Source organism: Mus musculus, chromosome 5 (assembly GCF_000001635.26).
Source record: "Mus musculus strain C57BL/6J chromosome 5, GRCm38.p6 C57BL/6J".
NCBI lineage: Eukaryota > Metazoa > Chordata > Mammalia > Rodentia > Muridae > Mus > Mus musculus.
The window spans coordinates 35,056,289-35,126,425 of record NC_000071.6 but is presented as its reverse complement, the minus strand read 5'-3'; the positions used below and the strand labels follow the sequence as shown (position 1 = coordinate 35,126,425).

The 70,137-nt window shown below is 51.9% G+C and overlaps 2 protein-coding genes across 8 annotated transcripts; one reads left to right on the top strand and one right to left on the bottom strand.

The window, feature by feature from the left end:
• Window positions 1-20,726: 20,726 nt before the first annotated feature.
• On the top strand, window positions 20,727-34,936 carry Lrpap1 (low density lipoprotein receptor-related protein associated protein 1). Its single transcript, NM_013587.3, has 8 exons — window positions 20,727-20,947; window positions 23,887-24,031; window positions 27,148-27,269; window positions 28,153-28,273; window positions 28,737-28,895; window positions 30,368-30,450; window positions 31,400-31,576; window positions 33,040-34,936. The coding sequence occupies exons 1-8, from the start codon at window positions 20,735-20,737 to the stop codon at window positions 33,100-33,102; spliced, it is 1,083 nt and encodes a 360-aa protein (NP_038615.2). The 5' UTR covers window positions 20,727-20,734; the 3' UTR covers window positions 33,103-34,936.
• A 3,650-nt stretch (window positions 34,937-38,586) lies between these two features.
• On the bottom strand, window positions 38,587-69,855 carry Dok7 (docking protein 7). Of its 7 annotated transcripts, none has more exons than XM_006503899.4 (10): window positions 69,462-69,855; window positions 69,289-69,334; window positions 61,862-62,092; window positions 59,776-59,976; window positions 51,004-51,123; window positions 49,159-49,278; window positions 46,671-47,395; window positions 43,220-43,262; window positions 39,726-39,878; window positions 38,587-39,430 (listed from the first exon to the last, which is right to left on the bottom strand). In XM_006503899.4, the coding sequence occupies exons 1-10, from the start codon at window positions 69,489-69,491 to the stop codon at window positions 39,300-39,302; spliced, it is 1,800 nt and encodes a 599-aa protein (XP_006503962.1). In that variant the 5' UTR covers window positions 69,492-69,855; the 3' UTR covers window positions 38,587-39,299. The 7 variants fall into 7 exon arrangements, with proteins under 7 accessions (XP_006503962.1, NP_001335407.1, XP_006503963.1 ...); NM_001348478.1 differs by having other exon boundaries at window positions 69,438-69,660; XM_006503900.3 differs by lacking the exons at window positions 69,289-69,334; window positions 69,462-69,855 and adding an exon at window positions 68,843-69,277.
• Between the last annotated feature and the right edge of the window lie 282 nt (window positions 69,856-70,137).

Sequence of the window (70,137 nt, the reverse complement as noted above, 5' to 3'; positions counted from 1 at the left end):
ATTGATAGCTTCTATGGGGCCAGTTCTAGAGGGCTCTGGTCCACAAGGGATTAAAGTTAGACATTTGGGAGCTAGCACTTGTAAGAGCCATTATGTCTATGTTAGCTCATCACACAGGAGCACTTGACACCTGTCTGGCCTCTGCGGAGGACACTAAATGGACTCCTCTGGGCCCTCACTGGAGGGTTCCTGTGCTCTTCAAGATTCTGTCATGATTTCCTAATCTGATGGCCGTCATTGCTCAACTTCCCCCTGTCCTTTAGCTCTCCCTGCAGTTTCTAGGTTTTTTAGAGGTCATTCTTGATTTCTATGGTCCCCAGATGGAACCAAATGGGAGGCAAAGAGATCCCAGAAGAGCCCACAGAAGACCAATAACTCCCTCACAGAAAGGCACAAGAGTGGGGTGTGTCTCTTTGGCTCTGAAAGCACTAGAAGAAAAAGAAAAAAGACATTCTAGAGAGTTCCAGCCACAAGCTTGGGTCAGCAGAGTTGGGCACAACTCATCCTTGCTGAGTGACCCCAAACACCGGGACACAAAGTTCAGCCTAAAGAAGTCTTTACCACACAGGTTTCTGGCAGAAGTGAAAGCAGTTTCCAGAGAAAAATATTTGAGACTCTGATCTTAAAAATTCCCACAGACTTAATTAAGTCCAGGAATGAGCTTTCTATGAGAAGCCAGAGCAGAAATCTAAGCACAAGACTATAGAACCAGACCCACAGATGGGAGATGCACAGAATAAGAAAATTAGTCTGTTTGATGTGTTTAAAGAACTAGACAAGAATATTGAGTATACAGACTGTTCAAAACTCCTGAGCAGATTTAACGGGAGACCAGAAGCTGAAATTAGAAACTCAAATGGGCGAAGAAGGAGGTAAAAGCTAGCTGTAGAGAGAACTCAACAACTGGAGGGTAGAGCTGAGGAAATCACTCAGAAGGCAGAGGAGAAAGGCCTTAAGGGTGGAAAACTGAGACCTGCCAAGGACTGACCTGAGGAGACTCTCCCTCAGGAGTTCTGACTGGGGTGATCCTCCATGGGTAGGCCTCTGTAAGGAGACTCTCTGAGTAGTTTAAATGTGAAAGGTCTCCCATAGGCTCAGGTGTTTGAGAAAACTTCCCAGTGAGTGAAAAGATAAGCAGTAGAAAAACTTCCTTCAGAACCTTCCTGAAAACAACTGTGTGGAGTTTCTCTAGCCCGGAAGAGTACCCCGAAGCTATCCTTTGGAGAAATACCTTCCCAAGGAAAAAATCCCTGAAGAAATTGCCCTTCATGGTATGGCTGCCTCCAGTGTGACACCCTCTCTAAGGAGACCACCCTGAAGAGATATGCCTCAGGCAACCTAACTAGAAGTCCCAATGAGATAAGACCTCCCTCAGAATAAAATTCCTGAGGAGACTCTTTCTGTGAGGAGATCCCTCTCTATATGGACATCACAGGTGAGGTCTCTTCTGAGAATTCCCTGATAGGTCTACCCAAAGGAGACAGACCTGCCTTAGGAGACCCTGTTTGAGGAGACTGCCTGTGAGAGATCAAACCTACTCCATCTTGGACTCCATCGTAAAAGAAAAAGAGCCTGAGAACTTGACCTACAGCTGAACCCAAGCTGCACCCATGTACCAGAAAGGACCCATGGCTTGTCCTTGGCCCATTCCCAGAGTTACTCCCTAGCTACTTCCTATCAACAGCCAATCAAGATAAGTCTGATTATTTCAGCTGTACTTTCAGACCTTTTGTGATTGTTCATGGTTTTTGCTTCAGAGCACCCACCTGTTGACTTACAATAGTCATTCACTTAGCTGCTTGCCAGGCTGGACACCCCCTCACTTGCTCACCATTTCCTACAAAAACCTGTCCTGCTGAGGGTTCACCAAGCCGTCCTGCTGCACCAGGGTGGGCGGTGAATAACCCCAAGCTTGAGTTTAAAAAAAAAAAAACCCTAGTGTGATTACATCAGAGTCAGCCTCTGGTTGGTCTTTTGTGGTTCTCGAATGCTAAACAGGCCCAACACCTGAAATGGTTCTTCCTTAGGGTATCTCCCTGAGGATAGCCTTCAGAGAGCTGCCATCTCCATGAGGTCTCCCCTAAGGAGACCTGTCTGAGAGACTTTCTAAGGTGATCTCCCTGAGGAGAATGTCTGTGAACAGCTTCCTAGGACCCCTCCATGGGGAGACTTGCCTACACATGTCTTGGGAAGGAAGAGCTGCTTTTAGAAGGGCTGCAAGTCCTTCCTGTGGGTCCCTATCAGTAGATTCTCCAGGACAGGACATCCCCTGAAGAGATGGTTATGAGTTGGGTACAAAATGTCCTCTATGGGTTCATGTATTGAATGCTTGGTGCCCAACTTGTGCCACTATTTTGAATAGTTCTGGAAACTTCACAAGGTGAGATAATTGCATCTTCTTCTCCTTCTCCTCCTCTTCCTACTCCTCCTCCTTCTTCTTTCTCTGTCTCTCTCTCATCTCTGGGGTGTGTGTGTGTGTTGTCATTCTGTATGTATGTGTCCGTCTCTAGTCTCTTTAGATGTCTCTTTCTCTCTTTCTTTCCTACCCACCATGAGGTAAACGGATTTCTTTATACACTACATGATGTTCTGCTACAAATGAAATCTCTGGAACCATGAGGTAAAATAAATCTTCCCTTCTTTTAAGTGCTTCTGTCTGGTATTTGTATCACACTGATAAGAAAAGCTAGCACCGAAAACAGAATGAAGATCATTTCTGTGACTAAACCTGAACACGTGGCTTGTAAGCCTTTGGAGTTGATGTCTGAGAAGTATGTGGGAATGTTTGGAGATGCAGACTAGGGAAGCCCTACAAGGCAGCAAGCGGGTGATTCTATCGGGAGCTCAGAAGAAAAGATGCTGATAGAAACAGAGAGATGACCCAGAGGTTAGGAGCACTCACAGAGAACCCACATGGCAGCTCACAATTGTCTGAAACTCCAGTTCTGGAGGGTTGGATGTCCTTCCTCTTTTGGCTTCCACAGGAACAGGCACACACGTGGTGCACATACATATATGCAGGCAAAGTACTCGTATATACACAATAAAGTGGTAAGAAAAGAATTTATCTATATTTTCCTGTGTCTTGGGATCTTTTTTTGTTTGTTTGTTTTTGTTTATTTGTTTATTTGGTTTTTCGAGACAGGGTTTCTCTGTATAGCTCTGGCTGTCCTGGAAATCACTTTGTAGACCAGGCTGGCCTTGAACTCAGAAATCTGCCTGCCTCTGCCTCCCGAGTGCTGGGATTAAAGGCATGTGCCACCACGCCCAGCGTGTCTTGGGATCTTAAGTGAGACAGAATTTAAAAAATCATGAACTCTTGGGCAGAGTATATTTCAAGACAGCGTAACACAAAGCTCTTCTCTGTTTGTTTGTTTGTTTGTTTGCTTGCTTGCTTGCTTGTTGTTTTTCAGGCACCAATGTGTAAGAATTTTTGAACCATTGAAACCTAGATTTCAAAGGCCTGGGACACCTGGCAATGAGTAGCCAGGTCAGGATCCCTGCAGGCATCGTGGGGGGTGGGGGGGGGCAGCACTGCAGTAGAAACTCCAGGTCTTAGAGATGTCAGGAACGTGGAATGTCTGTTGAGAACCAGGACAACTAGTGGAGTCAACCCAGGAGCCGCTGCGTGGGTGAGCACGGCTGCCCATGCTTGTGATACCCCATATCACAACACGATTGATACACTGGCCTCAGAATGAATGGCAAGGGTGATGTTTATGCTGCTGGTTTTGGGTGTCATTTTGGCTCTTTTGGAACAGGGACATTTACTTTATCGTGTATTGAAAATATGCAACTTGTATACTTTTTAAAAATATAATCATAGGCATTCACAGTGTCCTGGAACTCAATCAGGAGCAGAGGCAGGATCCATGGAGGAAAGCTGCCTAGTGGTTTGCTCCTAGGCCGATGCCAGCTACTTATCTTACACCATCCAGGACCACCTGCCTAGGGTCGATGCTGACCTCAGTCTCAGGCCATCCTACATCAATCATTAATCAATAAAATGCCCCCACAGACTTGCCTTGTGTGGCCAATCTGATGGAGGAAATTCCTCCGCTGATCCTCTGCTTTCTGGATGACTTACTCCATTTTGTACCAAAATGACAGAAAACTAACGGGCACATACAGATCAGTTTGCCTTGATTCTGAAAGGAAACACTGAACTTAAACTTTAGCACAATGTCAGAACTATTAAGACTTCATTCAGATCGCAGGGTCTAGAGAGATGCTTCAGTGGTCAAGAGCACTTGCTGCTCTCCCAAAGGACCCAAGTTCAGTTCCCAACACCTACATCTGGTAACTTACAGCCTCCTGTAACTACAACTCCAGGGAAACTCCATCCAGACAGGGCATGTCCATCATCCCAGTCACCCCACTTACCTGTCAGTCCCCCTCCCACTCCCTTTAGAGCTGAGAGTCACCCTGAGTTTCTACCACACAGTGTGACCTCTCTGTGACTTCATAAAGACAGTGCCTCATAGTCATGGTATGTCCAGCTGATACTGTACAGCAGCAGGCCACAGCTATAACTCAGGGGATGTGGCATGAGATTGGCCCTTTCAGTTTCCTGGTACAGAACAGGCTCCTAGCCCTGAGCATAACTGCTGCCATGTTAGAGGCCCCAGAGCATCATTCAGACCTAGGAGCCCAGCATACAGAACAAAGGCCCAGTCCATCATAATCCAAGTTCTAGGAAAGTCCCTAAATGTACTAACCTTGTTTATTGGCTTCTGTAGCTTTGCTTATTGCAACTGTTCTTGATAATTGAAGTGTGTCAACTAGGATGTGTGTGTGCACGCTCGCGCGCAAGTGTGAGCATTAAAATTCAAGAACAGTAAGGCTCATGGCTATATGACTTGTCCAAATAATAATAAATAATTCTTTAAAAACTTTTTATTACCTTGCAACAGATAATGAACTGCAGTTGCACACCATTTTCCTGGGGCACACAAGGACGTACACACCAGGAAGCTGAAGTCTTGGTACAGAATGATCAATCCAGGCATTGCCATGGCGCAACTGCTGGGTTTAAATGCTAAAGACATGCTCCCTTGCATACCATACTACAAAACAGAGCATCGTGTAAGGAGAGAAAGCCAAATGACATCAGACTCCAGCTCAGCAGCATTCAAAACTGGAAGGAAAGGAAGCAATGCCTCTTCATCTGAGAGATGCTTGTCATGAGTAGCATCCAACCCCCATATCTCCCCACAATGTGTGAGTCCTAACCCCAGCACTATGAATGTGACCTTATTTAGAAGTGGGATCACTGCAGATGTAATCAAGTTAAGACACAATCATACTCTATATGGTGACTCCTAGCCCATTACACCTGTTGTCCTTATGAGAAGAAAAAAAGAGAACTATGGTCACAGGGAGACAGGTGTGTGACAACAAAGTAGGTTAGAGTTGATAACCAGTAGGACCTAAAATGAATACATAAGACGTTCAACACCTCCAGCAAGAGAACAGAGCCCTGCTGGTATTTGGTGTAGAGCTGTGGCCTCCGGAAGGATGAGAGGGTCCAGCTCTGCTGCTTTAAGATCCCTGTTGTAGGACTTGATTAAGGCAGTCCTAGAAAATGAGCACAGTCCTAATGGGAAGAAGGTGAGGTGTTGACCCATCTCCCCTGCTGAGCTATCCTCCGGCACCAGCGCTGCCATGAGGGTTTCCTGTTTGAGGATATGCAAGAAATCAAGCCCCGGTGCATGTGCGTGCCCCTTGGAGTCGCGTTGAAGAGGAGACCTCCTCCTACCCAGAGTATGGTGGAGAGTTTCAGCAAAGGGTCATCAAAAATGATTAAATGTAACCAATTATAGACCAAAACAAATGCACAAGAGTAGGGATGTGGGCTGCTGGTGTAACTTGGTGACAGAGTGCTTTGGCATCCATGAGACCCTGGGTTTGATCTTCAGCACCCAGGGGGCAGGGGGCAGGGTGATAGAAATAAAGAGTAGAAATGGAATAAAAGAGCATAGCAGAAACTGAATAAAAATGTTGCATCGTCCAATGATACAGGAATCAGTAACAACACAGCAAAACGCAGAAGGAGGTGAGCCACACTTAGCTGCCGGGCCTCCTTGATGACTGCCAAAAATTGGAGGATAACAACACGGACAAATGGAGGAGACCAGATGGCCAGTTTACAGCCCAGACCGAGCGCTCCAAACAGAAGTGACTAATGCAGGGGAAAGGGGGACTCAGAGCAACAACGGAGTCTCCCCACAATGCACATCGACATACACACAATGCCCAGATAGGTGAGCCTGGGACAGAATGAAATCACTGCTCAGAGAACAGGTGGGCAGGTGCAGCCAACACAGGAGATGCACTTGGCACCCTAGAGCCTCCACCTACAAGTACTATGTACACACACTCCTCTTCTCACAGCACTCCTAAACAACCTAGGGCTCCCTCCTGCACCAAGTAACACGCACACAGCTCTCCACACAATGGAAAAGGTTTCTCTCGATCCTAATAACCTTCAAACCTGGACAGTTCTACTTACACACATCCCTAACTTATCCAGTAGGAATACAGCTGAGCCAGTCTGGCCTGAGCTTGTTTGGGGCATACATGCAGCACAAACTGTGTCAAGTAAGCTTTTAGGAAAAGTCCACTGTTGACCATCTTGTGTGTGTATGCTCCAAGTCAGATGAATTGTGGAAAAACACATGAGCAATGAGCAAGGTCAAAACAGAAAACTGCCCACCCTGAACCCCTCAGCAATTAATTCCCCCTTCTCCTGAGCCCCAGGAAAGAAAACCCCAAAACAATAACCAGCAGCCTAAGTACTGTCTACTGTGTGGTCTTTGTCCCTCTTTTTTAAAAAAATGATTTTCTGTATATTATTTTTGTCTATGTGTCTGTGTAAGTGTGTGTCACATATGCACAATGCCTGAGAAGACCTGAGAGGGAGTCAAATTGCCTTGAGCTGGAGTTCCAGGGGTCTGTGGGGACTGGGGATTAGACCTCTGTCCTCTGCAAGCGTGGCACAGTCTCTTAACCACGGAATGAGCTTTCTAGCCCAAGAATCCTGAATATTGCCATTTCAGTCAGCTTTCCTTCAGGATTTTTATCTGGAGTGGTGTGTGTGTGTGTGTGTGTGTGTGTGTGTGTGTGTGTGTGTGTAGCCACATTTGTTATTTCTTTCTGATCTATATTGCTTTTCTGTGAATAAAGTTTCCCTGCTGCTTGGTAGTTTGTATGACCTTTTGTTTCAGTGTTTTTTGACTAAGAGCACAAACTCCTGGAAACAGAGGCTCAGACCCAGACCACCAGTAACACGGTGGTGGGTAAGAAAGAACCTACAGCAGCTGCTCACAGCCCCAACCCCAGTTCCAACCGAAGACATCCCTCCCCAACCGCATTTGAATTCCAAGCTCTCTTCACCCCCACCTCTCTATATATCATACTCAGATAAGTCATGCTGAAGGACCTGTTGGGTCTCTCCTGTATAGAACCCCAGCACCTAATACCTTCAGGACCCTACAACTCTAGAGTCACAGAGCTTAGATGAACCAGGTGTCATCCCTGCCTGCAGACTGGCTCTGCCAGGCCAGCTGGATAACCTCAGAGCCAACTAACTCTTTCTCTCCGGGGACGGTACGCTGCAAAGCCAGAGAAGGAGCTTGCGGTCTAAGGCCTGAGGCCTGGGGAAAAGGGTCTGGTGTGGGTAGATATCTAGATCCATACCTACCAGGTCCCAGGGAGTAGACTTGTATTTAATGAGTGGAAGATGCTATGGCTTGAGTCCAGCTGGCACACCCCACTGAGTCCCTCCAAGGACAACAACAGTTCTCAGCTCATTTCCAGAGTAGCCACCCAGGAAATCCTTGATGACAGAAAGCTGGCTGGCAGTCCCAAAGCACCAGAAGGGATGGAAGGGGCAGGGAGGGGGAGCAGATTCCAGATCAGGGTTTCCTGAGATTCACCTGGTGCCCACACCCAGAAGACAGCACAGGGCACAGGCTCAGACCACAGGAAAGGCATGAAGCTCTTAAACTACAGCTCAGCCCTGGGATTAACAGACACCAAGTAGAGAGATTCAAAAGCTTAAGGAAACACAGGTAGGGGGCTGGAGAAATAGCTCAGTGGCTGAGAATCACTCCATCCACCCAGTTCACCCTGCCTCTTCCTTTGCCTGAGGTTTGAGATAACTGCAGTGCTAGACTCCAAGCTTCTAATTCAGAAGCTTAAAGAAACACAAGTAGGGGGACTGGAGAGATAGCTCTGTGGTTAAGAGCACTGGCTGCTTTCCCAGAGGACCCAGGTTAGATTCCCAGAAGCCACATGATGGCTACCTCTGTAACTCAAATTCCAACAGATGCAACACCCAAAGAAAGACAGCTAGAGGAAAGAGCCAGAAGGTTCTAATGGGTGAGAAGGGCCCAGCTTGCCCCTCTTCTTGCCCAGCTCCTGAGGGTGTTTGAGGGCAGGTCTCTGAATTCTGCCCTGAGGAGAGTTGCCAGTGGCGATCTGGCCTTCCTTCTTTGTCTCTGTCACACAGGTTGACTGTGCTCTACTGAAGCCACAAGGACTCTGGCAGTCAGCTCACGTGGCTATCTCAGTAGATAAGGAGAATATTTGAAAAGACTCAGGTTTTTGTTCTTAAGAAAAAGTCTTAGCCATCCAGAAAGAAAAAGACTCACTGTCCCTCTGATAAAGTCTATCTGGCAAAAACCACAGGCGATAATCACAGCTAATGAGAAAATGCTGAAAGCCCACAGGGTGAGACTGGCAAGCAAAGATGCCTGAGTCCACTGCTGCCCAAAATCAGCCCAGACATGGCTCACAGCTCAGGGAGTGAGCCGGGGAGAGCCTGTAAAGAAAGCAACAAAAAGCCTGTGTGGTTGTGACACAAACGACCCTAAGAGGGATTCCAGTGCCGAGGTTGTAGACAAGTTGGTTCTCTCTGCTCAGCTCAGTTGGCTGGCCAGGACTCTACACTGCTCCTCAGGACAGCAAGAGTGTATGTGGAGTCCAGCAGTACAGTTACCTAAAACCCCAGGCAAAAAAAGAGAAAGAAGAGGCTGGGTAAATGGATGGGCTGAGGGAGCGCTGGCAGAAGCCAGAGATGATACCACAGAAGGAAGCACAGGAGGGGATGGGGGGCTGCTGTTCTTCATCCCTCAAAGATGAATAAAGCAGCTGGAGAGATGGCTCAGTGGTTAAGAGCACAGGCTGCTCTTCCAGAGTTCCTGAGTTCAATTTCCAGCAACCACATGGTGGCTCACAACCATCTGTAACGAGATCTGATATGTCTGAAGACAGCTACAGTATACTCATATACATAAAATAAATAAATCTTTAAAAATAAATAAGTAAATAAGGATGCATAAAGTTTTGTTATCATGGGAAGGGGTGTGTTTGTTGAGGGTTGGGGTGAAAATTCATTAGAAGTTTAAATCCAAATCTATTGGATTTTAAAACCATAAATGCTGGGCCGTGGTGGCGCACGCCTTTAATCCCAGCACTGGAGAGGCAGAGGCAGGTAAATTTCTGAGTTCGAGGCTAGCCTGGTCTACAGAATGAGTTCCAGGACAGCCAAGGCTACACAGAGAAACCCTGTCTCAAAAATAAATAAATAAATAAAATAAAAATAAAAAAATAAAAATAAAAATAAAAACCATAAGCTTGATTTTACTTACCACTCTGATATTAGCAACAATGTTAGAAAAATAACATTTTGGAATCTCCAGCTGCAGAGAGGGCTCCATTAGCAAAGCATGTGCCTCAGAAGGATGAGGACTTGAGTTTGAACCCCAGAACCTGAATAAAAAGAGATGGGCATGGTGGCATGAACTTAGAAGTGCTGAGGAGGCAAAGACTGGTCCTGGGGCTCACCAGCCACTCCAGACACCCTATATTATAAATTCCAGACCAGAGAGAGACTCTGTCTTAAAAAAAGGATGGTGGATGGATCCTGAGGAACAACACCCTATTCTGGCTCCAGGAACAACACCCTATTCTGGCTCCGTGAGGCGCACCTGTAATCCCAGGAGGCAGAGGCAGGGGCAGGGACAGAGGCCAGCTCAGTGAGCATAGTAAGATAGTGTGTAAATAAATAAATACTTCTTTAATGAGAAAAAAAAATAAGTGAAACGCCCTGTATAGCAGGAGCATAAATACTTTGGGAAAACTAGCAGTTTTGTTGATATTTTACTGCAATAAATACTTTGGAGATACAGGCAGGGTGGGGCAGTTTGCAGGATGAGCTGATAAACAGGGAGGCCTCATTGAAGGTCACATTTAGGAGATTCAAGAGCAACTAAGACATGCTAGAAGCAATAAAGGTAGGCTGTGCTCCATCAGATATCAAAGTGTATTTACAAACCCTTCATAATCAGGACAGTGTGGAACTGGATGGAGAAGCCTGCGACACCAAAGGAGAAGTGGCCCATCCCTGCCCGTGGGGACACTTGCTCATGACAGCTCAGCAGGCACGCGATGGGCAGGAACAGACTTTGCAGGGAGTGACTGTGGACAGCAAGCCACTGTATGAGGGGAGAGTGAAGTTGTTCTCTGTCCTCAGAATCCAACATCCGGGACATTAAGACTCAGCATGAAGGGCAGAACCATAGTGTGTTTAGAAGATACAGAACTACAGAAAATGCGCTCATGACCTTGAAACTGCAGAGATTCCTTTCTTTTTTTTTTTTTAATTACGTATTTTCCTCAATTACATTTCCAATGCTATCCCAAAAGTCCCCCATACCCTCCCCCACCACCACTCCCCTACCCACCCATTCCCACTTTTTAGCCCTGGCGTTCCCCTGTACTGGGGCATATAAAGTTTGCAAGTCCAATGGGCCTCTCTTTCCAGTGATGGCCGACTAGGCCATCTTTTGATACATATGCAGCTAGAGTCAAGAGCTCTGGGGTACTGGTTAGTTCATAATGTTGTTCCACCTATAGGGTTGCAGATCCCTTTAGCTCCTTGGTTACTTTCTCTAGCTCCTCCATTGGGGGCCCTGTGATCCATCCAATAGCTGACTGTGAGCATCCACGTCTGTGTTTGCTAGGCCCCGGCCTAGTCTCACAGAGACAGCTATATCAGGGTCCTTTCAGCAAACGCTTGCTAGTGTATGCAATGGTGTCATCGTTTGGAGGCTAATTATGGGATGGATCCCTGGATATGGCAGTCTCTAGATGGTCCATTCTTTTGTCTCAGCTCCAAACTTTGTCTCTGTAACTCCTTCCATGGGTGATTGTTTCCAATTCTAAGAAGGGGCAAAGTGTCCGCACTTTGGTCTTCGTTCTTCTTCAGTTTCATGTGTTTTACAAATTGTCTCTTATATCTCGGGTATACTAAGTTTCTGGGCTAATATCCATTTATCAGTGAGTACATATCATTTGAGTTCTTTTGTGATTGTGTTACCTCACTCAGGATGATGCCCTCCAGGTCCAACCATTTGCCTAGGAATTTCATAAATTCATTCTTTTTAATAGCTGAGTAGTACTCCATTGTGTAAATGTACCACATTTTTTGTATCCATTCCTCTGTTGAGGAGCATCTGGGTTCTTTCCAGCTTCTGGCTATTATAAATAAGGCTGCTACGAACATAGTGGAGCATGTGTCCTTCTTTCTTAAAGGTGTAAGAGCTGGGTGCCTTGATACATGCAATTCCAGAACTCAGGAGGCTGAGGCAGGTGGATCTCTGAGAGTTCAAGGTCAGCCTGGTGTACATAGTGAATTCCAGGACAGTCAGGGTTATTTAGAGAGAACCTGTCTCAAACAGCCATAAATTTTAAAAAATTACATAAATAAATAATTGCAAGAAACAGGAACAACTAGAAGGGAAAATGCTGATAACATCAAGTGTATTCAAATGTCTAGGCTGAGGGTAAAGCCCCTCACTTGTGTGGGGCTCAGGCCCAGTCTGCTGCTTTGCAGAGAAAGAGAGAGAGAGAGAGAGAGAGAGAGAGAGAGAGAGAGAGAGAGAGAGAGAGAGGGAGAGAGAGAGAGAGAGAGACAAAGAGGGGGGCTGTCTGTGTATCCAAGAGAATCATGATTCAAGTAGGCCTCTTCCGGGCTGGGAATAGATATTTGCAACAAGTAAAACTGCACCAACACCAGTGTCTGCCTGGAGAAGAACTTCCCTAAGTCAAAGAGGCAGGAGCTCTGCCTGGACCCTCACAAGCCAGCAGACTAAGCGGCTGACGCACAACGGGTCTACATTATTGTCATGGTCAACTTGAAAATCAACAGCTACAGATTAAACCTGCAGGAGGGGTGACTCTAGATTGCCAGGCAGAGACAGTCAGTCAACCTCAGGGTAGATACTAGGTCATCCATATCCCCACGACCCTGCTGGAAGACAGCTCTGAACTATCTCTCCAGGCTGAGGAAATGCAAGCTCATGACCCAAAGATTCCATTCCTAAGTCAACAAATACTTGTTGAATACGAAGAATGTAAACTCCAGCACACCTGCCCTTGGGTCACTGCCCACAACTGATCAAGGGAGTGATTGGATCTAAGGGGAAGGGAGAGATTAGGGTTGGGAGGCGCCCCAGGCCACCAATAATGAGTACATGTCCTAGTGACCCAACTGTATGTACCTGGGCAACACGCTTCCTCCATGTGTCAGATTTTATTCTACATGCTTTCCATGTCCTGGCCATGCCTGTTCTGTATTAGTCCTTTGGTCCAGGAGCTAGGCCACCTCTACATCTGATCTTAATCTAGAAGGGACCTGTTTAAGGCCTGAAGGATGCACCCACCCCTTGCCCTTGTTGAATGAGTGAATGACTCCAGATAGCTGGAAAGCTGAGCCCAGGCAGGGAACGTGGCTTCTTACTGTTGCCTGTGAGAAAGCCTGCCAGGGCTGCTCTTGTGCCAGTTCTTTGAGTGAGAACTGTCTTTCTACGTGAGTCACCTCTGCAACCCTTGTGTGGACTATCCCTGTCTTTGCTTTGCAGCCGTCCAGATGTGGAAGCTGCTCTCTGAATGTCAAGCCCAGGCTCTCTGTAACGTCACTGAGGAGACCCCCGGCCCCATCATGTCTTGAGCACCCCTGGGACAGGAAGCAGACTCTAACAGTCTCAGACCTCTTGGTAATTGCTTCCCGTTCTCAAGGCTGACCCTCTAAGTGGCCACCTGCTCAACCCCCCAGCTGGATATCCCACCACATTCTTGCCTAAAGACTTCTGCTATGCATGAAAGTCCCAGGATAGGCCATGCAAGCCAAACGGAGTCTGACCAATGACCTACGTCCCACTGTACCACAGCATACGGGCCCTTAAATCTTGCCTGACCCTAAAGGGATGGTCTCGCCTCTCCTTCCCATCTTGAATTTTGTCGGTAAATCTGTAAAATGGGGTGAGGGCAAGCTCTTATCAGATGCTCCTGAGCTGAACACCCACACTGCTGCCTCTTTGAGCTGTTGCAGCCCCAACCTGTGCAAGCAGCAGGCCCTGTCATTATCTGCCATAGTGGGACCTTCCTAGACCTTATAAAGGACTCTTGTCCTCTGAAAGGGAGCCTGCAGTGTCCGTCTTAGCTACTGGTATCATAGTGAAATCCTTTCTTTGCTGAACCTCGGCTGCTTGGGATGAGAAGGCAGCCCTGGTGAAGGACAAGTTTCCCAAGGGAGCAGTAGGGAGTAACTGGGCCCCCCACCCACTGGGCCCCCACCCACCCACCCAAGGCCCTGACAGGGAGCAGCAGCCAGAGCCAATGTAACTGCAACTTTAGAAGTCAGACTCACACAGAGAAGACCTAAATAGCTGCCTCCTGGGGGAGGCTAGGAGCGGGGGAGGGCGAGCTCTCACAGAAACGTCAACTTTTTTAAAAATATGTTTTCAGTAATTGCTGTTCTGTGTCAAGTTTCAGCCTGGTGGGAGTTTCCTGTCAGAATTACTAAGTAGGTGTTCCTAACAGACAAGATAATCACCCCTGTGTAGGGGTGAGATGCTCAGCGCTGATCCTTGATCCCCATGCCCAGGTGAGGTGCCTCCTGGGTCTGCTAGAGCAGGGGGAGGTGCCCGTGTGGAGGGAGCAAGGACTCTGAGGGCAGCTACACACCACAAGTAGAGGATGCAGCCCACATCAGTCCCTTCAGGACAGCCATGCCATGTCGTCTGCAGCTACCTGCTCTGAGAGGCCTAGAGGGGCCTTCCCTCCCCAACCTCAACCTCAGCCCCTTTCAGCAGCAGCAGAGTAAACCTGGCTGACCTCTGGTGTTTAAGGAGACATTCACTATCTCATCTTCTCTCACTGTCCCTGGGGGCTTTGGGATTTTGTTGTTTCATTTTGTTTAGATTTATTTTTATGTGTATAAATGTTTCATTTTCATGTATGTATGCATGCATGCATGTATGTATGTATGTGTGTGTGTGTGTGTATGTATGTATGTATGTATGTATGTATGTATGTATGTATGTATACTTGCCTGGTACTCAAAGAAGAGGTCATTGGTCGTCCTGGAACCTGAGTTTCAGATGGTTGTGAGCTACCACATAGATGCTGAGAGTTGAACCCAGGACCTTTTCAAGAGTAGTCAGTGCTCTCACTAAGTTATCTCTCCAGCCTCAGAATTATTTGTGGGGTGGAGGGGGTGGAGGTGGGGACTTGTTTGTTTATGGATTTGTTTTTTCTGTTTTTGAGAGTGGGTCTCACTCTGCAGCCCTGGTTGTCCAGGAGTTCACTATGTAGATCAGGCTACCCTTAAGTTCACAGAAATCACCTCCCTCTGCCTCTAGAGTGCTGGTATTAAAGGCATGTACCAGCATGCCCAGCATGACAAGGTATTTTTGAAGAGAGGCAGCATACTCTGTGACAGAAGTAGGAGCAAGAGAGAAGTTGATCATTCATCTTGCCATCTATCTATCTATCTATCTATCTATCTATCTATCTATCTATCTATCTATCTATCTATCCACTCACCCATTCACCGATCTACCTACCCAGCACCTCATGGATCCATCTAGGTATCATTTTACCTATTCATCTATTGTCTAGTCCTCTATTTATTCAACTATATAGCCATTCATCAACCAATCCACCCACCTACTGTCTATCTACCCACTCACCATCCACCTACTCACCCATGCATGCATCCATCCACTCATCCATGCATCCATCCATCCATCCATGCATGCATTCATCTATCCACCCATCCATCTATTCATCCATGCATCCACTAGCCCATGCATGCATGCATGCATGCATACATGCATCCATCCATCCATCCATCCATCCATCCATCCATCCATCTATTCATCCATCTACCCACCCATGCATCCATCTTTCTACTCATCTCCCCACCAGCTCTCCATCTATGCACTCATTTATCTACTCATCCATCTGTCCATCCACCCACTCATCTATGCCTTATATCCCTTTCTGAGCAGCAAGAAATATCTATAGAAACATAATACCTGTCTCAGAGAACACACAAGCTAGGAGGAGAAAGACGCATTCAGAACCCACAGAGGAAGATGCATAAGAGAGGACCATAAAGTCGCCTGTATGGCTGTGGGAGAGAACTGAGTAACTTGCAGTTCAAAATCATCAAAGGAGTGCAGATGAGGGTTTCAGAGGTATCACCCAGGAGAGATGTGAAAGCAAGGTCATAAAGGTGCTAGAGAGATTGACCTGTCTTTTGTATTTAGGTTTTAGGTTGTTTGGGGACTTTTGGTGGTAGTGGTATTTTTTTGTTATGATTTTACTTTCTACCAGTCATAGTTTGACTCTATAGCCCAGACTAGTTTGAAACTCACTCTGTAGTGTCCAGGCTGGCCTCAAATTCATGGTCCTACCACTTCAGCCTCCCAAGAGCTAGGGTTACAGTTACAGATGTGCATGCATCTCTACCATTTCCAGGTATAACAGGGTCAAGGGAGGGCCCAAATGTTGAGGATATAGGATATCATGGCTAGTCATGAGGAATGTGGAAATTATAGAGTTCACATGTTATTATAAAGAGGCCTATGATGTCTACCTGGGGTGGGATGATCAGAGGTTGAAAGAGACATACAGAGCTGTGCGAGATGGGGTAGGGGTATCCTTGAGGGCCTTTACTTGACACACACACAGAGAAACATCATAGAAAGATTAGTCCTGCTGGGCAGTGGTGGCGCACTCCTTTAATCCCAGCATTTGGGAGGCAGAGGCAGGTGATTTCTGAGTTCGAGGGCAGCCTGGTCTACAGAGTGAGTTCCAGGACAGCCAGGGCTACACAGAGAAACCCTGTCTCGAAAAACCAAAAAAAAAAAAAAAAAAAAAAAAGAAAAGAAAAAGAAAGATTAGTCCCAGCATCTGGAATGGTAAGTGGTGAGATGCAATTGAGGGTCCTGGGTTTCCCATGAGGGAGATCAAGCCAGGATGGACTTATTTCAAAGATGCTCTGGGGTCCTGGTGAAAGGAAAGAAGCTGGAGAGAGGGTAGTCAAGACGTGAGTCCTGCATGTCTCCAGGTGGTGAGGCTGCAAATGACAGAGATGCCTCTATGCATGTCTGGATACCTTTCTGTCAGCCAGAGTCACTACCCTCAGCTGCTCCCAGCTGTCCCTCTGGGGAACCTTGGCCAAATCTTCTCCCATAACCCAGTGGAACAGCAGCATGAAGTACCTAACGGGCCCATTCTCGAGGTGGGCGAGTAGGAGGTGGATTTGAGTCCCCTGGGCTCCAACTAGATTAGATGAAAACTGGATGGGTCACAACCTGGAAGGAATCTGAAGCCCTTTATACTTCCACATGCCCTCACTCCTCCCTCTCTCCCTTACTTCCTCTTTCCTCCTCTCTTTCTTCTCAGGGAGAATTGGGCTTTGCAGTAAGGAGATAGAAGCTAACTTGGGTCTTTCTTTCTTTCTTTCTTTCTCTCTTTCTTTCTTTCTTTCTTTCTTTTTAAATATTTATTTTATTTTATATGTGAGTACACTGTAGTTATCTTCAGACACACCAGAAGAGGGCTTCGGATCCCATTGCAGATGGTTGTGACCCACTACACGGTTGCTGGGAATTGAACTCAGGACCTCTGGAAGAGGAGTCAGTGCTCTTAAACACTGAGCCATCTCTGCAGCCCTGGGTAATTTTTTCTTAAGATTTAAGAATACAGACTAGTGGCAATGACAGTATTTGATCTGCTTGTCCCTTGAGTCAACTCTCTCTATTGGGCCACCCCCACCCACCCTCCCATTTCTACCCTCTTGGGGATTCCTTCTGCCCGTCTCTTCAATCTTTTCTACACTAGGTCCTGTATTTGTCTGCTTCTTGTTTGGTTTATTTTTCTACTTGGGTGAGCACTTGTGCCTGGAGTTTATTTATCTTCTCTCATGACGCTCTCTCCCATTTTCTCAACAGTTTGGCTAGGTATAGAATTCTAGGTCAGATGTCATTTTCCTTCTAATATGAAACTTGTTCTGCTCGTCTTTCTTTTTTATTTTAAAGACAAAGTCTCACGTTGCCCAGGTTATCCTCAAACTCACTATGTAGCTGAGGATACCCCTGAATTAATGATCCTCTTGTCTGTAATCCTTAAGTGCTGAGATTACAGCTCTGCATGCCTTGGTGTATGCCAGGCAAGCACTTTAACAATTGGCCCCTGCCCCTCACCCACTGTCTTTCTATTTTAAGTATTGTTGTTGGGAAACCTAAAGACGTTTATGGCCTTTCTGTTATTTTTCTCCTTTAAGAGGGGCTTGTAAAATCTTTTTGCCTCCTGCATTACATACTTTTACAGTTACATGTGTGGCTATAACTTGTATGGTTTATTTTCATTCTTTCTAAGAGTCCATGCCCTATGGATTCTTCTAACCTGACAATTAATTGTTCATCCCTTTTGGGTGTAGAAATTGTCTTAAATTGTTAATTTTGTCGTGAACTAGTTTCCATTTCCCCTGTGCCTTCTTTGTGGGAAGGGATGCAAACACTCCAGAGAGCACACAGATGGCCATCGGAGGACAACTAATGGCTTGCTACCTCCCTCTCTCACCATGTGGATCTCGGGTTTGAACTCAGGTAGTCTGGCTTGGCAGCAAGCACCCTTACCTCCAGAGCCAATTCACCTCTGTGCTGTCAGAAACTCCTGGTAACTAAGTACTAGGTCTCTTGGGTTGGAAACCAAGTTTTTCCCTTTCTGTTGACCATGTCCTTGTAACTTGAACCCGCTTTCTCAGAGTTTACGTCAATCATCTTATCATTGCTTAGGGTTTTGGATCGATAGCTCTTTTTGCTTCCCACCGTGTTTTATGTCTCACATCATTGTGTGCTATATATTCCACGGTCTAACAGTTTCTGTTGTCTCTGGAAGGATAACATCTCTTGCCATTTTCTTTCACTGTGTATATTTTTAGCTCCTATTTCCACTTGTGTTTGTTGTTTGTTTGTACCCCTGAGGACCAAAACCCAGGCATGTTGCCCCCTGCTTTGACCTCGCCACAGTCTTACATCTGTCCCTTCTGTTTTCTCCCAGTTGCTTCTCTGTGGCCGGCTGTTTCTGCTTCTCTCTTTCCCACCAGGGGCATTCCTTGGATTTGGGAATCCTTACGTGGTGGTCCATGGGAAGGAGCACAGTTTAGAGGCTGCCAGGAAGCTTCTTCCACGGCACCCATTTCACTGTGGATTCTCTTCAGACTAAGCAAAGGGCTGGCAGCTCTCCATCCTCTCATCCTCTCTCCCTTCAGAACTGCTACAGCATTCCCAGCCTACAGCATTCCTGGGAAGGATGCAGGTAGTGAACCCTGAGCAGAGGCAACAGGGCTCCAACCACCTCTGCCTGTGGGAGGCAGTCTTGGAACCTGTAGTGAAGGGGAGGAAGCCTGGCTCCAACTCACACCTGGAGTGCATCCACCAGAAGACTGGAGAAGGGTCAAAACGTCCGGTCTGTCCGGGGCCTTCATGAATTGCTAGGCTTGTTACAGTGAGACTGATCTGAGCACATAAACAAGGCTAGTGCATTAAACACTGACTGCCATGCAGCTGGGAGACTGTGCTCCTGGAGAAGATAGGTGACTAGGGACCAGCTTCACATTGTTATCTGAAACCGGAGAAAATAAATGAAGCAACTGCCCTTAAGATCTCAGACAAGCCGGGCGGTGGTGGCACAGGCCTTTAATGCCAGCACTTGGGAGGCAGAGGCAGGCGGATTTCTGAGTTCAAGACCAGCCTGGTCTATAGAGTGAGTTCCAGGACAGCCAGGGCTACACAGAGAAACACTGTCTCAAAACAACAACAACAAAAACAAACAACAACAACAAAAAAGATCTCAGACAATTGGAAGATAGCATCAGGTAGATAGATCTCTTTGAGAGTTCAAGGTGAGCCTGATCTACATAGTTGAGTTCCAGAGCTACTGAGTAAGATCCTGTTTGATCTAAACAACCAGACAAAGCCAAAATAACAACAAAAACCCCCAAACAAAAACAAAACCCTCTCTCCTATCTGAAAAGGAGACATTTTAGGCCGGGCAAAGTGGTGCACACCTTTAATCCCAGTATCTGGGAGGCAGAGGCATACAAATCTCTGAGTTTGAGGCTAGTTTGGTCTATATAGTGAATGCCAGGATAACCAGAGCTAACCAAACCAAACCAAAAATAGATCTCAGAAAACAGGTGCTAACGTCTGCAAACCACCAGGGTTCCAGATATACTGAACCCTTTTTGTGGAAACACAAAATACAGCTTAAAACTATTAAAAAAAGAAAAAAGCACCACTCCCCCCAAATATCCCCTACCCTTGTCCTCCATGTATCTCCCTATTGGAGACCCTTTCTGGTTGTACTGGTTAGTTTTGTGTCAACTTGACACAGCTGGAGTTATCACAGAGAAAGGAGCTTCAGTTGGGGAAATGCCTCCACAAGATCCAACTGTAAGGCATTTTCTCAATTAGTGATCAAGTGGGGAGGTCCCCTTGTGATTGGTACCATCTCTGGGCTGGCAGTCTTGGTTCTATAAGAGAGCAGGCTGAGCAAGCCAGGGGAAGCAAGCCAGTAAGGAACATCCCTCCATGGCCTCTGCTCGGCTCCTGCTTCCTGACCTGCTTGAGTTCCAGTCCTGACTTCCTTGGTGATGAACAGCAGCATGGAAGTGTAAGCCGAATAAACCCTTTCCTCCCTAACTTGCTTCTTGATCATGATGTTTGTGCAGGAATAGAAACCCTGACTAAGACACTGGTCATCCTTACCAGACGACTCTTCTGCCTGTCCCTCCTGGGCCCAAACTGCTGGTGCCTGTACCAGACTCCTGGGTTCCTCGAGCACCAGGTTGTCACCAGGCCAGGCCATGTCCCCAACAGGCTTGCTGGGCCTCACTATGTCCATTGGATTTTCTCCAGGGCTGCAGGTGCAGAGACTAGGCAAGTGCACAAAGCCTTCCAAACAGAAACCCCGGAGGGGAAGTGTCTGGGATGTGTCCCAAAGACGGAGCTGAGATAGCTGCTCCCGGGTTTAATGGCAAAATCATCTTCCGCCGCACTTCTTGTGTGATTACGAGGAGTGGGGCGGTGCATAAGTGCGCTTTCCCAGCTGCTTCTCCTTACAGCCCCGCTAGTGAGCTCTGAATTTTGCAGCCCCAGCGTGAAAATACCTTGGGATAATTGCTCTTTGCTGGTGTTGGGCAGGGCGGAGCCAGAGACCGAAAAGTGGGCAGTCATATGGGCGGGGCCTGGGGTGGGCGGGATCGGATTGAGAAGGGAGGCGGGGCCTCGCGGAGACCGGTTGATGGGCGGGGCTACAGATGGGCGGTCCTACAAGACCCAGTCCTGTCAGTCTGCTAGCGCTTCAGAGGAAGATGGCGCCTCGAAGAGAGAGGGTCTCTACGCTGCCCCGGCTCCAACTGCTAGTGCTGTTGTTGCTGCCGCTGATGCTTGTGCCCCAGCCCATAGCAGGCCATGGCGGCAAGTACTCGCGAGAGAAGAACGAGCCGGAGATGGCCGCCAAGCGCGAGTCCGGGGAGGAGTTCCGCATGGAGAAGCTGAACCAGCTATGGGAGAAGGCCAAGCGGGTGAGCGGGGCCAGGGAGACGCGCGGGGATGGGGGCGAGGTGCTGCGTGTGAGCGAAGGAGAGCAGGGCCCTGATTGAGAGGCCAACATAACCTCTGGGACGGGGAACGGCCTACCCTTTGTACAGCCCCCCTTTAAATGTCAGGTGGGCCATCTTGACCTCACTTGTAATAAGAGACCCATAGGCCCTAAAGGAACTTGGTGCTGGTGTCAAGGGCCTGTGGTTGCCTTTAGTGCAATTAGGGACCCTAAAGAATGAGTGACACCCACCCTTCCTAGCTGTGGACACCTCTGCCCAAAAAGCTAATTTTCCAAAGAGCCAATTCAGATGGAGGTAGAGGGGAGGGGGGGCACTTTCTACATGGGGCCAGACTTGGAAGTCTTTTCTTTATCTGTATTTACTCCAATGAAAGAAAAAAAAAAACGGTGCCCTGAGATAAGACTGTATGGAGATTGCAGAAGCCCCAGTTGCTAATGGAGCTGGTTAATTTGGGTAAAGCAGTTCCTTAGGGGATTGGAATTCCTTAGTATAGGTAAACACTACACCCTGTCTGGGGAATGCTGAAGTTAGATTTAGTAGCTATGCTAATCTCTCTTCCTTTTGAAATGGAGATATCCAGAGCCTGAGGGCTGGCCTGGAACTTGGGTCCCCTCCCAGATTACAGTCCTAGGCTAGGACTTGGGCTTTTGTTTAAGTATTCTTTCAGAGCCACACTATCTTCCTCTAGAGCTTGCAGAGGGTTGCCCTTTAGCCCTCCAGCTTAAACATTCCTGAGTTTGAGGGGAGAGTAAATAATTTGCAAACTAAGTGATTTTTTAAAATAAAACCGTGTAGAACTTTGGCCCTGGAGACTTTGGATGGAGAGGTAGTTGGGAGGTTGGCTTCTGGGGAAGGGGAGTGGTGCCTCACAGACAGCTTAGTGGCCAGCCAGTGTCTTTGAGAGACTGCTGCAAGAGGGGGACAAGTGTCCAGCCTGCAAAGGTTTAGGACAGCCCTGTGGCCTGGAAAAGCAGTTCAGCTTTCTGGGGGAAGGGTCCGGGAGCAGAGCTGGGAGTGGCTGTGTGAAGAGCATGGGAGCAGTGGGAACCATCTAGGGTAAAAGGCTGGCTGTCCCTGACCGCCATCTCCAGGGGTGTGCCCACGGGATGAGTGTGCTTCACCTGGGATTACCCAGTAAGATGAGGATGGGGCCACGAAGACATTAGCAGGTACCGTCGAAGACTGTTGGGGAAATGTGGTCTGCTGTCCGTAGATCCTGGGGTCTCTTTCACTCAGAAGGTGGCCCCCAGTCCTCCACATGCACATCCAGGTGACTTTCATCCTCACTCTGTGCCTTGGTGGTCTCCTGGACCTCCACCATGGCCACTGATCAGTGGCAGCATCAGATTATATTTCTGCTGGTTGTCCACAGTCTGATGTCACTGTGCGGACGGCTGCTCTCGTCATCCTGTCTAAGCCTTGGGCTGCACGTCATTCCAGCCCTCCAGCCCTAAAGTTCTGCAGGGGATTTGCGTTCACTTTTTCTGTTGAACGGAGGGGGACATTCGTTCTTCCAGTGGCTTCCCTTACAGGATGTCCTGTGTCTACTCCCTCTACTTCCAAGGAGCCTAGGCCTTGAGGACATAGGTTGAGTTTTGCTGCTTTTCTTTCTAGACAGGGAGGCTTCCAGCTGGGTCCTACCTGCTAGGTCACCTGAGCTCAGGGGGAGAGCACCAGGTTCTTATCTTTCATGTAAACATTTGGGTTGGGCCTTCTGCCCTTCGGGGTGAGGCCGATAGTGCAATCAGCTCCCATCCCTACTGTTTTAAGTAGTTGAAGTGCTCCCCTAGGCTTCTCCTGGGTTGTAGCCTTGTGGGGATTCTCAGTGATCTTCACTATCCAGGAGAAGTTTTATCCTTGCAGTTTATCATGTATGAGGTGGAAGAGAAAGTGTGGCAGAGCTCTTTGCCTCGCCCCATTCCCAGTCCACCTTTAGAAGAGCTGAGGTCTGTCTTGATACCCAAGGGAGTGGAGCCGGGTATGGGAGAGCTCTGCAAAGGCATGGAGCCCACCTCTATCTTGTGAGATTGGGCAATTTGAGACTTGTGGGAGGAGGGGGATTGCTTCATGGCAGTCTAGCCCTTCGTGCCCTGACTCTGGCGTTACCCGGTTCCTGTTTCGTAGACATACTTAGGATGATGAGCTGTGACGGGATTTGGGACATGTCTGTCCTGACTCAGCGATCTGACGTGCCCAGTGTGTTGCAAGATGAAGACTCCTGGGCAGTGTGGGGAGCAAAGGACTCTCCTTGGAGTTGGGGTAGGGAAACCTCTGCAGGTTACCACATCCTCTCAGAGACCCAGTCTCATCCTCTTAAACAAAATGTATTCAGATTACAGGAGCTGACCTCTCAGGTCCCCTGGGAGCAGAGTCCTAACTGATTCTGAGAAAGAATCTCTCTGTGGTAGCATGCCTACTTTGTACAAGGCCCTGAATCTGGTCCTGGTACCTCAAAAAAAAATGTAAGATTATATTGGCAAGGTTTTTTTTTTTATATAAATTTAATCTTCTATTATGTGGTGATTCTTTTTTCTTCTCCTACTTCTTGTAAAAATAACTCATTTCCTCACCAAGTCCAGCCCTTCAATGGATATGTATGCTTTACCTGGTCCGTAGCTCCAGGTGTCAGCGTGGGAAAGGTGTGGTGCCCTGCTGCAGGAGCCTTCTGACAGCCCTTGGCTTCCTCCTGGACCTGGGATTTCCAGACACAGACTCAGCTGTGTCTCTAGCTGGGCTCCTGACATAGGCGTCATCAGTCTTTGAAGTCCCTGTGTGTCTTGTCAGTGACTTCCAGCCCTGTCCACTCTGAACTCTCAGTTCCCCCTCCCCCAGGTCAGCCTTGTTGCCTGTGGTACATCGCACATCGGCTTATCGCATGTCCCTCCTTTCTTCTTGGGCAGCTTCATCTGTCTCCTGTGAGGCTGGCCGAGCTGCATTCTGACCTGAAGATACAAGAGAGGGATGAACTCAACTGGAAAAAGCTGAAGGTGGAAGGCTTGGATAAGGATGGGGAGAAAGAAGCAAAACTGATCCACAACCTCAACGGTACCTTCCTATTCTCACAGCGGGGGCAGCCACCAGCCCCCAGGCCAAGTTGAGGGACTGGAGTAGGGGGACATTGTGACAGCAAGTGCAGCCTATGAGGTGACTCACCTGAGGACACATGCCCTGGGTTTGCTCAAAAGCTCCTGTGCTGTTTTATGAATGTTGGGAGAGAGTCAGGGCTAGGGCCTTGGTACATTGATACCCAGGCAACCAAAGGCTCTGGAGCTGTTTGGCTAGGACGGATGCAAAGGATGCTGTCACCCAGATGAGGAAGTGGGCCTGATCTCAGACTGTGCTGGCAAGGTGGGTTGTGAGCATTTCCTTGATTTCCTTGTGCGGACATGGAAGATTGGGCAGAGTTTCACATGGCGTATGCATTGTGCATACTTAGTGCACACATGGATCCTTAGGTCTAGAGGATGGGTGTGTGCTCCACTTGGATTCTCCTCCCATCTTCCTCACACCCTCAGCCCACAGTCAGGCATTGATAGGAAGAGTTGGGTTCATTATGTGCCACCCTGTGACATTCGGGACCTAGCCCATAGACTGGCCACCAACTCTTCTGCATACCCTGGGCGTGAGGTTCTATCCCTGCTCTGCCACTCACTGGCTAACCAGAGGCACATTTGACCCCCATCACTGCCATACCCCCACTCCTTGTGCTAACACACTGCTTTCCACGTGACCTAGGCATGCCCTGCCTCTCATAGTAGTCCCAAACTGAGGGTAGTGCCCTCTGTAAGGTACTACTGGTATGCAGGATGGGTGATGGGAGTTAATGTTGGCTGTTATAAGCAACTGAATTGTAACCATGGTTCATACAAGCAGCTTCCTCAGAACTAACCCTCAGTGCTAAGGTCTCTGCTATGGCAGGAGTTGCTCTGTATAGAGTCCCTTCCTCAGGCTTGATGGTGAGTGTGGAGTTGGCTTCCTAGGAGAGGAGGCTGGGAGCTGCCAGAAGGAAGTGAGCAGCCAGCTCTGCAGAGATAGAGTTGGGCTCAGAAATAGAGGAACGCAGAAGGCCAGGAAGAGAGCTGGTGACCACCGTCGTCTGGCTAGCCAGTGTCCTGGGTGGGGTTAGCTTCTTCCAGCTTGACAGGGTCTGGCTCATAGAGCAGCAGACCTGACAGGATTAGGAGCTGACACATGAAGTTGACCCTTCTAAGCCCTTGGTGGAGCTCTTGCTGTTGGAGATGGGTGCAGGACACCTTCTGGGTGTGGTCCATTTGGACCCTCCCTTCACTGCTCAAGTTATTGTCAATACTGGCCCCTCATCTGGGGGACCAAAATGCAGAGTCTATCTGTTTCTGTCTAAGAAACAGATGCTGCTGGTAATCATATGAAGGGTTGGGCCCCTTAACTATAACCAGCTCTACCTGGGCCAGGCCAGATCCTTAAGGGCTAGTCTCATGGGAACTGCATCATCTAGACCCTCCGGTCCAGTGCAAAACCTCACATGGCCTCAGTCCTGTGGGGAAGCTGTTCAGGGACATGCCCACTGCCATTCCCAGGGCTGCCTCATTCCCCAGGCTGGGCCTGGACACTGCAGGGAACTTCCTGAGTTGCTCAGCTCCCTGGGACTCCATTTCATAGAGAGCAAGCACTTCGGAGCTTGCTCAGTCTCAACTCTGAAGTCTTGAGCAATTTGCCTATGGGCCCAAGTCTAATGGAGCTCGAGTTCCCCACTTAGTTCTCCTCCTACCCTGACCCACCCTGGGCACCAAGGCGACCCAGGTTGGGGGTGACCAGCTCTTTTCCATGGTAGCAAGCAAGCAATGAGCAGGCTGGGGCTGGGCAGCAGAGCTGCAGAGGCAGTGCCAGGCACTGGCTCTGAGGCTAAGAGGTATCTGAGCGTACTGATTTTACTGTGTTGCCCAGGCTGCGCCCAAACGCCAAGACTCAAAGCATTCCTCTTGCTTAAGCCTCCCAATCATCATAGGTTAGAAGCTCAAGCCACTGCCCACTTTTAAAATAGCTTTGTAAGATCTAAGTTAGATCGAATGGAGTCCAGATCAAGTCACGGTGTACGCACCCACGCTGTCCTCTCACAGCTATCTCCTGACCCATCAGTAGAAGTGGCTTTCTGTGGTCATCAGAGATGCAGGACAGTGGGAATGCAAGCCTTGCAGTGTATTACTCCCATCTCCGGGGGTAGGGGAGTGGGGGTTCAAGCTTCTAGGCACTATGAAGCACCATTATTCTTAGGCCTGGGAAAAGGGTAGCCATCCCCCAGAGTGTAAACTGAGCAGCAGGGACACTTGCAGGGTAGGTTATGACTGAAAGCAGAGCCCATCAGAAGCAACAGTGTGGGAGGCTGCATTGTGAACCATGTGTCCCCTGACCCACTAGGGCATGGAGACCATGGTGCCATGTGGAACTGCCCAATGAGAGCTGTTGGATGAAGGCCCAAGAAAATACTGGGATCACCAGCTTAGAGATGACAAAGTAGCACCACAGAAATTCTGTACCCTTTCCAGAGAAGACAGGGTCACAGGTGAGGGACAGATCCCCAGCAGCTAAGCAGAAGTTAGGCCTAGGAGTCTCTCTGCCCTTAAGAGCAGGGATCAAGCAAGCCCTCTCACCAAGCAGGCATGGGTGGCTTCACGTGGCATGCAAGTTCCAGGGTAGTCTGGCTGGCAGGGGCATGGAAGTTACAGGACAGTCATTTTTGAAGTCAGCTGGCAGGTTTGCCCATTGTGTGTGAGTGACAAAGGGTGCCAAGACCTCCAGAGTGGAAGGGCTGTGGGCATGCATAGAGCCTGGACATCTCAGAGGCTAGGTGCCTATTGGCCAGCCTCTCCTAGCCATCACTCTGACAGGATGTCAGGAGACTGCTCAGTCCAAACATCAGCACATACCCTCCCTGCCCATGAGCTCCTGATTTAGGAGGGCTCAAGCAGGGAGCGTCTGTGTTGGAACCCAGGATGCCTTGTGAGTCCCTGGCCTTGGGAACCTAAGCTGGTGCGTGTCTCCCCCAGGTCTCGTGTAGCCGCTCAGTGGGGGGTGAAAGGAATCTTCTAGAAAAGGAGAAGCAGACTCATTGTACAGGCTCCTGTGGCAGCTTCTGCCTAGTAAGGGAGACAGTGTCCAATAAAAATCAAATGCCCCCTCTCTAGTCATCCTGGCCAGATACGGACTGGATGGGAGGAAGGACGCCCAGATGGTGCACAGCAACGCCCTCAATGAAGACACCCAGGATGAGCTGGGGGACCCCAGGCTGGAAAAGCTGTGGCACAAGGTACCACCTCCCATTTTCCCCCTTGTCTTCTGAAACACGTGCCAACGATGTGGGACTGGGGGGCTCTGTGTCTGCTGTCACCTTTACACCAACTCAGGCTGCTGGCTCCACCGCGAGACATGATCTGTGCGCATGTTCTCCTTTCTGTGAAGTCTGAGCTGTCCTGGTTGGTTACTCTTGCTCAGCAGAGCTGCTCCTAGCTGTCAGGACTGCAGTCTTAGATGTGCTCTTCACGGTGTGTGGCTAAATCACACAGTTGTCAGTCAGGTCAGGTAGCTGTGTTTCCTTTCTTTTGTCTGGTCTGTGGTCTTGCTTCTGGGCTTAGGAAAGGGACCCTCAGCTGTGTACAGATGTTGGCGTGGGCTCTTGATACTGTGATTGGGAAAGTGGGCAGCACTGGGTGTGGCCCACCTTTGCTTTGTGGTGCAGACAAAGCAAAGAGCACAGGTGTGGGGTGAACACTGGGATATGGCATTGGTTCGGTGCCACAGGCTCACTTGGTCCAGCTCCTGGGATAGCCTGTCTGGGTTACACTGATCTGGTCCCTGCTGGACTATCAGGATGGCCCTGCTGTTCTCAATGTGTACACAGCGGGAAGAGTTAGGCAGATGTAGGCCCCTTCCGCAGAGTCCTTCCCTTTCCTTCTCTGTCCAGTCCTGTCAAATCGGGACTTCAAGGAACAGAGGCACTGCCCATCAGGAGCTTCCAAATTGATTTTTCTTTTCCTGGTGCACACACCTAGGAGAGGGTCACAAGGCTTGCTGGGGGTAAGAACAGCCCCAAGCTCTTTGCCCTGGAGCAAGGACGCAGCTGATAGGCGCCTAACTCCTTGGGGTGTGCTGATGACTGGACAGACATGGTCACCCAGGCTGTTTCCTCTTAGGCAAAGACATCAGGGAAATTCTCCAGTGAAGAGCTGGACAAGCTGTGGAGAGAGTTTCTGCATTACAAAGAGAAGATCCAGGAGTACAATGTGCTGCTAGACACACTGAGCAGAGCTGAAGGTCTGCCCACGCCCGTGTGTTCTGGGTGGGCACAGTGGGACACGGTTGCCTAGGGTTGTGGGGAGGGGAGGGGAACGCTTCTCTTATGTTTCTACCCATGTTCATGAATGCATACGGTTTTTATATCAGTCAGTACAGCTCTACAGATTGCTTCTGGGGTGACTGAGGTGCCCTGATGTAACAGGCCACCGCTCTAACCTAAGCCAGCCACCGTGAGTTCTAAGTAGTGTGACCTTGCCAAGTAGGGGGCCTGAGAAAGTAGGAGGCATTAGGGACCATGGAGACCCCTGGGGCAAGCCTTGGGTACAGGTGCTGAGACATCCACACTTAGATGCTTTGAGAAAGCACATCCATTATTAGCTAGCTCTGAGAGCTGCAGAGGTATGGCCTGTGGGTGGACGTGGAGCCATCTTGGCGACTAAGATGCCAGTTCTTGTCAAACATTCTGTGTCTTGTTCCACAGAAGGTTATGAGAACCTTCTCAGTCCCTCGGACATGGCCCACATCAAGAGCGACACCCTGATCAGCAAGCACAGTGAGCTGAAGGACAGACTGCGCAGTATCAACCAGGGCTTGGACCGCCTGCGGAAGGTCAGCCACCAGGGCTATGGCTCCACCACTGGTAAGCCCTGGGGACAGGTGCATGGGCCCAGGAGTATCTAGGATACTTGTCATACTCAGTTGTCAGTGGCCTGTCCTGGGCCCCACTTCCTGGAGCTGTAATATAAGTGTCTGGGCTGGGAAGATGGCTCAGCGATTCAGAGTACTGGCCTACTGCAGAGGACCTGGGTTCTATCTCCAGCACCCACATAGCAGCTCACAACTATCTGTAACTCCAGGCCCAGGCCATCCAGTGCCCTCTAATGGCCTCCGCGGGCACTGTCTGCCTATGGTACACAGACATACATGCAGGCAAAACATTCATGCACATAAAATAAAGGTTAATTTTTTTGAAAATTGTTCTGGGTCGGCCATCAGCCCTGTCATCAAACTTATTTTGAAGTGGTAGCAGAGTGGCCCTCCATCCAGGCTGTCTTTCAGCCTTGGTAAACGTCACACAGGACTGTCTCTGAACCCCCTTGCCAGTGGAGCCCAGTCTGGGATAGCCAAAGGTCCATGCTGGCCTATGGCCCTTGTATCAAACAGGGTGCCAGCTTCTGCTGCAGTGACAACCCCACCCTTTCAAGACTTACATGAGTGCTAGGGCCAGGCTTGCTGTCTATCCCTGGGGCTCCAGGAGGCGGCATTGTGGGGGACTGGGGAGGCAGGGCTAGTTTTGTGTCCCGCAACAGACAAAGTCCTCCATGAACAGCCTTAGACAGCATGGGCCCAGGCAAACCTTCTGGGGAGCACCTGCAAGGCCTTGCAGGCATGGCGTGCTCTTGTGGGGCTGGGCTCAAGGACTGTTGTGAAGTCATTGCTCCCTCTCCAGAGATTGCGTGCTGTCTCAGGCCAGTGGGGCTATAAAAGGGAGCCTGGCCATGGTCAGTGTTGCGTGTCACCACTTTCTCTATCCACCATCCTGCCCTCCATGGGCCATCTCCTAGAGAGCTGCATCCAAAAAGTCCCTCGGCTTCTCCCACTGGCCTGCCTGTGGGAATATAGGTCTAACTCCTATATTCTCTGGAGAACCAGGGTTCTCCTGGGTCATGGATGGGAAGGGCCCTGTGGACAGCAGGATTTTCTGAGGCCAGGGAACCTAGTCTAGGGATCATGGGAGCTAAAATGTGAATGGGCAAACCTCAGCCTTGACTTGGTGACAGCCCTCCCTAGTGCCCAGCTGGATGTTTATGGTCCTGTCACACCGCTGCTCTCAGTCACTTCCCCCACCCCCTTGATTGAGAGCCAGGAGCAGGCTGATGGCCCTGGGCAGGGGTAGCAGTTGATTCTGGGTCTAGAGCATGTGACCCCCTCCACTGGTGCAGCCGGGTTTCAATCAAGCTGCATCTAAGCTGGAGCTGTGAGCACAGACCAGGTACTTAGTGCTCCCAAGTTGCAACCCACACTATTCCCTTGGGATGACAAGCCACTTGGCCCCCAGCACCGAGGTGTGTCCTGACTTGCCACCTATAGACAGCCCTTGCTCTCCTGCAGAGTTTGAAGAGCCCCGGGTGATAGATCTGTGGGACCTGGCTCAGTCTGCCAACTTCACTGAGAAGGAACTGGAGTCATTCAGGGTAAGGAAACAGGGACAAAGCTGTGTCGCCTTCTGTTGTGGTCTCCAATGGGGCCAGGTTCTCTGTTCCTTTTCCTCATCCCACAGTGCATTTGTGTTTTTGTCCTGACCCTTTTCCTTCCTGCCCCTGGCCTCTGCTGTCCCCATCATCCTGGTCGGCAGTCAAGTGGTAGCAGGCGGGCACACGCCACTCACGCCAGCAGTGCCAGTGCTTCCTGTGTGCAGCATGGTGGGGTGGCCTGCCCTGCTCTGTGCTGTGAGGGCTGAGAGGGATGAGCGGCCATGTGCCTGGCCCAGCGTGCGGTGTGGGAGGAGCTCCAGGAAGCTGATGGGGGCAATACCTTCTGAATGGGATTGTTGAGAGTTTCTTGCTGTTTAGGGTAGGATAGGACCTGCTTGGGACCTGTATAGTCAAGGTCCCCAAGTCATCCAAGACTTCTCCAGTGTGTCTGTGCCCAAGGAGCTCCAGAGGTGGCGTTTTTGGAGGCCACCACTGACCTCCCAGTGATCACTGGACCCAGGAGGTAAAGGGAGCAGGCAGGGAAGATTCCAGCAGCAGGCAACCTGTGAGAAGCAAAGGAGCCCTAAGGGGCAGGGCCAGTGAGGTGGGCACAAGGCTATCCTCACGAGGGTGTAGCTTTTGTGGCCCTGGGAAGAGACCTTAGATCCCCAAATCCAGCCTGCCTTAGTCTTGATCTCCTGAAGGTAGAAGATGGGTGACCATCCCGAGTCATCGGGAAAGAAGGTATCCAGGGATGGGAGTTCAAAGGTCCCCACTGCTATCAGGTTCTGGTGGACAATCCCTGTTTAGAGACTCGTAGCAGTAAGCATGTGCAGTTCTCAGGCGTGCAGCCCGGGAGTTGCCAGCCGTGGCCTGGACCATCGGTGGACAAGAGACAGGCACCTCAGGGCTCCGACTGGGGGGAGACTAAGCTCCTGATGTGTCCTAGGAGGAGCTCAAGCACTTTGAGGCCAAAATTGAAAAGCACAACCACTACCAGAAGCAGCTGGAGATTTCCCACCAGAAGCTGAAGCACGTGGAGAGCATCGGCGACCCCGAGCACATCAGCCGCAACAAGGAGAAATACGTGCTGCTGGAGGAGAAGACCAAGGAGCTGGGCTACAAGGTGGGGATGCCGTCCTCCACTCCTCTGTCCCTGCGCCCAGTCCTGTTCAGCCTTCCCTTGGGTCTTAGACAAACATGACCTCCTGACTCAGGGAAACACAAATGCAGTCCATTGGAACTGTGAGTGGCTGGGTACTCAGCATGGGAGATGCTCAGCAGACACTGTGCCTGTAGACAACATGTCAGATCAGATGTGCATGCCTGTAGATAGACATGGAAGGCAGCCAGCGTCGTAGCAGCCAAGGGAGCCTCTGGACAGGGAGCTGTTTCCTGGCCTGCTGAGGTGTGCGCTTGGATCCCAGACTGGCCACACGGGGATATGACATAGGTGGCCTGCAGAGGCAGTGGGGTCCCCAGGAGCCCTTTAAGAAACAATCTCTGGGGGCTGGTGAGATGGCTCAGTGGGTAAGAGCACCCGATTGTTCTTCCGAAGGTCCAAAGTTCAAATCCCAGCAACCACATGGTGGCTCACAACCATCCGTAATGAGATCTGACGCCCTCTTCTGGAGTGTCTGAAGACAGCTACAGTGTACTTACATATAATAAATAAATAAATCTTAAAAAAAAAAAAAAAAAAAAAAAAAAGAAACAATCTCTGGGTTAGTGGAAGCAGAACAAGCAAAGGCAGACCAGCTGTGTCAGCAGTCCCCACATGTGCTGGGAACCCCGAGGACCCAGCACACCTGTCTCATGAAGGATCTGGGGCTGTGGCCAGCATGGGCGATTCCCTCCTATACCTTCTCAGGTTGAGCAGAGAGTTAACTGCGCAAAGATAAATAAGCTCTGAGAAGTGGAATAGTGCATAGAACAGCAGGAGCCTAAATCTCTGGGGCTCAGAGGCCATTGTTGAGGTTACCATAGGATTTGGGGGTTTTCACAGGACTAAAATTCAAGCACATTCTTGGCTGCCCTGGCCACCAAGAGACTTGTTGCAATGAGGGACCCTGTGAATCTGGACCATAAACTAGGGGTGCCAGAACCCCATAGTATGCTTTGAGACCTGCCAGCTACTGACGTCAAACCACAGGTCACATATGAAGGGTAGTGCTAGCAGCTGTCAGTGAGAGAACTCATTAAAACCACAGATCAAGCCAGGTCCGTGTCTGATAGGTCAGTGTGGCTGTTTGTGCCCTTGTGGAATTAAGGGGTCAGAAGTAGAGTTCTCTGTGACCGCCCCTGTAGGCATCCACCACTGTGAGGAAGAGTCACCTCCTTCAGGAGCCACCATAGAGTCTCCACAGTGTCATTGTCTTTTGGGGTGATCTGCTTCCAGCTGTTTGTTTTTTAGCATTCCTTCTGTTTTTGAGTCTGCGCTGAGCTCTGTCCTTACTTATGACATGGTCTGGGTGGCTATGTAGTGGAAGATGAGCCAGAGTGTGTAGTACTGGATTTCAGCTGTCTCATGTGATCTCGTGATAGCAGGCTTGCCATGGTGTCCCCACTGACAGGTGTCCCCTTATACAGGTGAAGAAGCATCTACAGGACCTGTCTAGCAGGGTCTCAAGGGCTCGGCACAATGAGCTCTGAGGACCAGAAGCCACCAGCAGCAGCCTAGAGAGAACACTTGAAGACACCGGGAGCTGTCAGCATGTCATCGGCTTGCATAGACCTGAGGTGACTGGTGTGGCTGACCACCGTGGCAAGGAGGATCCCTTGAAATACCAAGCTGATCCTACAGTGGCTGGCAAGGACTTATTTTCTTTCAAGCAAGTGTAGTTGTCACCACCCTGGACGAGGGCCTTGGGTACCGCTACCAGTGAGATAGGACTGGACTCCGAGCTGCAGCACAACAGTTTATATTGAAATCACATAAACCTGCCTGCCACTGGAAACATTCTGTACAGAGTCCTTAAATACATGGCAGAGTTTTGAGCCCTCGAGTCCTTGCCTGGTATCTCGAAGGATGGGTCCATTGAGCCATGGCAAATTAAGTTACAGATGAAGGGGGAAGGCGAAGACTAGTCTACCCACTGGAAGCATTTCCCTCCCTGCTTCACGCACCCTCTCCCTCTCTGGGGATCTGGCCCCAGACAGTTTTAAATCAAGAGATTTCAGGACAAAGATGGCAGAGGTGAAAGCCTGCAGGTCTTGCAGGGCGAACGTTTTCTGGCCCCCTCCACCCCCAAAGACCCTGATCAGCTTCCAGATCCAGTCTCTGTTCCCTCACACAGAATAGCCAAAATTTTGTCTGACCCCAGCAGCTGATCCTGGAAGATCAGGCCATTGAGTTTGTTAGCCGCTGAATCTCAGCCCAGAAATTGGAATCTGCCTATCAGGGGTGCGCAGTTAACCATGTTTAAGAATATCACAGCCGGAAAGAGGCTCAGTGAGTAAAATGTTCATACAGCAAGCTTGAGGTCTACAGTTTGGATCTGCAGAGCCTTGCTGTGTTTACTTACCTGCAGTCCCAGCACTTGAGAGGCAGAGAAAGTTTATCCCAGCCAAATAAACAAAGGTGGAGTATATGGGAGAAGGCACTCTCCCACTCTCTGATGTGTGCATACACTTACATGTGTACCTGTACACAGGTGACCACTCATAGATACTCATATATGGGTGAAACTCCCAGGGCATCATCGTGCAAGAAGCCCATGGGTTAAGGACAGCAGCCGCAAGGAACAGTAGGCAGTGTGGTTCCCTCACCCATGCTGTGTCTGCCACCATCCAGGCCAGCTGGGATGTGTCCCTCTGAGCACTAGTAGATATCTTCCCAGAACCCTCAGCAGTGTCTGAGGCTCAGAGAAATTCTTGTTGCTAGGGTCTCAGCTCTGCCTTTCTGGTTCAGCCCAACACCAAAGCCTCCTGTGCCTCACAGCCCAGGGGACTCAGGCTCAGAGTCAACTGCTGGGGGAGTGCCTGGCTGTCAGATGCACCTTCACTAATGTTTGTCTCCATCCCTAGAGCCAGAGGCCATGGCTGCATGCTAAGGCTTAGAAATGGGCACGTTGAAGTAACATAGCAGTATACAGCCCAGTGAACCATCTCAGAGTGAGTGATAGAGAGCCCACAGCTATGTTAGGGAGAGGTGTGACCTGTGTGGGAGCTGCCTGCTTCTGGAGCAGATCTCTAGTCAGGAGGCCACTCCTGACTAAGCTCTCAGATATCAGATCCTGCAAACTTCCCTGGGTGAGTGTGACTCCCACCGCAAGGGAACCTCAAGCTACAAACTTAGATGCGGTTCTGGCTAGCAGGCTCTGCCACCTAGCAACAGTGACTGAAAGTCCTCAGGCTGACAGGTCACCAGTCACATTATGGTAAAGGAGAACAGGTTCATGCAAGTTGTCCTCTCACTATGCGTGCTACGGCACATGGGTTCACACAATGAATAAAATATCTTTTAAAGCATTCTTTCTGGGGAAAATGACCTGTGTCCTACTTGTCCAACCCAAAGGTAAGGTCCTATGAGGCCAAGGTGGCTCACAGTTAAAGAATGACAGCAGAAAGGAGCCAGCAGGTCGGTGGGTAGATGGCATAGATGCTGGATGACCTGTGGGGAGACACTGGGATGCAGGGACCTGAGTGGCACTTGTAGATTCAAGAGAGGCGACTGGGTTGACAGAAGAGTGTCTTCACAGTAAAAGGAGCTGGAGCCACTTGGCTCACTGGGGAAAATTAAGGTCCCCTTGCTTCAGACACAATGCAAAATGGGTCGTAGGTGGTGTGCAAACCATGCTGATAAGAACTAGGAGATGATGAGGGTTGTGGGGTACACACCTTTGATCCCAACACTCAGAAGGCAAAGGCAGCCTGAGTTCAACGCCAGCCTGGTCTACAGAGGGAGTGCCAGAAAGCCTGTCTCCCAACAGCAACAACAAAACCATACAAGACAGCCCAGGAAAAATGGTTTTCCTGAAGTTAGGCCAAGCTCTTAAATGGGCTGAATGGTCTACTTGAGAAAAGTTTGTTGGACTTCATCAGAATTGGAAATCTGCTCAGTAAAGTTTCCACAAAGAAAGTCAGCAGAAAATGAAGGGCTGGGGCTCCACTAGCAAAGTACCCATTTAGCATGCGCAGAGCCCTGTGGTCAGTCCCCCACACCTCATGACCTGGGTATAGTGCACACACCTGTAATCTCAGTACTGAGGAAGTGGAGGCAGGAGGATCAGAAGTTCAAGTTATCCTGAGCACAGATCTTACATCCAAAAAGATTGTTGTTACATAATAACAAGAAATATTTGTAGTACATCAGAAATGGCTAACCTAAACTGCATAGAGAATTGTCCAGCTAGTTCTTTTTAAAGAGCAAAAGGATCACGTAGACTCTTCACCAGTGAAGAGATCCACATGGCCAGCAGCATGAGAAGGGGCAGCTGACTTGTACAGGTGGTGGGGAATCGCAGATTCTCCCAGTGTGATGCTGCTAAATACCACTCCCCTGGGATGGCTGAGTGCAGAGTCCCCAGCTGGATATGAATATGTATACGTGTGTGTGTGTGTGTGTGTGTGTGTGTGTGTGTGCATACACATGCACACATGCAGTGGAGTGTGCTGTGGTGAAACCACACCACCCTACCATACAACCTGCACTGGCACTATCATGTGTGCATGTCCTAAGTCAAGAATACCATAGCAAGTTCACTCCTAGCTGTTCTAGCTGTAAGCAACCTGACTGAGCAGAAAGTGAGAGGCATAACGAACGGTGTGCTTGTGTGCCGGGACAGTATCTAAATGTGTGAACCTCAGCACCTGTGCTGAGTTAGCTCTAGAGGTGGGTTCCAAAGCATCAGTTATGCACCGTTTCTTCAGTTCCTGATGCTCCTGAAGATGAAGACTTCAAGTCAAGAAAGAAAACATGGGACTCAGGCCAGGAGAGGTGCTCGAAGGCTGTGATACCAACAGCAGCCAACAGCTCTTCCCTGGGATAGTTCAGAAGCTTGGAGAAGAAACTCACCACCAACCAAAAAATGGTTGCAGCCTGATTTGGGAAATTCTGAGATGAGACCACACAATTAGAGCAGTGTTGACCATGTATGAATGGTGGTCACAGGAAGTTGCATTCCAAGGATAACTGTTTAGCAAGGAGGGAAGAGTAGAGACGCTGGGCATTGCTGCCCTGGAGTTCTCGGTCACGTGACCAGAGCTGCATGCAGCAAGCACAGGACATGGGCACACAGAGGCACAGACTATCCTCGTGGGCCACGTGAAGAATGGGTGGGCTGAACCTAGACTGACAGGTGACCACAAGATGGACATGCTCATATAGTGACATAATAACAAGAAACCTTCAGACAGTTGAAATCGGAGGATGGGTGGGGCTGCTATCTTTAGTAGCAAGTCTAGATCTAGGTGCTGGGTGTGTGGCTGAGCAGGTGGTATGCTTGCTTAGCACACATGAAGCCCTGGTTTGGTCCCTGGCAGCATAAGCTGAGTGTGGTGGTACAAGCCTGTAGTCCTGGTGCTTGGAAGATAGGCGTAGGAAGATCAGAAGTTCAGGTCATCCTCAGCTATATGGTGAATCTGAGGCTGGCCTGAGCTGCATGAGATCCTATCTTGCTACAAAAAAAAAAAAAAAAAAAAAAAAAAAAAAAAAAAAAAAAAAAACTGATGTCAAACATTATTAGCAAGTGTTCGTCTATGCTATCTTAATAAACAGCCCAATTCAAAAAAGCTAAAAAAAAAAAAAAAAGCTAAAAGCAGGACACGCAGAGGAGCCATTCTGGGTTACGGAGTGCCTGAGAATCTGTGGTTCCTTTGATCACGAGGGAAATGAAAATAGGAGCACCACCAACATACACCCTGACAGCAGCAGGCACATCTACCCAGTCCTCCAGACAAGGCTTTGACAACAAATGAGGAAGAAAGATGTGCACCTGCTCAGCCTCCATCCACCAGGGGGCAGCATCTTGTAGCAGGACAAGCCACCTGAGCCTCCACACCCATCAGCAATGTCCAACTGCCCAGCAAGGTCCACATGCACAGTGAGTTACCAGATACGCTGGGTCTCAATGGCAGCGTGGCTTCTCACAGTGATTGATGGCAGGTGGGTGGGGTGGAGGTATGGCTTCTCAGTAGGCAACGCCTACTTAGAATGCCATTTATATGAAATAAAATTGTTGCTATATGTGGTGTGTGTGTGTGTGTATGTGTGTGTGTGTGTGTGTGTGTTTATATGTGTGGGTAAATGTGGGGAGGCTACCTAATCACATGTGTGTGCACTTATGTGGCGGCCCAAAGTTGATACTGGATGTTTTTATTAATTGTACGCACAAAATTTGGGACAGTCTCTATCTGAACCTGGAATTCATCAATCCTGCCATATCTTCCAATATGGCAGTGTATCTGGTATGCCATCGATATGCCAGCTTCCTCCTGAGGAAGTTTTCCAAGGGCTGGGATGACAGAAGGGCCACCACACCCGCCTACATTTTTGTGAGCACCGGGGATCTGAACTCTAGTTCTCCTGTTTATTCTGAAAGAGTCCTGATTGTCCCAAAACACACCAATTCAGCTAGGCTGCCTCAGATTCTTGGCAGTCATTTTTGCTCAGCTCCCCATGAGCTGGTATCACTGATGGACACACACACACACACACACACACACACACACACACACACACACACTCAGTTCCTAAACTTTTAACTCCCTGAAGACAGTCATATATGAGGAGCTGTGTCAGCAGCCAGTGATGTCCTTGTGCTAGCCAGTGAACACCTGTGGGTGGCATGAGCTACCTGCCAACACCAGGGGCCCTCGAAGGAACAGGATGCTTCTCATCCCCACATCAGACAACCAAAGACAACTGGACTCCTTGGAGGAGGAAAAGCAGAAGAGAAAAGGATGGGATTGGTTTCTGGGAGGAGTCTCTGCCAAAGCTTCTACCCATAGCTCTAAGGCAGGCAGGGCAGGAGAGCTGCCACCCCAGAAACTCCGTCCTGGAAATGTCAAACGATAGGGGCATCTGTAAATGCCAACCTGGCACCACCATACGTGCCCATTCCTAAACCCCTTGGCTCAGCAGCAAGGTGTTGTTCCCATCCAGTCCAGAGCACAAATCACATGTGAAAGACCTCACAGCTTTTGGAAAATAATATAAATTGTTAAAAATGTAACAGTGGGGATTTAAAACCATGTACCCGACTGCTGGAGTAGGTCCCAACAAGATGACAAGTGGAAACAGACTTGTCCCCACCCTGGTCTTCATCCCAAGGTACAGGGCCTTGCTCAAGAGAGACACTGTAGGAAAAGGGGAGGGGGCTCCAGTGGCAAGTCACAGGTCCCTCTGAGTACAGGACCAGTGCAGAGTGTTCTGCTAGTGCAAACTGTCATCGTGGTCACCTCGTCCAGGATGGGTAATACAGCTTGCATTCCAGGCCTGGGAGACTTTCCATTTCAACCGGGCAGCTAGTAGTGCTGTTGTGTCAGATGCTGAGGCTACCGATTCCTGGAGATGGGTCTCTTGGTGGCCCCATGGCATAGGAGAACTTGTTCAAGTCAAGTCTTGGCCACCAGTGAGGCAAGAGACCCTGCTGGCAAAAAGGAGGCTACTACATGCCTTTCACATATTGGAATGAACTGATATGGTCTGGGCCCAGAACCTCTGACTACTCATTCCAATGCACAAAGACCAGCCACAGCCTCCACTGCAGCAGGAGGTCAAGACTCAGCTTCAATTACTGACCACCAGAGTACACAGACAGGCCAAGGTCTCTAGCCCCAAAAGGCCACCATCCCTGCCTGGCCATGTTGGACAGTCCAGCTGGCCATGTGCCCAGCCAGTCCCAGCCTCAGGGCCCCTTCTTCCGCTGCTCCAACTCTGGTAACCGTTCCTCCCGAGTCTGCGCATGCCGGACCCCGACGCGATGTGCTGTCTCGGTAGCTGCAATGTCAATCTGGGCATAGCGGGAGGTGCTGGCCCCTGAAAGCAGCCCACAGTGAGTGGACCCAACAGGAACATCCCCCAGCCCAGCCGCCCCTGCTCCAGCCTGCCGGTCCCTCTTCTCTGCAGGCGCCCCAAGTGATAGAGCTGGTGGGCACTCTGATCTGTCTCCATTCCCACCCCAGCAATCCTGTCAGAACTCTGGTGGGTGGGGGCAGGAGCTGAAGGTCTTGGATGTTTGGGAAGGTCACTTACAGGATCTGAGGATGCACCTGGGGCTCAGGCCCAGTGCTAAGATCACAACTACCCCCTGAGGTCCCCGGTTGTAACTCACCTCGAACACCAGCACTGGCCCCCGGGAGCTCCAAGTCCATGTAGTGCAGCTGCGGTCTGGAGATGGGGCTGATGGGGATATTCACATACGTGGGCATCTCACTGTGTGGTCGCTCAGGCCCAGGGCTATCAGCAGCCACCCGCCCTGGAGATCCTGTGGAGAGAAGACCTCTGAGATATAGCTGGGAGATATAAGATACCCCCAAAGGCCACTCAACAGAGCTTCCCCACCCCTCATGGGCCAGTGCCCTCCCTCCTCCCACCTTCCACCTCCCTTGGAGACCCTCCCCAGTTCTCCCATTCCCACTGGGGCCAGTGCTGGGATCCTAGGACTCAAACACTGCCCCCTACTTGGTCCAGGCACTCACCCCTATGAATCCCACAAGGCCTGTCCTCTGTCCCTTCAAACCTCATCTTACATCCTCCCAGGTACCCTCTTGAGTGCAATGTTTCCTCTCCTGCCTCTCCAGGGTCAGCATATCCCTGCTGTCTCTGCCTGACCCTCTTCTCTGTCCTGCTGCAGGAGGAATTGCTGGAGTAACTCCCAATAGATTGGGTAAGTCCCATCAGGACCCCCTGTGTGGGTGGAGTACGGCCAGCAGCTTCATCTGTGTCCCCAGCAAAATGGACACCCGCCCCCTTCCTCCAGGATACCTCAGCAGTTTGAATTCTCTTTTCAGAATCCATCCCTACCCCTGTTCCATATCCTAGCAGTTGGTGGGCAGTATGTGCACAGTCCAAGAAGCAAAAGGGACCCTCCACGCCCAGCAAGTGGGGCTCATGGTAGACTTGCTGCTAAGTGAACCGTTTGGATGGGCCCCAGCCCCTTCCGGGCAGGCCCAGGGACCCTGCACACAGCTAGCAAAATCAAGACCTTTCTCTGGTGGCACTCTCATAATTATGTCCCTATGAGGTGGGGGACAATCACATAGAATGGGACACAAAGCGCCATTTCAGAGTGCTAAGCAAGTACTCTATTCCAAGAACTAGCAGCCTAGACACTGAGGGGCTGGTGAATTCCCTGCCCCCATAGCTCAGGCCAAGACTGCAGAATCCAATTCAGGGCTGGGGCTCAGACTGGGGACACGGAGAGCCCCTCAGGTAAGCTTGTCTCTGTACCCCATATTCAGAGAGAGGCCAGGCTCTGCCTGTCTGTCCCAGGGATCCTGTCAACCCTGCCATGACCACCATGACACAGCACCACCTGAAGATCTCAGCCAGGACCTCCCGCCTTCCTCCCCATCCCTGGTGCCAACATGGCTACAGTGGTATGTGGCAACAGCTTGCTCTTCACAGAGAGACAGAGGCAGAGAGGCCCCTAGTTCCCAAGTCACATATGTACCAGCCAATATAGCCAGATGAGCCCCCAGGGTTGTGAGGGTGTGCATTCTCACTATTCAATGAAGCAACTGAGCACTTCTGTCCCAATTCCCCAGCCTTGGGGACTCCAGGGCAGACACCCTACTACACAGTGCATATCCTTGGAGATCTAAAAGTCCTGTCCTGTCCAAGCTATGGTGAGGCTCATCTACTTCACAGGGCCACATGGGACGTCCATTTACTGGCCTCAAATCAGAGAGCCGGCTTTGCTTGCTCACAGAACATTCTGTCTTAGCCCTTGGCAAGCAAAGGCAGGCTCAGCATTTTCAATCCCCAGGAAATCTCTGATCTGAGGCGAAGGATTTCTGAGAATCTGGTGCATCTGTAGCACAGAGAATCCATCACAACAGAAGAAAACCTCCCCAAGGAGGCTCAGCCAGCAGGGTGAAGGGAGAGCTAGTACTAGCCTGCACTGCCTGTCAGGCAGCAAGGAAGTGCCCCCCACCCCGGACTGGGTTGGCAGACTGCAGAAGGGGCATGGCTAAGGGAAGGAGGAGAGGGCATGCATGGCAGGTCAGCTTTGGCTGGGGTCTGGGTAGAGCCCCAGGGTCTAAGAATGGAAAGGCCAGGCTTCAGCATGGAGCCTTTGAAGGCAGAGGAGGGGGAGCTGGGGCTAGGCTCCAGGTCTCAGTGGGCTTGAATATGTTTCCCAAGTCTGGGCATTTCAGATTAGATCCACTTTTTCCCAAGATTGTCTGGGCAGGTGAATTGAAACGGAACAAGGAGAAGCAGGAGAAACCTGAAGCCTAAACTTAGGGAGATAGATGGAAGTTTCAGAACCAACAGACATCCAAAGTCCTAGGCCAGAGGAGTGCTGTTTAGACTCCATGAGATGCCTCCTCTCTAGCTAAACTCACTATCTTCCCAAGAAGGCACGGCCAGATGCTCAGGAAGATGTGGGTCTCCCATGTCCCATGTCCTTCCTGGCACTTTAACTCAGTTTTAGCTTTGGCCAGCATCGTTTTAAGATTCAAATACTTAAGTAGAACACAACAGACAATGAGATATCTCTTTCGTCTCCCTTCCTGCAGCTGCAGGCTGATCACCTGCTATAACCTGTCACATCTCTGATACTAGTCAGGTCCAGAGCAAACTCACATGTCCCATCAGAGTCAAGGTCCTGCCTCCCATGTGACCCCGCCCTTGCCCTCAGAGGGAGAGGGCTCTCCCCCTCTCAGTGGTGCCTCCCCCATCTCTGCCCCTTTGATCCTGGGGTGGGGTATCTACCATATCAAAGTAAAACACTGGCAGCCTTAGAGACATGGTAAGCAGAGGTAGATGCCTGAACAGTGAGGGCCAACCTTGCTACTCTGTGATATCAGGACAGACCCTGAACCAAAGACACTATATGGACCCAGAATTTAGGCTGAGCAACAGAGACATAAAACCCCAGCCACAGATGGGATTGGGAGTCTCCTATTGATCAGTGTGCGGACCCTGCCTGCCTGTGGTCCCACCCACTGCTTCCTACCACATTGCCTTGTTGGGTCTGATTGGGCTCTATCTTACCTACAGGGCCTTCCAAAGGCACCACTCAGCTCTGAAAAAGACCCAGGGATCTGTGGCACCCACTGACGAGGAGACAAAGCGAGGGGTATCTCTGGCCTCCAGCCACCTGGCCCAGGGCCAGCCACCCTGGACCTATAGCTTCTCCCAACACTTCAGGGTTCGCCCTGTCAGGGCCACGCCCTCCAGCTTTCCTCTGCTGACAGCCAGGCTCCTTCTAAGGACTCTCCCATCCTGATTGAGTCCTCTGACATTCCCACCTCCTCCACAAACCCGTCCTGAAAAGCTGGAACCCCTGGGTCAGTTTCCTTGTCCTGTCTATCTTGCTATCTGGTATACACTTAGGGCTTGGACCTAATCCTTCAAATCACTCCTGCGCCACAGACTATGTTCTGGCTGTCCACTGTCCACTCCTGTCCACCCAGTCATTCTCCAAAGCCATCCATCTATCCTCAGCTCACCACCTCCCCCTGCTCACCTCTTCCAGGCTCCCCAGATACCACTGTTACCCCACTGCCCATACCCTTCCCCCATCCAACAGGGATATCCCCTTAACTCTAAACCCTGCATCCCTGCACTAAGTGCTAGGGTCCAAAGCCAGGTGCCTACCTGGATGCGTCACAGTGAATCCAGGGGATGAAGTAGCCATGACCTAGACCAAAGACAACAGGAGTCAGTGTGTACATCCCACTCACCCCTTGCCCCACCCTATCCCCGAGCCCCAAGAAATGGAATGCTAACTCCAAAAATGACATAGGTCTGAGGATCTGGACCACCCATAACCTGGAGGGACACAGAGATCTGTGGCACCCACTGATGAGGAGACAAAACGAGGGGTATCTCTGGCCTCTAGCCACCTGGCCTGGGGCCAGCCACCCTGGGCCTATAGCTTCTCCCAACCATCCAGAGCCCTTTGTTCTTAGCCCTGACATGGTCCGGGAGACAGCTGAGGCGATGGGTGTTCTGAGGAAGAAGTTTACAAGCAAGGGTTCCCAGGCTACTCCCTTCTAGCTTATGTTTCAGCTGGACCTCACTGCAACCTCATCTCAACAGCATATGATTGCAGAACAACATGACCACATGTGACCACAGTGTTCACTTCTGCCCCTGGCCTGCTGTCCCATGCCTTACAGAGCCCTCCTGGGAACCCATAGTTGAGACAAACAGCCCCCCAACCCTGGAATGCATCCCAGGCCTTTGTTTCAGGCAGAGCCTGACTGGGGAGTAGAGAGGAAACAGCTTAGAGTAGCTGCACGGGAGGATTCACTCCTTCATGCACAGACCTCCCACTCCAGCTGGGAAAACGTAGAGGCTGACAGCCCAGGGTTCCAAACATTCCAGGTACCTGCTATAAAAGACCCATCAAAACAGGTAACCACAGAGTCACCCAATCCCAGTGACTCTGAAGGAACAACTTGGTAGTGGGACCTCATGATGGGGGGGAAGGAGGAGGAACTTGACACACCCAGCACTGTTCCGGCCAGCCTTGAGAGGAATGGCCACATGCCCAGGGTATATGCAGGGATGCCCCTGGACAGAGCACGCAGATCTAACTACATCACCATTTAGCACAGTCTGGTGCAGAGCCAACCACATACAGGCCTCTGAGGGTGTGCTTTGTCACTACACAAAAGGCCAACTCCTCAAGAGTCCCCACACAGGACATCTGCTCAGGGAGGGCCATGGCTACAGGATCAACTCTAGATCAGCTTAGACCCTCCGGGGGGCTGTGTGTGAGGAGGCAGGTCTGAGACCAGTGGCCAACCATCTCCAGGCCCCTGACCTTAGGGAAAGCCCCACCCCATCTCATGAAGAGGGGTCATGGCTGGTGACCCTGGGTTCCACATGAAGCCCTAACCACCTATGTCTCTACAAACTCCTGGAGCTTATTTATATGTCTCAAGGGATGGATTGGACAGGAGAAGAGTCTGAAATAGCCTTCCCTGGGGCACTTCCCACCTTCTCTCTGTGTGTCATGATGCTTCCATTCTTCCTGAAGTGAGGACTTGTTGCCCCCAGGCCAATCCTCGCCCACCCAGGTTCAGGGCCCAGGCCAGCTTTCCTTAGGTAGCAGGTGGACATCCAAGCTGTAACAGCATGGATTCGACCTTACCAGAATTGCCCACCTGGGTGCCCTTCTTCCTGCTGCAAGAAGGACCTTTGGAAGTACAGACAGCTAAGTATAGAGAACAAAGGGCTCGGGCCAGAGCAGTGCCTGCCCCTCTGCCTGGCCAACCCTCTGGCTCCCTGGTCCCTGGATCTACAATCTCAGACTTTTTGCAGGAAGACTACTTGGCTCCCTCTAGTGAACACATGTCATCTGGATGCTTCTATAGGGATCTCACCAGACCCTCAGGCCAGCCCATGAGGTGAGCCAATTACCCATCAACCGAGGAGGAAACTGAGGCTCCCAGAGGTACGGTGACTTGCAGGGCCACCCAGTCAGTGGGTAGTGAATGTGGCCAAGCCCCAAACAGAAGCTTGGGAGAGCCAGGCTCCCAACTTACTGCAGGGCTGCCAGCAAGAATGGAAACAGGCAGGCAGGAAGGGAGGGGCTGCTCCTTGGAGCACTCTCTGCACAGGGAAAATGAAATGGGTTAGGGGCTGGGTGAGTCTGAGCTCAGAGCAAGGCCCACAAGGGAAGAGAAAACATTGTATGGCTATATGCCCCTCCCCCTCCACACCACACCATGTCTCCGGCCCAGGGGTTATCCAAAGCCACTGGTCCTCTTTCCCATATCCACAACACCCAGACCTCAGGCTAAGGGCCAGGCCCCTGGAGTTTCCTCAGTGTCCGGCCTGATTGGGGGGTGGGGGGGTGGGGGTGGGGCAAATGGAACAAGGCAAGGCAGTAAGAAAAGATAACTTTATTTCCAGTCTGAGAAGGTATTACAAACAGATTTTAAAAACCGCAATAGAGCAACATGGTTGGCCGCAATGCAGGTACAGACCGAGGCATTTACAGGTAAGTTGGCCTGCAAGATCGGAACTGTAGGTGCCAATGAAGGGATGCAGAAAGGGTGGGCACAGCCACACCAACCCCCTGACACAGGGAAGCGGGGCACCTCTGCTCTGTACAAGGGAGCACACAGCCTGGGGCGGTGGACACCTGAGCACAGAGTCAGGGTGACCTGTGGGCAGGGCCAGAGCGAGCCCTCCTTATTTTCTTCCACCTGGTCCTGGCCACCAGCTTCCTGGTCCCAGCAAGGAGGCACACAGGGGAGCACTACTGCAAGGTTCTGTAAGAGACCCTCCAGCAAACTGATCTCAGGACCCTGGGCAAACTCAGCCTCTCGGGGGTGGGGGGTGGGGGAGTGATGCACACTCCCATCAGGCAGCCCTCTTCTCAGAGCCCTCCAGGGGCCCAGGAGCAGACTGATCTGCGGTGTGTGTATGGGGGCTGGGTATGTGTATGTGTGTGTGTGTGTGTCAATGTCACAGACCCCGCAAGTCGTGGAGCCTCCTGAGCGTCAGTTTCCTCCCTGTGTGATGGGACACTGATCCCACCTGTGGGTGCCGCGGGGAGCTGTGTAAAGCAGATCACATATAGATTGTGCCCGATCGGTGGGCTGCACATACAGAGCTGCTGGCTCACAGACTAGGGAGTCTAGAGGAGCCGTGGTCGATTTGATTTTGGATAGTAGGTCAAAAATGACCAGTGACAGAGGGGTCAGTTATCTGGGAAGAGGGCAGTGGTCCAGGCCAAGCCTTGTCACTGAGAACTGACCCCAGCCATGGAGATCTTCTGCCCCCAGCAGTGCAAAAGACAGCAGGAGCCCACGGGCAGCCTTCTGCCTGATCCAGGGAGTGAGAAGATCCTGGAAACGCTGGATCAGGGGCTCTCCTGACCTCAGCCTGACCTGCCTCCAGCACTGGCAGCCACCTGGGGAGGACAACCCTGTGTTTGTCACCCTGCCCCTGAGGCCCTTGCTACAGGTCTGGTGGCTTCTCAAAAACGCACAGAGCACCTCCTCTGCAAAGAGGCTAGGGCCCCTCTTCCCCTGTCTGGAAGGGCGGATCTAGCAGCGGCCAGCCTGCTATCTCAGGGAGGGGGCTTTACCTTGAGTCCGCCACAGATTGAACATGACAAAAAGAAAGCTGGAGGCGGCCCTGCATGGGGGCTGCCTGCTTCCCAGGACTCGCCAGGGGATGGACTCGGCAGCGCAGCGTCACTGCCTGGGCCTTCCGTTGCCTGTCCCCGTCGGCGAGCTCCCAGCCAACTGGAGGGACACCCTGTGGGCGCCTGACCACCCAAGTCTGTGGCTGAACCGTGGTCAGAGCTGCCCTGAGAAGCTGGGCTTGGGTCTCTGGGGGCCTGGCGCAGGCTTCGAGGTGTGTCATAGTGGTGTCTCAGTGACGTGGGCACCTGGTACTCGGCCGCCCCAGGTGGGCAGGCACACAGTCTGGGCTCAGGTGCGCTGGCTCCAGGGGGCAGACTGAGCAGAGAACCGAATTCCTCACCGGCCCGCCACACGTCCAGGTTGCTGCCGGCATAAGAGGAGAAGCTGCCAGAGTAAGAGGAGTGGCTGCCTGTGGCAATGCCACTGTCAGAGGAGCTCTGGCGGCCAACCTCCTGTAACTGCCGAGGCCGCAGTGGCTTGAGGGGTGGCCTTGAGGCTCCCAGCATGGCTTCTCCTGGGCCCTGGGCAGCCACCAGCCCTGGTCCTTCTTGTGATGTGCCGGCCGAGGATGAGGACTGCTCCGGCCACGCAGTGAGCCTGCTGCTGGCGCTGATGTCCGAGTGGCTAGCCTCAGAAGAGGAACTGGATAGACTTCTGTCATCCCCTGAGACAAAGCAGAAACTGAGGCTGCTGTGGAGGTCCAAGCAGGTGAGGAGTGGTCTCTAGTTAGCATGCTGTGGCAGTCTACCTCTCTCTATACCCTACACCTGGAAGGAAGCTGGAGCCACAGGCCCAAGTCCTCAGGACAGCCCCTTCCTCATCCAGCCCCTGCCACTTTCAATGCTAGCCAGCCACTTCCTTGGTCCCAGTCTGCACCTCTCCATCTCGACTCCACCCTCTCTCCTCTACAGCTCACCTGAGGCAGGTACCTGCTTACAGCCCCTCATGCTATGGATCTGTGACCCAGCTCCTGAGTTCCCCCTCCCCTCCTAGCCTAACCATTGTGACTACCATCCTGGCTACCTTCTAGCCCAGCCAAGGCCTGGGGCAGCCGGCTCTCGTTCACCATTTCAGTAAGCTCACACACCAGCCTGCTCCATCCAGTCTGCCCTGTCCTCTGACCCCATCACTGCCTCCACTTGTCATGGGGACGAGAACATGCCTGGGACCAGATCCTGTCCACTGCCCTCCCACCCTGCCAGGGCTGCCTTGCCTCACCCTGTGTGCACAGAAAAATACATGCCACCATTGCTTTTCTTCTCAGCTTGCCTGGCCTAGTTTACAGGGCTCCCTGAGCAAAACGCTAGCTGCAAACCTTCCAAGTAGATAAGGAAGCTTATTACAGGCTGGGAACCCCTACTTCTAGAAGGAGGGGTTGGGAGGGGGAGAAGGCCATGGTCCCGCTGTGCATCCCTGGGAATGGGGAGAGGCACCAGACAGTACTTCTCTGGCCTAGGAAAACCTGGTATAGCCCATCTGCCAAGCCAGCCTCTATCCTTCAGCCACAGCTGCTCCTGGCTGGGTTTCCATCCGTGTTCTCACTGACAGTAGCTGGAGAAGGGCCTCTGCTCCTGGGAAGCCAGCTCTGTTGACCCCTGAGCGGTTTGCCAGAAAAATAGTAAAACTAAATTGCAGAAAGTTTGGGGCTTGCCTAGGCCACATGGCTAGTGTATAAATGAATGAAGGGAGAATAGATGAATGAATAGGAGAGAGAAGAAATAATGAGTAGGGACAGAGTCAATGAGTGGCTAAGTGGATGGGTGATAAAATGAATGAATGATCAGGAGGAATGATGAATGGACAGATGGATGGATGCATGGTTGATGGATGGATGGATGATGGATACATGAATGCATAGATGATGGATGGATGCATGGATGCATAGATGAGTGGATAGATGGATGAGTGGATGGATGGATGGATGGATGGATGATGGATGCATAGATGAGTGGATGAATGCATGCATGCATGGTGATAGATGGCTAGATGGATGATGGATGGATGCATGAATACATAGATGAGTGGATGGATGCATGGATGGATGCATGGATGGATGCATGCATGCATGCATGGTGGATACATGGATGAATGGATGGATGCATAGATGAGTGGATAGATGGATGAGTGGATGGATGCATGATAGATGGATGCATGGATGCATGAATGTGTGGATGGATGGATACACGCATAGATGAGTGGATAGATGGATGCATGCATGCATGAATGGATGGATGATGAATGAAGAATCAGTGAATAAGAGGGAAAAGCCATGACCAAGTTGGATGACAGCTACCTGCACAGGTCAGAAGGGTCACGAGTGTGGACCCAAGGGGACCCCAACAGTCCATGCAGACAGATGTGGAGTGGGGAGGCCAGTACTTGGAGAGAGGTCCCTGCAGCCCAGACAAGACCAACCACTGACTCTACCTCCACTGCCTGGCCGGCCAGAGTGAGAAAGCAGGCTGAGCCTCTTCTCTAGCTGCAGGGCTTCCAGTGCTTCCTGGGCAACACGCTCTTCTGAGGCTGAGGGTCCCCCAGAACTCGGGTCTGTGCAGAGAAGAGGATCGGTGAGGCAACAATCACCCCTGCACGTCACCCCTGCACGCCACCCCTGCACACCACCCCTGCACATCACCCTTGCATTTCACCTCTGCACCGCCAGGACACCTGGTGAGTACAGAACCTTCAGAACCAAGGCATCCTGAGCTTGCCCCTAGCAGGCCCAGCCCTGTCCCGTGCCTTCACCCAGCAGCTAGGCATCAAATACAGGATACCTAAACCAGCCACTCTGGCCCCCTAGATGACAAGCCCAGGTCTCTGTGTCTTCCCAGTCCATGTTCTTGTTCTGTGGACATGCCCTTGAACTACCCAGCCCAAGTCTCTGTCCCCACCGTGGGTTCCCTATCTGTTCAGCCTAGGTCCCTGTGACAGCTCCCACTAAGACAACCAGATCACTCTTCTCCACCCTCAGCAGGGCAAGCCTCTCCACACTGGTAATGGTACCTTCTCATCCCACAGCCCCCTGACCCAGGAGAGGTTTGCTTGGCCCTGGCTCAACACACCACTCCTCAAGGGCCCCACTTTGGTCTCAATGAAATGCTTCCATATTTCTGTCACTGCCTGCAGCTTCCTGGCCCCTCGCCATCTGTCATCCATATGCCATGCCATATCACCATAAGTGACAGCAAGATGATTGTCCCCCATCCTCACCATGTACCCTGTGTCTCTGCTGGGGTGCTCATGCAAGGTCCTCCCTGCCCACATCCACACTGCCTATCCCTTGACAATGCCAACATCTGGCTGAGAGGCCAGATGAGAGGTCAGGCTGCATGCAGTGGGACCTGTCCCTCTGGCCCTGTGTATGTTCCCTGTACAGCCACTGCCATGTAGAAAACCTACCCTGTAGAGAGGCCTCTTCTAGCTCACAGTAGCCTCCTTCCTTCCTTCAGAAATACCTTGGAACACATGTGGCCCCAGAGAGCCCAGAGGAAGGCTTCTATGATTGTCACCTGCTGCCATGGGCTTCCTGAGCTCTGAATGGCAAGCTTCCTGCAGCAGTCCCTCCCCCTTCCTCCAGTTAGAAAGGGTCACTAAAACATCAGAATGCTGTCCTCAGAGCAGGAGTTTCCAGAGTCCTTGATGCTTCCCTTCCCATCTGCCTTCTCTCAGCTCTGGGTCCTCATGTGGAAGACTGAGGCCTTGCTGGGTCAGATCACAGAGAGTCCACACAATAACACCCCAGCAAACCTAGAGAGTGGGGTGCTGCTCCAAAGTGTGCATCCTAGGAGCCTCTCCCAGCTGTGGGACTTGAATGCTACATCATCCCCAGAGCCCCTGTCCTCTCACAACCCCTCCCTGCATGGGGCCAACCAACCCTGTAGGGCTCCACAATTGCCCTAGCTGGATGCTGACTATAATCCATGCCTGCCAGGGTGACCCAAGGCCCCATATACCAAGGCAGGACATCTAGGTACAATTTCCGCAGACCCAGCCCCTGCAGCCGTGGCTCACTTGGCTCAACTAGAAGGTCACAGGCTCTAGTGTCCCAATGGTCCATGTCCACAGAGGAAGGGCAACTACAGGAGATCCAGGTCTGAGACCTGCCAGCGGACCCCCTTAGCAATCCCACTGAATGCTAAGGTCCCAAGCCAGTGGACTCTCAGATTCTTAGTCATGGATAGGAAAGAGCAGGCTACCTTGCTAGGCTGATGAAGCAGGTTACCCATTTCTGGACCAGCAAGTGTGCCTTCCCTGCCACAATCCCACACACACCTGGGAGAACTGGCCGAAGCCCAAACGGGCCTTTGGTCGGGGAGATGCCTCGGACGATGCAGTCAAACAGGAAGCTCATCTGCTCTCCCTCAGCTGATGACAAGAAGAAGACTCCAGCCCCTGCAGAGGAAGGACAGAGAGATATGAGGGTCAGCTAACTCCAGCAGGGGTTGGAGACGCACCCAGAGTAGGCCTGGGGATCTGGGATGGGTGCATGAAACCTGTGAAGCCTCCAGCCCAAATCCAAGTGACCTAATACAACTACATGAAGCCACACGCTCAGAGACCCAGAGGCCCAGAGGCCCAGAGCCCCGGAGTCCCCAGAGCCCTTGTATCTCTCTGCTGTCAAGCGAGCCCATCAATGCTTCCACATGGAACCAGCCTTGGGCACCAGGTCCATGCCATCCGAGCCTGCCTAGAACTGAGCCAAAGCAGCAATCTTCTCCACCTGCAACAATTTGTGCCCAGGGTGCCGAGCTGGGTGCTGTCTCTCTAGTGATGCCTAGAGACTGTCCCTCCCAGACAGCACTGCATGGCCCAAGCACAGTGGTCCTGCACCTCATGAGGGCATCCTGTCCTGACTTGCCAAGACTGCTCTCTTAAAAGGATGTTGACCAACCCACTACCTGCACCTCCTGTGGGGAGCCACACAGGCCAGGCCACCCTCTGACCTCCAGGCTCCCTCCAGTTTCCTGGGGTTCTTCCCCTAGCCGGTGCTGATGACAAGGGAGGTACTTCTGGGAGTTCTCCTTGCATCTCCTGCTCCTCAGTCTGTCACCTCGGTATGGTCACCACTGACTCTGACCCTCACTCAAGACTGTGCCATGTCACCTGTGGGATGTCTGTTCCATTGTGGCACAGTGTGGGGTGCCCACACCACTATGATCAGCTGTTGCTCTGAGTACTGTGTCTGAGGGCACACTGAGTGGCTTCTCCCCTTTCTGGAGGTCAAAGGGTAAAGATGAACCCCTGAGGTAGCACACACGTCCCAGGGCTGACTCTGCCCCAACTATCCACCCAGCAGAAGGAAAGAATGGCATGTAATCAGCCCAGGATCACTTGGGCAGAGGGACCGCATAGGTGCTCAGAGCCTCTGTGCCCAGAGAAGCCCAGAGCCATGAGTCAGCATGGAGGCCACCCCCAGGCCATCTGCCATCAGGCACCGGGCCGGCCCTCCTGCTGGGCCGTGCCTCCACCCAGGGTGAATGAAGACCGTCCCTGGCTGAGTGAATGAGAGCCCAGCCAGGCTGGCTGCACCCACCTGCTGAGCCAAGGCCACGGGGCTGGACACTCGGTGTGTCACCACACAAGAATCTCTCTCTGCTCTGGGCTTCTGCCGTTGCCCAAAGAAAGGCAGGCAGGGTCCACACAGGAGGATTCTCGGGAGCAGAAAGCAGGGACAGCTCTGTGTGGCTGGGTAAGGGCTGAGAAGCCCAGGTCACACTCCATCTCTTTGCTGAACATGAGGCTGTGGATGCCAGGGGTTCAGCTAGTCCCAGGACACACAGGCTTCTGTGCCCCTGCGTGGCCACACCGGTGACAGCATTGGAGGCTACTAAAGCTTCATGATATCTTAAACCATTCTTGTTTTAGAGATAAACACATGGAACCCACAGCAAGCAAGAGACAGACTCAAGACTAGGGCAGAGGCCACTGGGACACTGCCCAGCACAACAGAACCGGTTCTACACCAGGGACTGAGAGAAAAGGCAAGACATGGGGCACAAGTGGACGGCTACCCTGATGCCCACCCAGGATGCCACCTCCAGAGCTCACTGGCTCAGAAAGGCTCTGGTGGATCTGGTGGGTGGGCTAAGCCAAGATCTGTGCTGGGCCTTGGCTAAGTGAAGTATGCTGGCCATCATCTGCGGGCCAGTTCACACAAAGCATCCCGTGCTTGCTCCTGTCCTCCATCTACCACCCCACCCACTGCAGGGCTCAGTCAGTCTGGCCCCAGTTCTCCTGGAAGGCCAATCCTCTAATCCTGAGCTTACAGGCAGCTGGCAGAAGCCGCAGGACAATCAGTCCCCCGACTATAAAAAACCACATTACCGAAGGGAGTGGAGCCGGCCCTGCATTCCACCACGGCCATATCTACGGAGTATCAGACTCCCCCCTTTCGCCCCCGGGAGATGCAACCAGGCAGACAAGGTCCAGGAACCTAGCAGCTACCAACCTCGGCCCCAAATGCCCATATGACATCCCTATTAGCCACTCCATCTACAGTCCTGAAGGATATACCTCTTCCAGGGCCCATCAACCTGGGCCTTCAGAATCCAGGGATAAGGCCTCCCCAGGATACATTTCTATCTCCTACCCTGTCCCCTTTGTCCTCCCATGGCTCTCAGAGTCACCAAGGACTCCCCAAGCATGCCTGTCCTGCCGGCATGCCTCCACATGGGAGATGCCGTCCATATTCCTTAGCACGTGCCAACGACCTTTAAAACAGCATCACGGCGCTTCTCAACCTCCCTAATGATGAGACCCTTTAATACAGATTCTCATGTTGTGGTGACCCCCAACCATAAAATTATTTGTTTCTACTTCATAGCTGTAGTTTTGCTACTGTCATTACTTGTAATGTAAATATCTGTGTTTTCCAAAGGTCTTGGGTAATGCCCCTCAAAGGGCTGCAACCCACAGGTTGAGAAGCACTGCGATGTCACCTTTTGTTAGTTCCAAGCTCTGACCTTTAATCCCCTCCCAAGAAGCCAGATGTCCACCCTGAGGTACTCTCACCTCCGTCACAGCCCTTGTGAAGCTTACTCTGCCTTACATCCCTTTAGCTGTCTGCCACACTAGACCCCAGACCAAGCACTGTGTGACAGTGACCCCAGTGACCTCCCGGGATCAGATGCCAGGTCCCTTAGGTAAAAATAAAAAGATACCTATAAGGATCTTCTCTTTGCTGTTTGCTAGCTTGTATGTTCCAAAGAAGGCTGAAGCCCAGGTCCCCTGTCCACGTGACTGCCCACCCATGAGGCTAGGTCCCCTTTCCTCAGCATCCTCTGGTCAGCCTGAGCCTCCTCGTAATAGGATATAGTGGCAGAGGTGACACTCTGCTCTTCCAATTCTGGGATGAGGTGACTGAGAGAGCCTGGAGCCACTCCCTTGTGCCTTCTTGGGACTGCCCACCATGCAGAAAAGTCCAACTGTGCTCCTGGAAAAGGAACTATGACCTCCACACCAACCATGGGACCCGCCACCATCCTGGCTTCCACTGTTCCAGTGACCCAGTCTGTGTCTTGTGGGACAGAGATGAGCTACCGCAGAACTCTGACCTAGAACTACAAGCAGCAGACTGGATAGATGCTGGAGTCAGGGTGTCTACTACAGTGCAACAGTTAACACAAGCACCCAAGATGGGGCGCCAGAAGCTCCAAGAATCTACTGGCGTTTGCTCTAGCACAGTGTGTCCTCGAAATCACCATGACAATGACCTCTAGATATACACACACTTCCAAATGTCTCAGGCTTGGCCCAGCAAGGACCAGCACTTTCTGAGTGGAGTACGGAGACATTAGCCAAAGACCCTGTCAGCTTGTCTCTGGGCATCCTAAAGAGCACCTTTATCGACAGGTGGAACCCTCTCTATAGGCCCAGATGAGGCCACTTCTTCATCCCTCTGCCTGTTTCTGCTCTCCAGCACCTGCTATGGGCCTCAGGGCCCCTGTCCTTCCACGAAGCCTACACCAGTCTGGCCCTGACTCTTTTGCTTTTTGAAGACCAAGCTAAGCTAAGGTCCTGGTCCTTGGGAAGAGAGTGAGCAGCCAGGCTCAGGTTATGCATGGAGGTCCCTTCCAGACCCCAGGAAGGGGGACCCCCAAGCCCAACTTCAGGCACACTGCAGGTGCACAGACCACCTCAGGAGGGAGTGGCATGTTGAGAGGTGACACTTTCTCTCCTGTACAGATGAGGAAGCCAAGGCATTGGGCTCCATCCCAAGCATTTTGAAGAACTGCAGTCAGTCACACACAGTAGTATCACTGACATCCCCGAACGGTGAGGTTTCAGTCTAGGAACCTGATTTCTCTTATGTAGCAGCCTGAGCTGAGATACAAAGATGCCATGTACCCCAGGAGGTTGCACGGCCTGTCTCAGAGGTCAGAGGACACTGTGCCTTTCCTCTCTCTTCTGTCCTGAACAAACAGCTCGCAGCAGATCAGCCCCCGAGGACACAGATGGTAGCTGCTGACAGCTGGCAGTGTCTGAATTACCCAGCAGCTGGTTCTGCTCCCTGGCTCCCAGCTCAGTGCCCACTCTGCCCAAGAAAGCCTTTTGTTCCTCAAGAGGAAGAAGGGCTGGCACGTGCCGGATGGAGGCCTGGGGTAAGCAGCCAGCCCCACCCTGCCTCAGGGACAGCTGCTCAGACAAACAGCAATACACGAACTGGGCCACTTCTGCCACTGTCCCCACCTGGCCACAGGCAGCCACGGCAGCCCATGCCTTCATTTCCTCTTCTTCAAAATAGAGCTGGGGTGAAAGCCCCAGGCGTTGAGACCCCAAAAGCTAGGGCTCGAGAGCACTTAGATGTATCCCTCTCCGTGTCCAGTACAGCAGCTCTCAAGAATCCTCCTGTGGCCAGCCTGGGCCTTGTGTGACAACAGGTTTCACACTGATGGGTCCTGGACTCACTCTGTACACAGATGTCACTATCTGACTACAAAAGATGGAGGAGTTCACTCCAATCCCGGCCGGCCTCCAGAACCCCAAAAGCCAGCAGAGATGGGATCATAGGCCTGGAGGATCATGGCAGTCAGGGGCCTGACTCAGTACCAGCTACTAACTGCAGGATCGTCTCTGAAGGCCGCAGAGAAGTCCCCACGAATGGTCACATCTCTTGAATGTCATTTCATGACTTCTGAGTCATCCTGTCTGGGATGCCTGCGTCACTATCCCTGCGGCCCATGAACAAGGCTTGAGAAAAGCACTGAACTAGCTCCACAGAGCCAGGAGTCCTTGTCCTTCCCCAGTCCTGCTGCCCGACCTCAGCAAAGGGGCCTGCCTCTCCCACAGCCAACCTCCATCCAGATAGCACTCCTGGAAACCATTGGTCACCCCGCTACAGCTATTGCACAGCTAAGCCTTCCTGTCCTTCTCTGGCGAAAAACCAGAACCGGGTAGGCTCTAGGCTCTTCTAGTCCTTCCTTCTCTGGTCTACCATCTCCTGGACTGCTTTTCTGCATGTGGCCCCAGAATTTCTCTTTCCCACCAGGCCCCTGACGCCCAACTAAACCAACAAATCTCAGTAGGTGAAAAGCAACCCTGGGACAGGGTCATCTCTATACTGTCTGGGGAGCAGGCCCTGTCCCCATGGCTCTGGAGGGAGCAGGGCCAGGCCAGGATCTGTCCTTGAGGAAGGAAGAGGTTAATTCTATGTACTCAAGATCTTCCAAGGCCTGCTGATACTGCCCACCAGGCATCTGTCCAGCTAGACAAGGCCAAGCTATGTGCACTGTGACTCAAATGTTATAACCATCATGGTTAAATGTTGGCTCCCAAAAGACCTGTCCACATGTATATATGGGAGGGTCTTTGCAGATGGGCTGGGTTAGATTGTGCGCACAACATTTTCCTGGTTGATCCCGGTGGCCCTGCAGCCAGTGACAGTCCTCATCAGAGACAGCAGACACCAGCTGGGACTCAGGATTGCAGGTGATGAGGAAATCAGAAATAATCCCACAGGCCCTAGAGGGAGGCCATACTGACCCCCTCATTGGGGACTGATGGCCCCAAACTGTGAAGGAGCTGATTTCTGTTGCCTTACTAACCCCGTTCCGGCTGTGGTGACTCCAGACACCTGCTGCTCTCTGAGCCATGATGGGCTGCAGCTCCTCTCCTATGTCTGCCCACATGTAGGGCAGATGCATGGGCTCCAGTCACATCTTGTGCCCTGTGTTGTGTTAGGGAGTTGAATTTGGCTGCAGCAGTTTCTATGACGACCTGAAGCAGGACCAAATGTGTCCCTATTAAACAACATAGCCTCGGGGTACTGTCATGGACTGAGGTGGGCTTGCCTAGTCAGTCTCTCCATACTGGCCTGCCCAGAGAGAGGGAGGCATCACTCCCAGAGCCCCGTGGATACACATCCATTCAGGCCATGCTGAGCCTGGCTATGCTATATGGTAGCTAAGCCTCCACCTCTTACATCTCGCACCTTCCTCACACCCCAGCATAGGTCAAGGGTACCCTCCTGATAGGAAGAGGAAGGGTGGGTAGGTTGCAGGAGTCCCACTCGCCTGTCATAGGAATTCCACTACTCAAGGTCTGGGCCTCTAGACAACAGGGGCTCCCTCCCCTCTGATGCAGCACCTAACCATGGTCACCACAGCCTTTTCCAGCAGCCAGTGACCTGTAGGCCACTGTAGGATTTGGGCCAAGGAGGATTTGAGCTGGAGAGAGAGAATTGCCAGTGGCGCCAGTGCCAGGGCTATGAAGCAGGACCCAGACTAGCCGGCTCCAGGCACAGTGGTTCCAGGCAGTCTCCTGCAGTTGACGAGCTAATTCAGGACCTTGCTCAGAAGCCCCGGGGAAAACACAACAGGTCAGGCACTTGCTTTCTCAGCAGAGCTAACAGGCAATGCCCAGGATGGGACAAGCAGAACAGAGCCCACTGGCACCAAGAGACCGAGCTGTGAACTCAGAGGCCACAGAAGAGAAATGTGCGCTAGGCCCTTGAAGCAAGGATTCTGCCCTGCTCGATCATAGTGATGCCGGGAACTCCCAAATCGAGAGGCTCTCGAGATGGAGAAGCCACTGTATGACTGACTGGACTGAGGTTCCCAACTATCAAATGACAGAGGAGACCAACTGGCCATCCCACAGCCACAGGCCGTCCTGGAATCCTTTGTTCTTGAGACCTACCAAGGAAGAAGGCTGAGCACCATGGGAAATGGCTGTGCTTGCCACAGCGCCGTGATGTCACGCTGCCTCTGTCTGGGGAGGAATGTTGCCTTGCCTCATCTCTCCGTGTGTTCCTCTACTAAGCATCTCTGTAGATCACATCTCGTCTCCTCAAAGGTCCCTATGGGACTGCTTCCCATTCAGAGTCCCACTGTGTGCTCCTAGTATCCAGCAGAGACTAAGGCATGGTACCCTCTCCCACTCAGCCCTTTGCAGAACATGAGGTCCAGGCAGCCAGTGACCAGCACAACGCATATCTATGCCATCTAAGGAGAGGGAGACATCACTCCAGGAGCCCTGTGGATACACATCCAATCAGGCCACAGTGAGCCTGGCTATGCTCTGCAGGGGCTAAGCCTAACCTCTTACATCTCATATGCCAGCACAGGTCAGGGGTACATCCATCCCTGACAATGGGACAATGGGTGAACAGTTGCAAGAGTCTGTGCTGCCTGACCTAGGAATTCTACTACTTAAGCTCTGGGCCTCTAGCCAACAGGGGCTCCCTAGCCTTGATACAGCAACTACCCATAGCCATCTCAGCCCTATGCCGGGTTGCCAGGAGGAGGGGCACCTTAGACATCAGTACACTGCATAGTGGAGCTGGCCTCTCAAGAGAGGAAAGGGGCTCTGTCCCTTCAGTGACGGTAGGTCTGAACTCCAAAACCATGTACGCAGCCCCTTAGAGAGCAGCATGAAAACCCTCATCCTGGTATGAAAGACCTCGCTGTCCTCCAAATACCACCACTCACCAAGCTCCCATCCGGGCTACCAGACACCAGCCCATCATGGCTGTCACATAGCAACCTCCGCATTCACCTCACCCTGATCACTATGAGTGGAGTCCTTGCATGGTATGACCCTGGGGACTCAGGGTAGGACCTTTACACCCCCAGGGCCAGACACACCCTTCCCACAGGTGGCCACCTCACTGTTGACATTCAGGCAGCCCTAGGCAGCCCAGCAATTAAGGAAGCTGGTATGGGGGCTGGAGAGATGGCTCAGTGGTTAAGAGCACTGACTGCTCTTCCAGAGGTCCTGAGTTCAATTCCCAGCAACCACATGGTGGCTCACAACCATCTGTAATAGCATCCAATGCCCTCATCTGGTGTATCTGAGACAGCTACAGTGCACTCACATACATAAACTAAATAAATAAATTGAGAGAGAGAGAGAAAGAGAGAGGAGGGAGGGAGGGAGGGAGGGAGGGAGGGAGGGAGGGAGGGAGGGAGGGAGGGAGGGAGGGAGGAGGGAGGGAAGGAAGCAAGCTGGTATGTCTACAGCAGTGGCTCTCAACCTGAGGGTCTCAACCCTGTTGGGGATTGAATGACCCTTTCACAGGGGTTACACACCAGATATCCTGCCTATCAGATATTTACATTGTGATTTACAACAGTAGCAAAATTACAGTTATGAAGGAGCAACAAAATTAATTTTATGGTAGGGGGTTACTACAACACAAGCAACTGTACTAAAGGGTCCCAGCATTAGGAAGACTGAGAACCACTAGGCTAAAGGACTTTTGGATCAATGAATGTACTTCTCTGACTGTGACATCTACGGGAACCCACTCAGGGTCCCTTTCAGGTAATTTTTTTTTCATTCAACTTTAACAGAAGGGACTCTGACACTGATCCGGTACACAAGCCACACAGTGATACAAAGTTGCTCTCTGGAGTTTCCCAGACTCCCTCAAGCTCCCTCCCATCCCCAGAAATAGCCAGCATTCAGGTTCAGTGCCCAGCTTAAGCAACTGCAGCCCTGTTGCTTGGGGAAACAGCCCACAGCCTCCTGTCAGGTCCCCAAGCCAAAATGCGTAGGCCCATCAGCTCAAGTGTCCCCAGTGTCCCCCACGCACGGTGTACTTACAGTACCCACACCTGGTCCCGCCTTCGAAGATGAATCCATTCGGAACAGCCCCGTAACGCCGGAGGTCAGACAGCTTCCACTGCCCCATGACGGTTGGAGGGATGTCTCTGGCCAGGACCAGAATGTCATTGCAGAGGTGAAGAGTGGCTGGACCACTCTCCAGTTTGGTACCAGGAGCTACTGTCACATGGAACCTGTGCACTGAGGACCAGACAGTGAGAAAAGGATATTACCAAGGGGTGGCTGTGGTGGGAGGAGATGGTCAGGCAGGTAGCTGTGCTCCCACGGAAGCACATGGGAAGATGGGTAGAGGCAACATTCCTCCCACGGTCACTCAACCATGAATAAATGACACATGCCGTGAAGTGCCAAGACACCAGTGGGCCCCACTTATATCGCATCTATATTCCAGGATCCTTCCTAGTCAGAAACAAGCAAGTTCCCTGAGGGGACCACCCTCTGCCCAGCACTGAGAACACTCCGTGTGGACCCTTCCCATCAAGACAGCCAATGTGCTCCCATTTCAGAGATGGGAAACAAAGTTCAGGAGTGGAGTATGTTTCATACTGTGTCTAGACTAGGGGTAATGATTGGCAGGTCTGCCTGAGACTAACATGGGTTGGAGGCAGCTAGATGCTGCCATGGGCTTGTCTCCCATCAGTTCAGCTCTTTTGCCTAGAAAGCCCTTAAGGAGCACAGCCAGGAGTTTGGTCCCTTCCTCCTCCTCCTCCTCCTCCTCCTCCTCCTCCTCCTCCTCCTCCTCCTCCTCTTCCTCCTCTCCTAGAACACCCCACCCACTTCATAAGTCCTTCCCTGTGAGCCAACAGCAGCCTCTGCCTGCAATACCCACGTGCCAGTCCCCTGCCCACTTCATATCCAGACCCCAAAGCCAGAGGGACCCCAGTAATGACACCACCTTGTGCCATCTTCCAAGCTTGACCTTGAGTTTGTCCTTGTCATGGCCACCCAGTTCTCTCTTGACATCCATAGAGAGACCTGGGAAGCCCACCACCTTAGTGGGATGACCCCTTTCCTGCCTGAATGGGGAGGGAGGTACAGCCAAGCTATGAACCACCACCAGAGAACTCTCCAGAAAGATGAGAGCTTCTAACAAACATTGCCTACCCTGCACCTTCACTGCGCTGTCCACACCACAACCCCAGGCTAAAGGTCCACCAGACTCCATGTTCTTGGATGGATGAAAGCAAAGCTGCCACCTCAGCTGCCAAAATCTCAGCATGTGTGGGCTTTATCTGTTCATTTATCATCATCACCATCACCATCATCACCATCACCACCATTACCATCATCATCATCACCACCATTACCATCATCATCACATCATTATATCATCATCAGTGTGTGTGTGTGTGTGTGTGTGTGTGTGTGTGACAGAGACAGAGACAGAGACAGAGAGAGGTGGGTGTGGGAGTGTATATACACACATGCCACAGTGTGCCTGTGGAGGTCAGGGGAGAATTTTCTGGAGTTGGTTCTTTTCTATTACCTTGAGCCCCTGCAGGTCGAGCCCTGTGGCCCCATGAGCCCCATGGGTCCTTCTGCATATGCTCTGGGGTGATACAGAACAGGTGCCACACAATGGGTGGGGTTAGAGAGTGGCTCTTCCTTGGGGCCAGCTTGGTTAGCTAAGGGTTCCAGTTTTAACAGAGTCATTTATGCCAGGTGTGGTAGTGCACACCTTTAATCCCAGCACTCAGAAGGTAGAGGCAGGCGGATTTCTGAGTTCGAGGCCAGCCTGGTCTACAAAGTGAGTTCCAGGACAGCTAGGGCTACACAGAGAAACCCTGTCTCAATAAATAAATAAATAAATAAATAAATAAATAAATAAATAAATAAAATAAAAATTAACAGGGTCGTTTTAGAGACTTCAACGGGCCACGGCACTGAGTTCATTCCTAGCCCCTGGCCTGAGCACCTGCAAGGGCCTGCCTGGCTCTTTGACCCTGAGACACCCACCCATTTGTATCATTTCTACAAGATTCCCTGGGGTCTCATTCGTCTCTGCAGCCCACACTGGTGATGGACCCTGGGTCCTTACCCCAAGCCCCACACCCGTGGCACTCACCCTCGCCCAGTGCGTAGCGGATACGGGTATCCCAGGCACACATGGCCTCATGGCTATCGAAGCCCAGCATAACAGCCTGAGACAGGCAGATGATGGCCAGAGTGTGGGCCAGGCCCTCATAGGGCAGGGCAGGCTCCAGGCCACAGATGTCCTCCAGGGTGAGGCTGCTGCGCTCCCGAAGGCCCTTGGAGCGTTCACATTTGTCCTTGTAGACCAGCATCAGCAGGCAGTCTGTTCAGATGAGTGAGAGATCATCAGGGTGCTGCCTGTCCTGTTCATGGCCCGTTCCCTTACCACGGTTCCTAGAAGGACTCGGCACGGCTGGACAGAGACTGTGATTCAAGGCTGACGCCAAACAAATGACCTACCCACCCCACAGGACAAGAGTAAGCCCTGCTCTGGGTGGGGGGGGAGCTTACCAGGTATCATCCCACAGGACCCTGGGCCTACCCTGAGCCCCGTGCTTCTGGCCCCTTTTTGCCTGGTTTGTGTAGGGTGGTGATTGAGTCTAATCTGGCTGCAGTGGAGAGGACTGAGTCTCCACTCCCAGCCCTCCAGAGAAAAGGTATCTTGGAATTCTACCCCAAGTGCATTTCTCATCTGCCACAGCACTGCACCCCAGAGGTGCTGCTCCCCATGAGGTAATCTTCCTGGGGAAGCTGGGTAGGTTAGTGCAAGCCATGTTCACACTTCTCTGCCCTCCACAGTCACCATCAGCCTTAGTCAGAAGGTTCCCCAGGAGTCAGGCTGTCACCTCAGCAGCACTTGGACCTAAGGGCCTACCTGTGGGGGATGGTTTAGGCTCATGTGCCCAAAGCAAACACCTAAACACTTTTCATGCCCGGCAACCCCAAATAGCCCGTGGCGCTAAATGAATGGATACGTTGGGCTTCACCAAGGAGAGACTGGAAAAAAAAAACCACAAAGAGCTCAGAGCCAAGCCAGACATCCCTGCAAACAGCCTCAGCAGACCTACACAGGGACCCAAATCCCAACCCTAACTCCCAAAGCCTCTATGGTTTTCCCTCCTTCCCTAACCAGAGCCTGAGAGCCAGGATCATGGAGGGGCCCGCAAGCTTTCCATGAGGGGCAGAGCTTTCGGGGCCACAAACGCTCTTCCTCTGGGGCCCAACTGGGTGGGCAAGCAGTCAGGCAGTACCAGTTCACCAGTAAGCCCAGCTGTGTGCCATGCACAAAACCAAGGGGAGGTGAGGGCAGAAGGGCCAGGAGCTGGGGTCCAGCCTCGGCTACACTCCAAGTAGCTATAGGACGTAAGACCTTATCTCCCAAAGCAGCTAGGCTATATGCTTCCTGTTTATGGAGCAAACTTGAGCCCTCAGTCGCTGCTCCGGCACCACGCCTGCTTGCCCGCCTGCTTGCCCGCCTGCCTGCCGTGCTCCTCAGCCTCATGGTGATGGACTCTTACCCCCCTGGTACAGTAAGCCCCAAATAAACCCTTCCTTGTACAAAAACAAACAGTGGGGGGGGTCTCCGCTTCCTGTTTGAGAGCCTGCTCATTGTTATACCCATCAGTTAGGGGTGGGGGGAGCACCATGCAGGAATCCACCTGCTGCCCGTCACCTCGGGGATTCTGGCTCAGTTTCTCCCAGACACTGGTGAGAAGGCTCTGAATGACAGGTCCACTGGCACAAAGCAAGAAACTGGGCCCAGAAGCAAGTAAACGACAAGATAACAAAAAACAAAATGTGTCCCTCGGAAGCATTCCCAAACATGTCAGCCGAGGTCCCCACAGACACACTTGGGGGCTCTGCAAAGGAAATCATAGGGACCACAGGGGTGAGCATTGTCAACGCCCTAATATCAGTCAGATCCTGGTGTCAGGATTGCAGGGGCAGAGGACACCCCTCCCTCTGGTGGTCAGCGCCAGTGTCCTCCTTGTAACACAGGCCCTGAGAACTGAATGTGGGAAGGTGTAAGATCCCACATGTGGGGCGCACTTACCACGTGCTCACACATTCCCACACTGCTTTCAGCTGTAGCCAACATGGCTGTCTGCTGATCTTCATGAGGTGTGGCCAGGATGTACCAATGACTGAGCCCACGGGGGCCAAATAGCCCTGGCTCCTTTCACCTCGCAAGTCCCTGGCAGGCAGGACTCCACAGTCCCAGGCCCTTCCTCCCCTGAGAACCCACCACGACAGTTGTAGCATCTGAGCCAATGTCCTGCTTCTGCAGCTGCCTGTTGATGCTGACATGGCCGCCCACCCAACAGACACACCGGCCACTCAGTCCAGTCTGGTCCATAAACCTGACTGTCCTTCAGCCCTCAGCATTGCCATCCTGGGGAACTGCCCAGCCTCCTCCCATGCTCACCAGCAGGCCACCCTCCGCTCCCCGACTGTCCCCTTCACATCCCACCCCACCTCTGCGAGTTCAGCATCCCTCAGCACGGCCATCAGGACCAGTATCTACCCACTTATCTAGTTCCTTCAGACACCTAATGGTGGCCCAACCTCACCCTGTGCTAGCATAGCAGAGTCTGATACTCATCCAGGAACAGCCTGCTGTTTTAGGGACACCAGATTGTCACCCCTTCATCCAGAAAGCTAATAGTCTCAATGATAGGACAAGAATGGCATCAATAAACTTTTCCTTAGAACACCAACCATAAATACCTTAGCATTGCAGGGATAGCAGTTTCTATCACAACCACTCCACTCAGAAGCCCACAGTGCATTATGGGAAGGCTGTGTGGTTTCTGGTGACACCTCAGATACAGGCAGTGGACTCTGTTTGGTCCATGTCTACCCTAGGATAGAGTTTGTTCACTTCTGGTGTTTGACTGGTTTAAAGAGCCACAGGAAAGACCTCCCTGATAAGGTCTGATGCTACCCCTCAATCTATGTGATCTCTGGGGACACAAAACTGTGCCTTGGGACAGTAAGAGTCAGTGACCCCCTTCTTGCATCTACAGGAGATAAATGGTGGCCACTTTCAGCCTTAGGGACCTGTAAAGGTGACATCTAGGGAAAGAAAGACTTAAATTGTAGATTGGGAGACAGGCCCCTCAGTTATCCTGGGGACACTGACACATTCTCAGATGAGACACAAGATCACAAGACTAGGTATGAGAAAGGCCCCATGGACACAGGCAGGGGTGGAGCCACAGGGCCACGGGTCACGGATATTTAGAGACGCTATGAGCGAGAAGAGGCATTGAGCCTGTGGGCCTGCCCTGGCTGCTCTCACACCTCTGCCCTAGACCTGCAAAGGGATGAGCTCTGCTGCTGAAAGGCAGTTTGTGGTGCTCGGGTTTCCAAGGAGCAGCAACAGGAAGCTAGCACAGGCTTCAGAACACTGTCTCCATTTTCAAGAAAAACAGGGCAGGGTGGCTCCGGGATTGGCCAAAGAAGCCACAGCCACCTCCCGGGTCTTCAGTCTCTGGCATGTGGCTCGGTGAGCCTGGGGCAAAGAGGCAACTGGATGGACAGATGGAAGGGGCTCCCTTGAGACATCAACTACTCCAAATGTCCCACCCTTATCCTGCTAACTCCAATTCTGTCAGCCTGTCTCATCTCCTAGGGACCTGGATCAATGGGCGGAGACACGGGGACATACAAGCCAACATACAAGCCAACAGCTAATTTTTGGCATAGTATTATGTGATGATCAAGAATGGAGGCAACCTGATGGTGGGAGTGGGGGTATGACCTCTGAGGATGAGCAAAATAATGACCCCTCAGGGACCAAGCTTAGCAGCCCCCACAGGAAACAGTCAGAACAAAAGCCCAGAGAGCTCTCTATGAATACCCGAAGGACCCAGAGAACAAGAGAACCAAGTCACAGGGACATGAGCCAGGAAGGCTTGGTGCCCAGAAGTTCGTTCTAAGAGTACTGAGTATGGAAGGCTGGCCCAGCCTTGGCTACTGGATAGAGAACAGACACCCAGGGGCAGCATGGCTTCAGACACTCCTGTCCTGCCCCATTAAGGGATACCGTGGGTCTGCTGGGCTGGACAAGGGCATGGAAAGGAACAGTCTCTGAGCTGATATCTGAACCTGCCCCAGTGCTCCAGGCAGGAGCCACAGGAATGTCTGTAGATTGGCAGGGGCCAGTGGAGGCAAAGATGGCTTCTGGGACAGGGGCAGGATGAAGATACTAGGGAGGACTTTCAGGGATGCAGCTGAGACTGGGGTCTTCCCTAGATGGACGGAGCTATGAAGCCCATTGGACATGGAATAGCCATGTGGGCAGGCAGCTGGAAGGCATCTAAAGATGTAAAAATAACCATGGAGCTGTCATGAGCTCACTGAGGCCTTTTAGCCAGGGCCCAGGGCCACACAGAGGGCAGGAGGGACAGGCAGAGCTGAAGCCTCTGGGTGGAGGGACACAGTGCAGGGAAGACGGAGTGATCAGAGGGGGACAGGGAGGGCAGAGTTGGGAGGAAGTAGAAGAGAACCGTAGCAGCTGTGGGGCAGGTCTAGCCCTGGAGGTCACAGTGACCTTGAGGCACTGACTACCCTCAGAAGTGGTGTGGATAAAAGCAAGCAGCAACCTGAGATCACCCTGAACCTGGGGACCCATGGGGACAAGATGGAGTGTGAGGCCCCAGGCTCAAAGTTTATCTTAGGAAAGACACAGTGTTTACTGCTCCAAACAGGTGAGGGAGACACATAGACATGGGTGTTCCCAAGAGTGTGCGGGTGGGGCTCAGAGTTGAGGCCCAGGTAGGACAAGGCAGATGTGGGAATAGCCAGGCAAGGACCAACCTAGAACATCCAGCTAAGGACAAAGATACTCAGGGAAGATGTGGCTGCCCGGCCACATAGCACAGGAGCTGAATCAAGCCTTGACCCAGGTATTCCTGTCCCCTGTGATGTCCCCATGAAGAGAGAGGTCTAGCTGCCATCCTGCCCTGTCTCAGCCTTGGGCTGAGGTGTCACACGCTCCCACTGGGAAGGAGGCAGAGATCTAGATAATCCAAAGCTAGAGGTGCCAACTCAGGAAGTATTGGGTCACCAATCACGGGGTCTCGGTTTTCCTGAAATACACCTGCCATTTTCAGAGATACCAACTTCAAAGTTAGGGTTTCCTGAGCTCTGTCTTGCATAGGACCCCATATTCAAGGCTTCTGTCCCCTGTGGGTGGGCTTGAGACCTCTGCAGTCCTCATGAGCAGTGGGTGGGGCATCCTCCTGCAGGTGGGGTCATGCACCTCTCTGGGACAGTCATACCATGGCTGCCTACAGATGGGGCTGAGCTAGGGATCCCAAGCTTTCAGGAATGAAGGGCAAAGCCCCAGAGAAAGACAGGGTATAAAATCTCCCTTACCCCTCTGTCTGGACCCTGGCTTCTCTGCCAGGTTCAGAATGTGGTTCCCTCCTAGTGGATTTCCCAAGCTAGATGAAGCCCCTGAAACAGCCCACATGGGAAGCAACAGATTAGCATTCTCTGAGAATACTGTCCGGCTGCTGGAACCACTGCTGAGGATGGTCCACGGGCTGTCTCCTGCTCTCCACCAAGAGACCACACCACAAAGAAGACAGGCTAAGAACCAAAGCTCTGATCTCAGTGAGCCACTGCCCAGGACCTCTCCTGAAGGTCTGCCCAGAGAGATGACCCAGACGTCCATCCCTCACCAGGCACACAGTCCCACTCTGAGATCCCACACTGAGACAAGCCTGGTAGGAAGAACTTCCCATCAGTGGGCCCTTTGGAGCACGATGGCCCAGCAGCTGTGTTGGAGGGAGGGAGAGAGAGAGAGAGAGAGAGAGAGAGAGAGAGAGAGAGAGAGAGAGAGCTGACAAAGAACTCTGTGTTCCTGGTCCCTCTCAACTACCTCCCATGAGCCTCCACAAAGGAAGTCACAATTTTAAAGCCAAGGACCCATTGGTTTCTCAGGACAAGAAAACAGAGCTGTTCTCTCCCTCCCATACCAGATCAACAGAGTCCAGACCTCAGGTCCTCAAGGACACAGGTGTCAGCCTCCGTCTAGAGGGAGGGAGAGGGTGGGGTAGGGAAGATCCAGTCTCCAGTGGGATAAGATGGGCAGGTGGGAGGAGAAAGCCACAGTGGGAGGTGGAGGCTATGGGCTGTGTAGCTCAGGAAGAGGTCTTGGGACAGCAAGTAGGCTCAGGAGGGACAGGCTAGAGAGACAGGCCACACCCTCCACTTTTGACTCAGTCACTTCCTACCTCTGACACATCCCAGCTCAACCTCAGAGTCCCATCTGGGGACAGCTTGTAATCCAGGTTCCTTTGCCAGTCCCACCCCTGGGGACCTCTGGCCTACTCACTGCCTAGAATACATGAGGCTCTTAGATTCCCACAGAGTCGGTGAGCATACTTCAGGATGCTCTCTGGGACAGACCTAACTCCATAGTCTTCCCCAGGATCCCTCACCAGCCAGACTGGTACACACGGACCACAGCTGATCAAAGCCACTTAAATTCTCTGTGGACTTTACTTCTCTACTGCTCCATCCAGCCCCCAAGCCTGGCAGTGTCCAGGGTCCCTTCCCCTCCCCAGTCTCCAATCACCCTCTCCCCGGATATCCTGGAATGCCAAAGACAAGAACCGTGCCCCCCCCCCCCCCCGAAGCCCTCCAGGCTTTGCCACAGAAGGTCTGGGCTTGAAGGACTGAGTGAAGACACCGTGGAACCAGGAGCCAGACAAAAGGAGACTGTTCACAAAAGCAGCTAGTGAATTGTGCCACCCCTCCAGGGAGCTGACAGGCACCAGCATCCTGGAAGTCACTCTGGCTGCCTGCACATGTGTGAGGCAGCCACACACGCGCCCCCACCCAACTTCCCCTACAGACCCCTGGATCCTGGGCCAACTCCAAGGCACCTGTCTCCCGAAACAGCTGCAGTCCCAGGCTGGAGCTGCAGAGCTGCCCTGGCTCCTTCCTGGCTCTCCTCATACTGAGGGGAGCAGACCCTGGTACCACTTTCTTTTCTCAGAAGTGTGTCTCCCCCAAACAAAGTAAAGGTCCTGGGACACAGAAACAGGACTCTTCCTACCTGGCAGACCATCTTTTCTCTACCTGAGGGTATGGGATTGGGAGGAGGTGGCACTGCTTGGGATGCGGCTTAGGAATTCCTGATACATTTTCACCAGGACACCTATATCACCGAGGCACATTCTGCCTGCTCCTCCATGGGTAGGCTGCAGCCCCTCTGGGCTTCTGCTGGTCCAGGAAAGGTGTTGGCCCACACAGGAACTGGGACCCCCACAACACCACACTCGGGGACCGGTTAGGTCTGTGTTGCGGGTGGCCAGGTCCCAGGGTCCGGGCGCCCGAGCGGCTTCGACTCTCCGGTTACCGCCGTGGGGCTGGGTTTCAGCGGCTCCCCCGCGGCTATTTCGGGAGAGCTGGCACCTCAGCCACCGGTTGTAGGGCCGGCAGGGTCCGGATGGCTCGCTGAGACCCGCCACCCGCCGTCCCGCCCGCGGCCCCGCCGCTCACCTGCCACCGGCGATGGCTTGCGCAGCACCAGCCACCTACTCTTCCACTGCGGAGACAGGACAGCGTGAGAAGCCGCCCGCGCGCGCCCGCTCCGCGCCCCCGCCCCCACCCAAGCGCGCCCCCGCCCCGCGCCCCCGCGGCGCCCCAACCTTCTTGCCGTCCCGCAGCTTGACCTGGCCCTCCACCAGCGCTGCCTCGGTCATCTTCTGTCATGGTTCCCGCCGCCCGCTGCGCCCTCTCCACGCGTCCTGGGCGCCTGAGCCCAGGGTCACTTTCAAAATAGCTCCGGGAGGGCCTTGGGCTGCGCCAGGAGGGCGGGCCCGGCGCGGCGGGCGGGGCGCAGCGACACGGGGACCTGGATGTGGGGGAGACTGGGCGGGGCACCCCGGGCCTCAGTCTTTAAGACCCTAGTAAAGTGCAAGCCAGTAGGTGGCAGTGGCCTTGGACAGCCTCTGCACTCTGCTGGCTGCCAGCCCACGCTGCTCCTGCCAGGTCTCAGGACCACTGCTTAAGACCATCTGAAGCAGCCTCTGGAGAACGAAACTCAGCCTGGGAGGAGAAACTGGGACAGGGGCAGTTTCCCAAAGGGAAGAAAACTGTCCCAAGACAACCCCACAGAAGGCTTTGTGGCCTTGTGCCTGCCCAGTCCCAGTTTTGGTTTGGCTTCAATGGCTTCATCCTTTGCACCTGCCCTTCCTCCATCTCATGGGGCCACGAGGCACCCCTGACAACAGACCAACAGCCCAGGTCCAATACATTATCCAGTCCCTAGGCCTTCCCCATCGCCAGAGGTGGCCGCCCTCCAGGCAGATGAGAAAGTGGGCATATGTACTCTTCAGGTCACTGTCC

What these genes read in the sequence shown, in the direction of transcription:
- Lrpap1 (NM_013587.3), top strand. Translation starts at nt 20,735, where the DNA reads ATGGCGCCTCGAAGAGAGAGGGTCTCTACGCTGCCCCGGCTCCAACTG. An exon ending in TATGGGAGAAGGCCAAGCGG is followed by an intron (nt 20,948 to 23,886) that starts GTGAGCGGGGCC and finishes CTTCTTGGGCAG; the next exon opens with CTTCATCTGTCTCCTGTGAG. An exon ending in ACTGATCCACAACCTCAACG is followed by an intron (nt 24,032 to 27,147) that starts GTACCTTCCTAT and finishes CCCCCTCTCTAG; the next exon opens with TCATCCTGGCCAGATACGGA.
- Dok7 (NM_001348478.1), bottom strand. Translation starts at nt 69,491, where the DNA reads ATGACCGAGGCAGCGCTGGTGGAGGGCCAGGTCAAGCTGCGGGACGGC. An exon ending in GCTTCGGCCAGTTCTCCCAG is followed by an intron (nt 49,279 to 51,003) that starts GTGTGTGTGGGA and finishes TTCTCTGCACAG; the next exon opens with ACCCGAGTTCTGGGGGACCC. An exon ending in GGCCAGTGCTGGTGTTCGAG is followed by an intron (nt 39,431 to 39,725) that starts GTGAGTTACAAC and finishes GGCTGCTTTCAG; the next exon opens with GGGCCAGCACCTCCCGCTAT.